The sequence below is a fragment of the Phyllobates terribilis genome, unplaced genomic scaffold, assembly GCF_046119375.1.
Source record: "Phyllobates terribilis strain yellow unplaced genomic scaffold, ASM4611937v1 Scaffold_1__5_contigs__length_1240528914, whole genome shotgun sequence".
In the NCBI taxonomy this organism is placed as follows: Eukaryota; Metazoa; Chordata; class Amphibia; order Anura; family Dendrobatidae; genus Phyllobates; species Phyllobates terribilis.
This window is the reverse complement of record NW_027362761.1, coordinates 200273038-200345126: the sequence shown is the minus strand read 5'-3', so window position 1 is coordinate 200345126 and position 72089 is coordinate 200273038.

Below are 72089 nucleotides of genomic sequence, written 5' to 3'. Positions count from 1 at the left end.
TTATTCTCATTTGATGTTATGAAACAATCTTCCTGGGTTTTTTGTAAGTTAATTTCATATGCTCCATTTATAAGTTTGTCTGGGTATCTTTTTTCTGTAAATCTTTTTAAAATGTCAGACTCTGTAATATATTGATTAGTATCAGTACAATTTTTTCTAATCCTAAAAAACTGACTTAAGGGGATATTTCTTTTCCACTTTGTATAGTGCGCACTGCGAAAGTCCAGATAACCATTTGTGTCAATTTTTTTAAAATGAGCTTTTGTAATAATAGTAGTATTATGATAGCTTATTTCTAAATCCAAAAGCACTATAGCTTTATTACTGATATTAGAGGAAAAGGATATACCCCAATCACTGTGGTTTAAATCTTCTATCAGTTTTTGCGCATCTATTTCACTCCCTTTCCAAAATATAACAAAATCATCTATGTACCGCCGGTATAACATGATCTTATCTCAATATTAAGCAGACGGTAATGGCGATAGGGACTCGAATCTCCCCATAAATAAATTAGCAAAACTTGGCGTGACTCGAATCCCCATCGCGGTGCCGAGTTGCTGCATATACAATTTATCTTGAAAAGAAAACAAATTGTGCCTGAGAATAAAATATAGACCTTCAATTAGAAAGCTTTTTTGTTCAACCTGCATGTCTGGAACAAGACTCAAATAGTAATCCACTGCTCCGACACCCAATTCGTGATCAATATTCGAATAGAGCCCATTCACATCAAGTGTTATAAAAAAATAATTTTCATGCCATGATAGAGATTTGCATTCCTTGATGAGTTGACTTGAGTCACGCAAGTATGACGGTAGAGTTTTCACAATATCCTGTAAAAACAGGTCTATATAGTGCGAGAGGTAGCTTGTTAATGACCCAATCCCTGCTATTATCGGGCGGCCCGGGGGTGTCACTGGGTCCTTATGGACCTTCGGCAAATGATAGAAAAATGCTATAGTAGGAGAATTATTCGTTAAAAAACATTTTTTCTTTGTTGTTCAAAATATTTTCCTCGAAGGTCTTATTAATTAATTGGTGAAATTCCTTATTAAAATCGTGGCTTGGATCTATAAATACCTCTTTATAATATTTATTATCAGAAAGTATATTCATCGCTTCTTTGAGATAATCATCTCTATTCTGGATGACTATCCCTCCCCCTTTGTCTGCCTGTTTAATAACCAAATCCTGATTGTTTCTTAATTTCTCTAAAGCATTCTTTTCCATTCCGGTGATATTATCCTTAATTTTTTGTTCATTTTTCTGTTCTGATGAACTTTTCTTAATTTTCTTTTTCTTTTTATTCTTTATACTTGTATTTTTACTATGATCAGTTTCTAGTTGTTTAAACTCCTCAGAGACTAATGAAAAAAAAGTTTCCAAATTATGTCCCCTATGGTGTATGGGGTAAAAAGATGATCTCGGTAGGACTACAATTATGTAAATAATTGTCTTCAAAACTTTCCTTTTCTGTATATTCAATGCTATTAACCATATTTCTTTCTTTAATAGCAAAATGCTTTGCTAATGTGAGTTTCCGAGTAAACTGATTTAAATCTAAAAATAAATCAAATCAGTTCCCATTTTTCGTTGGGCAAAAATTAAGCCCTTTGGATAGAATTTCCATTTCAGCTGATGTTAATATATATGAAGATAAATGAAATATTTTTATAGTACTTTCAGTTCTTTTAACGGACTCCAGACATTGCTTCTGATCCGTCTCTATACCCCTGTTCACATTAGACTGCATAGTTAATGTGTTTACCTGATACATTTTATTTTCATTAATTAACTCTATTATTTCGCTACATTCTTTTTTAATCTACCACTCTCTCTGCTGCCCCTGGGCCTCCTTTTCTTTTTTTGTTTGCTTGTCCCGATATCTGGGGAAAATGATTGTGTTTTGCAGAGTGGAGGAGAGAGATTGAGCTGTCTGCGAGCAGCTTGTTACAGGTGGGAGAATTATATCTGATTTTGTTGGGCGCATCGGTCCAATCTCTAAAAAAGAGATGTGTGAACAGGTTATAATGGAGATGGTGTGGGTGCCTGTAGTACTGTGGACAAAACTGTTGATTGATCTGACAGATCATGGACTGTCAAGTCATTGATATTAAATTCTGGAGAGGATAGATCTAATTTATCATTTAAAATACTGGTTTTCTTACATGGGATAAAGGTAAATGCGGTGTTATTTTACTGCTATGGGCTCCATATCTGGAATTTCAAAAGGTCTGGATTGGATTGCATCCGGTGTAGAGGAGTCAATAGGATATTTAGTCATAAAAATTAAATTTCCTACATTCTTAATATTTGGGGTTTGCAATCTTTTAGAAAACCTGACAACAGGTGTTTGCACGTTATTTAGGTCTTTTGGGTTATTTACTAAATTATTGGATCTTTCTATATCTGCAGATTTTTTCGATTTTAGATCCACTCCGAGTTCTCCAGTATTTTTTTCTTTTGGAGATGTTTTACTATCTTTCGTTTCCAGCGCATCTCTACAAAAATTTTTAATTTTAGTTTCCACTAAATCGTTTTCAAAGGTCTGCAACTTCCTTGTTACATCCCTATTAATTGTATCAAAAAAATTTTTTGTGTGTTGACCATGGTTTTTTGTGCTCTTAATTTTATTTTTTATTACCTGAAGAAGGCTATTGTGAAAAATTAGCCGAAACGCGTTGTGCTTTATTGATTGCCTAGAATAAAAAATTATTTTCATATATATGATGAAAACATCTGAAAGATTTTTTTGGGAAGCACCGCATTGATTTTTCAGTTGGATACCTGTGATCCTTGATGTTGCCTTAGGAGAACTGTTCAAATCTCTCCTAATTATCCACCGTGTGCTGCATACCCCTGAAATATAAAATTCTATTACTGGATCCCCACAAATTTTCATATGACATAAGATTTCAATTGAAGCCTCAATATACTGGATACCAGGTGAGCAAAACATTTGGTGAATTGATTCTGTTATCTTTAACAGCTACTATTAGATCGGCGCCGCTGGTCTCCTTTTTCTCCCTACAGAGAAACCCTTCCTAGTAACATATTGTGTTGATATACCATAAACATCTCACTTCCGATAAAGGCATACCCCTTTAAGGAGAGCATAAATATGAGTCTGAAAATAAGTATGGCATATGGACAAAACTAAAGTAATCTCTACATTTTCGGATAGATGCATAAAAAGTATACATTACCTACTTTTTGATCTTCGTTCTGTTCAATAATTTAAGGCATCATTGTTATATTTAGCAAAAGGGCAAGGCAGAACTAAACATATACCCCTATAAAATAGCCCTAAATGACTCTGAGTCACTTATGCTCATAATTAAATTACCATTCTGTTTGTATAAAGCGAAATCAGATTGGTGATTGCTCTTTGGCCTAGACAACCAGGGCATAAAAGTATGTTATGAGGAAACACTTGCAAAAATACTGTAAATTCTTGAATGTAGGTTAGCATTTTTAATATATCACCGCAAGAAAGATTACTATATGCAAGTGATGACTGAAAAGAAGCATAAACTGAATGCTAAATTCTAGCCATAAAAGTTACTGTTTCATATAGAACTTGTTAGCACAGGGCCCAGATTTATTCACTGAAATACTTGAGAGAACAGTGTAATAAAACCCGTCTCCAACTCCAAACATATAATTCATAATTTATGAGTTAGTAATACTTAATATTACCGAAAAAACATATCACACCTTTACAAGTTTCAATTTCCTACTTCAAGTCTCCATAACCATAAAATGACTGGTCAGGCTTGGATATTAAGCTAATGATTTCTTGTAATGCGGTTCAGATCTGACTCTTACACCAGACACAGAGTCTAGTAAGTTGTCACCACTCCAGCTGAACCAGCAAATATGATAATTATATAGCTTATATCTTTCATCACTTGAAAGGTCAGGACCGTTTATTCTAGGTGGGAACTTTACACCCTCCTTCCTATGGATTTACAGAAGTGAAGGTCTGTGGCCTTGCTGCTCAGATTTCAAGATAGAAAAAAAAACTAATGTCAGGGCGAGAGCTTACATTACACCTTAAGTATAAGTAGAAAAAGAACATATTTTTACTGTTCCACCTGTTAGATTTAATGGCTGAGGTATGGGTTACCGTGTGCATTACTCATAACTCATTTAGCAATGTAGCAAAGAAATAATAAATTTAAAAGTTGCAAAAAAAAACAAAATGCATGCATTGGTTTAATATTATAATGGAATTGCTGCCTCATTAATTCAAAAAGATAGTCTCTAGGAAAGTTGGAACTATTTTCTATCTTGCCCTCATTTGCATAATAAATAAAATAAAATTAAATTTTTTATTAAATATTAAGTTAAGCTTTACTTGTCTAATATGATTTAAACAGGAGCTAGGTACCCTATATAAATATTTAGGCAGCTTAATTGCCATTTTGGGGGTGACAGACTCTCTTTAAAATTATATCATGGTCCAAAAATTATCTCTTTCCGTCATTTGTAATGAGGCAGACCATTTTGTGTAGAACACTGACTCAAACTAATGGTTTTGCTGTTAGAGGTAGCATGATCCTGTTGTGGCTGAGATGATTGATGTTCCACATATTCCGTAACACCCACCACTTTCTCCCCACAAAAAGGTATTGGACTAAAAATCCAGAGTCAGTAACAGGGCACTGTATTCGTGTGGCCTGAACTGATGTCAACTTTGACTAATGAAGCAGGTAGGCAAAAAAAATTGTTAGCGACACACACACTTTGTGAGATAGACAGTTGCAGTTTAATGTCTGGATTTTAGGGATTTTTATTCTATTTAAAAAAGATAATTATTTCCCCTTCACAAAAACAATTGCATAAGAAATGCAAAAACTCAGAAGAGCATACAAAGGGCACCTGAGCATTTGAACTGGACCAGAGAACAATGGAAAAGAGCAGGCTGGTTTGTGAAATTTTTCTCCTTATTATTTTTTTTATTTACAGATATATGCAGAAATTATAATTAATATAGTGTCAAACCCTCCATTTAACCTTTCCACCGAAAAGGATTATGGAAAGAAATAGAAAAGAAGGCTGTGTCTCTTTGTCACGTTATATAGCCCATGAAAAAGGTAGTGTTTATTGTCCAACTTATCCAGTTTCTCCTGAAACTTATATATATATATTTCTGTATAAAGGAGGAAGTGTTTATGTAGGCAGGAAGACATATGGTGCCTAATTATATTATTTTTTTATTTTAGTGGAGACATAGACAAGGCGTGGTTGAATAGCTACAACAGTCACCAGACCTAACCTTGATGGACTTTTTGTTTTGGAGAATTATCAAAGATTAGGTATGTTCAAGAAATCCATGCACGGTTGATACCATGATTCATCTAATTAAACTGAATACTTATTTTGCAGATGTGTGTTTTTGATTATCGTCATGTTGGAAAAGTGCACGTCTACCAAGGACACGGAGTGATGGTCTCATCTTCTTTTTCAATATAGAGCAGTACATTTGTGCATTCATGATATCATCAATGAAATGTAGCTCCTTGACACCAGGAGCACTCATGCAGAAAATAAATTTAGAAAAATATCTGGTCCTTAGATTGAAACATGGTGGCAGTATCTATCCTTATGTGGGGCTGTGCTACATGAATGCTCCTGGTGTCTGGGAGCTGTATAAAATTAAAACTTTTCAAGTATTTAATCTCCAAACGTAATAAAGAATCTTCTCCTTATTGATAGAGTGAACAAGTTATCTCCATACACAACACAATGCACTATGCAAAGACCAAAATACCAATAATACCACATACAAGTGACAAATATTACTGAACCATTAACAGATCAAATATAACCAGCACATAGTGAGCAAATAATAGCATATTGATCATTAACAAAAACCACAGTAATAATGATTCGGTCGACAGGGGTAAAGGTACTCGGATACCGGGATGGATGGGTTACTTCTGTGGGGATCACGGTTGGTCGGTTCCTGGTTCCGTGCCCTGGACCGTCAGTAAAGGGATGGGGGTGAGGATGATGGGAGTTTTGTGTCCTGACGCCTCCTGTGGTAACTGGTAAAATCGGTTACAAGCGCTGTGTATGGTTGCTGAGGTGATCGGCATACGGCTTGTACGAACGCTATAGGCAGTAATGTCAAAGTAGGCACACACACACATTAAGTCTTTGTTTCAGTACATTTCTTTTACTGATGTCCGGTAACAGGTACAGTTCAGGAGGGTAACCAGGTTTTTGGTGCAGGTAGAGATATTCACCCTGGAGATTTGTGAGGCCTCCTCTAACAATGTGTGCGTTGTTTGGGGTCAGTCCTGCCTTAAGCTGAACCTGCCACCTTCACTTTCTTTGGGGTCCTCCTCCACACCTGACAATGAGGACCTTTCCTTGGGGCTACCAATTCTCTTTCTGGGCCCCTGGTCCTATACTTTGTCAAGTTTTGCAACTCTTTCCCCTTCTTCTTCATGGGGAGTAGATCCTCCTGATCTGTCCGGGTTTTCTATGCTATTCCTGAATTAATAGCAATCTCGGACTCCGGTGTCCGGGTGAGCTAAAGGGATCATAGTTTTATCTCTTTCTTTCTCCTTTTAGCCTCCATCCCTCTCTCTAGGGCGCTTCACAACTCAGTCCAGTTTCCTAGTTCAGGGCTTAACTGGTCCTCAGCCAACAGCTCTCTGTCTCTCTCCTCCTTCATCCCTCACAAGACTAACTGCCGCTATTACCGTCTCCCTGGAAACTGACTCCTCCCCTCAGACCTGGGGTGGAAGGTGTTGTGTGTGCCCAAGTGTACATCTCTCCCTGCACCTATGGATCCTGTGGTAATCCCCCGCAGGGGTGACACATTAACAATGTTATTATCACCAGTAACAGTTATACACAAGAGCTCTGTAGAAAGTAAGAAAAAAAAAGTGGAAAATCCAGCAACTGCAAAATTCATTAAAACATCACGTTTATTTGTAAATTAAAACATGAAAAAGTAAAATTTAAAAAACATGATAGCACAACGGTAGACGCGTTTCTAGCTACACCAGCTCTTGGTCATAATTAAGAGCAAGTGTAGCTCGAAATGCGTTGACCGTTTTTTACATTTTACTTTTCATGTTTTAATCTACAAATAAATGTGATGTTTTAATGAATTTTGCGGTTGCTGGATTTTCTACTTTTTTTTCTCACAGTTCACTTGCTCAGGAAACCAGCCAGAAGCCTCCATGCACAGCACCCTTATTCCAAGCATTTCTCAACCCGGTGAGCTGATGTTTGCTTCATTGTGTTTTTCCACTCTGTAGAAAGTGCAGGTATATATTGTGCAAGTGTAAAGGTAATACAGAGATCAAAAGTGACAGTTATACACAGGAGCCCTGTAGAAAGTAAATATTGTATAGTGTAAATGTACAGGTAATACAGTATATAACAGTGACTTTATACAAAGGAGCTCTGTAAATATTATATTGTGTATAATGTAAGTGTAGAGATATTACAGTGATCAGCAATAACAATTATACACAGGAGCCCTAGAGATAGAATATAATGTAAGTATGCAGGTGATGCAGTGATCACCACTGACATTGTACACAGGGGCTCTGTAGATAGTGTATAGTTTAAGGCTACGGGTTAATCCAGTGACTCACTGGTGATGTCAGCATTTTAACCTGTTTGCCCTGAAGCCTGTTTTCACCTTCCTGACTAAGCCAAATTTTACAATTCTGACCAATGTCACTTTGTGGTAATAACTCTGGAATGCTTCAATGAATCCCACTGATTCTGAGGCTATTTTTTCGTGACACATTGTACTTTATGTTAGTGGTAAATTTAGGTGGAAATGTTTTGCGGTGATTTGTAAAAATATCGGAAAATTTTTATATAACCTTTCCCATATGTCTATTTTATATCAGCATCTTTGCTAAATATATATTTTTTGGTAACAAGTTAGAAGGCTTAAAATTTGATCAGGAATTTCTAATTTTTCCAACAAAATTTACAAAACCAATTTTTGTAGGGTCCACATCACGTTTGAAGTGACTTTGAGGGGCCTATATGACATGAAAATACCCAAAAGTGACACCAATTGAAAAACTGCACCCCTCAAAGTGCTCAAAACCACATTCAATTAAAGCACTGTGAAAGGAAATAAATGAACATTTTAATTTTTCCCACAATAATATTCATTTAGCCCAAAATTTGCATTTATAAAAGGGTAACAGGAGAAAATGAATGACAAATTTGTTTTGCATTTTCTCTTGAGTACGCCGTACCCCATATGTAGAGAAAAACTACTGTTTGGGTGCACATCAGGGCCTGGTATAGAAGTAGCGCCATTTGACTCTTGGATTGTAAAATTGTCTAGAATAGATAGCAGATACTATGTCTCGTTTACAGAGCCTGTTATGTGCCTGAACAGTGTAAACCCCCCACAAGTGACCACATTTTGGAAACTACACCACTCAAGGAAATTATCTAGAGGTTAATTGAGCACTTTAAACCCACAGGTGCTTCACAGAATTTTATAATGTTGAGCTGTGAAAGTTAAAAAAAAATACATTTTCCCAAAAATATTTTCCTTTAGCCCCAAATATTTCATTTTCACAAGGGTAACAAGAGAAAATAGACCATACACTTTGTTGTGCAATTTCTCCAGAGTACACTGATGCCCAATATGTCACGGAAAACTACTGTTTGGGCGCACAGCAGGACTTAGAATGGAAGAAGCGCCAATTGAATTCTGGAGCACAATTTTGTCTAAAACAGATTACGGATGCCATGCAACATTTGAAAAGTATTAAACACCTGAACAAGGAATGTATAAGCGGGGCCCAATTGCAAAACTAGACAACCAACAGAAGATTAGACCCCTAAAATATAACTTTTATTCGAATATGCTAAGAAGGACTCAGTAGTCACCATAACAACAAACACAAAAACAAGACAAAATGCCAGGGAACAGGGATAAGTCACACATCAGTCAGGAAGGATTACGGGCTCTATCGGTCCCTATTTTGTCCCTAAATTCTCTCCCTTCCTGACAGCGGAGTTTGGCACCCTAATTTTTGCTCCGTGGCGCCCCCGCTCAACGTCGGTGTCCCTAATATCCCTGGTAAATCTCTATCTTTATATTTAAAAAACCACAATCGTGAATAAAAGATAGAGAAAAGTGAACGTACAGATTAAGAAGCCGACAATTCATCATAGATATGCATTTAAGGAGACCCAAGTCTATATATTGCGACAATAATAATAGCCCTGGGAATTTTGTAGAAGGTAAAATTTGTCTCAAGATAGCTGGTTTATTACATTCATACACAAGCCAGCATATACTAAATAACCAAAGCTAATAAAGCAGGTTCTGTTATATATGAGACTAATCCCCAGAAGTAATGCCCACAGACCGGTATCACATGGGCATCCTGCTCTATGTCGTTCTAAATTGTCAGAGCCAGAATGTGATAGAGACTGTAACACATACAAGCAAAACAAATGACCAATTCTAAATGCATTATAACAATCTCAATATCATTTAGTAAGGAATAGCATTTATCATTGGTAATGCATTATGTCACATCTCATAGATATCAAAGAAATAACACAAATCATTAGTGATTCCTAATATCCTATGTCAGAAAATACAGGGATTTAGCACTTATCATAGATAGTCCCTTATATCATGTCCCAAATGCAAAGACAGTCTGATATCATATAAATAGACAGGGAGCAACACTTATCATTGATGATCCCTCATATCTCGTCCCAACGCGTTTCTCCCTGGTACTCTCCAGGGTTCATCAGGGGAACTGGAGAGGCAATCAATCCTTCTCTCCAGACGCTCAGTCAGTGCTGCATATCAGCTCCCTGTCTATTTATATGATATCAGACTGTCTTTGCATTTGGGACATGACATGTTATGGTGACTACTGAGTCCTTTTTAGCATATTCGAATAAAAGTTATATTTTAGGGGTCTAATCTTCTGTTGGTTGTCCAACATTTGAAAAGTCCCTTACATATCAAAACAGCATAAACCTCCACAAGTGACCCCATTTTGGAAACTACACCTCTTCAGAAATTCATGTAGAGGTGTAGTGAGCATTTTTACCCCTCAGGTGATTCACAGAATTGTATAACATTGGGCTGAGGCAATGGAAAATTACCATTTTTTCCACTAAAATGTTACTTTGGCCCCCAGTTTTCAATTTTCAAAAGGCAAAATAGGGGAAAATGGACCACAAAATATGTTTCGCAATTACTGTATATGTGGTCAAAAACTACTTTTGAGGATCATTTCATACCCTACCATCATTATATATAAATGTAAAGCAAAGTTGCATAATAAATATAGGGTACTTAGTGAACTATTTTTGATCAAAAAAAGTATACAAGCCGTCCCACCAGCGGCAAGGTGACCCTAAATTGGGACGGTACCTATACTGCCTATATTAAAAACCTTGCTGTATATCAAAGTTGAAGTAATGCATATAAAAGGGTAGACAATTGCTTGGTTTTTTGTCTTGTTTGCATTCTGTGCAATTTAAGGGTGTGGCATCCCCTTTGTTGAGCTGATTAGTATATATGTAGCTTACCACGGGCCTGGGTGGTCTGGAGTTGGGACCCGGTCCTATTTGTCTACCCTTTTATATGCATTACTTCAACTTTGATATACAGTAAGGTTTTTAATATAGGCAGTATAGGTACCGTCCCAATTTAGGGTCACCTTGCCGCTGGTGGGACGGCTTGTATACTTTTTTTGATCAAAAATAGTTCACTAAGTACCCTATATTTATTATGCAACTTTGCTTTACATTTATATATAATGATGGTAGGGTATGAGATATATTTTTGTCTTTTGTAGGTTTTGCTTCTTTTTGCTAGTGTGAACATGCTCCTATTTCTTGCATGTCTACCATCTTAGACCTCAGTTCACATTGCTTGGTTTTTTGAGGATCATTGCAAAGCTCAGAAGGGAAGGAGCGCCATATTATAGTGCACAATTTGCTGGAATGGTTTGTGGGTGAACAGCAGAATCACCCCAATAAGTCACTTTATTTTACAATCTACACCTATTAATGAATTCATATAGGGGTGCAGTGATCATACTGACACCATATGTATGTCACAGAATTTTAGACCATTGGATGGTACATTGTCACAAGGCTTGAAATGGCAGAAGCGCAATTTGACTCTTGAAGAACAAATTATAGTAGAATAGTTTGTGGACTCCATATATAGAGCCCCTAAGTGCCAGAAGAGCAGAGTCCCCCCTCAAGTGACCACATTTTTTAAATTACACCCATCTGGGAATTTATCTACAGGTGCAGTGACGATTTTGACTCCATGAATTTTTGCCAGAAACAAGCAGCTCTGAAAGTTGCTGAGTGAAAATTGCAAATCTGCCACTGTAGTGCCCGTACATTGCAATGCCCATTTATTGTAGTATTTATACATTGCAGTACCCATACATTGTGTCCTGCTCTTGCTTCTGGAGATAAGGACCCAGTAAATTAAACGGGCTCTCATCACTACAGAAATGCCAAATGTGGATGTTAACTGTGGTTTAGGCATGCTGAGGGGCTCAGAAGGGAGGGGACATTTTTATTTGGGAGATCAGAATTCGCTGGATTTCTTTTGGGGGGCAAGGAGTTATAGCGCTTTTCCAGAGCCTTTGTGCTACCAGTAACTTGTAAGCCTCTTATATTTCTGTTAACAGAGGATGAACCTGAGTGGGGACTGTCTTTTTTTTTAGATTGAATTGAAACTGGTATTGGGACCATTTAACATAACATTTTGCCTCACATTTAGCCTGTGCTTTACACTGATCATTTACATTGGGGTTTCCATCTAAATCTCCAAATGATGTGATTCAGATGAAACCATTGAAGGATCCATTCATTATAATGAGGCAGCAGAGTTACTCTGGACTCCGTCTGGCCTTTTTTCAGCAGTATCCATCTTTTCAGAGGTGCACAAAACTGTGTTTGACCATGCTTTTATGCACGCTTAAAATGACAGACACGGACGGATCATAAGCCAGACAGAATTCACAATGTCTCCATCTGCCTCATTAAAGGAAATTTTCCTTAGAGGGTTCTGTCTGAATCACATATTTCAGAGATTCACCCGGAAACGCGGCATAAGTGCTCAGCGCAGAGCGCAGGGCAAATGTGAGCTGAACTTTACTGCGATCTATGGGAGGCAGAATGAACAAATCAACAGCAGGTGAAGAAATAGTTTTATTTCTTTTTTTTTTTACACCATTTCTTGTGCCGTATAAGTGATTTGATGACTTTATTCTTGAGTTGGTGAGATTACAAAGATACCATATTTATTTATTTTTTATGTTTGGGTGCTTTCACACACTGAAAGATACTTTTTTTTGCTAAACCAAGTTTTTGCATCACCATATTTTGAGAGCTATAATTTTTCTATATTTTTGCCAACATGTGAGGGCTTGTTTTTTGCGGAATGAGTTGACGATTTTATTGGCAACATCTGAGGTCTCATAACATATTTTGATCGCTTTCCATTCCAATTTTTGGGAGGCAGAATGAACATAAACCAGCAATTCAGGAATTGTTTTTGGGGTATTTTTGTTATACCGTGCACTGTGTGGTAAAAGTGATAAGACGAATTTATTCTTCGGGTCAGTATGTTTACAGCGATACCACATTTATATTATTTTTCTATGTTTTTGGCACTTTTATACACTATTTTATAGTAAAAAGGATTGTTTTTGCATCGCTCTATTCTGTGAGCTATAGCTTATTTTATTTTTCTTTTAATGGAGCTGTATGGCAGCTAGTTTTTTACGGGACAAGATGATGTTTTCAACGATACCATTTTTACTTACATTCGACTTGATGAAAAAGCAAAGTTTTTTGCCACGTTTTATTTTATTTTTTTATGGTGTTCACTGAGGGAGTTAACTAGTGGGACAGTTTTTGAAGTCAGGTCATTCCAGACACGGCCATAACAAATATATGTACTTTATTTGTTTATTTTTGTTTTTACATAAATATAGGTATTTATTGGAATAATATTTTTTTAATTTTTTGTTCTTTATTTTGTGATTTTTTTTTTTTTTTTACATATTTTGAAAAACTCTTTTTTAACTATTTTACCTTACCCCAGAATGGGACATTAACTTTCCCTGCCTGATCGCTGGTGTAATAACTTGCAATGTTTTTGCATTGCAGAGCATTGGATCCTCCATTGCATGCAGGGTGGAGCAGCAGCTTACTGGCCACTACAGCTGGGTGACCCCGTGGCCCCGAGTCTCCATGGAAACTTTCGACACAACGTGATCGCAATCATATTGTGCTGATCGGAGCAGAGAGGGAGCTCCCTTCCTCTGCTATGCCGATTGATGTCACTGTCAATATTGATGTCAGTATCAGAGGAATTAAATTCCAGCGACCTGTGCTAGCACTGATTGTGGGCATTGCTGCCGTTGTGTCATCTCTCATATAATGCTAACACCTTTTTGATCACCTTGGCACTCGGAGTGAGCAAGCATGATTATCATGCTGAACATGTAAGTCGGTTTGCGGAAACGCACTTCCTGCAGCGCCGTACATGTTAGGCGGATGTTGTGAAGGGGTTAAGTAATTCATGCTCACTTTTCTTTCACATCCTGTGCAGATTGCTGTGACTTCTTCAAGCCATGACTTGTCTCTGCAGAATGAAACACATAGACATCTATAGCTAATTGCTTCTATAGCACCCTCCCCACTTTTTCCATCACTTCTACACTGCGCCAAATGAAGAAGAAAAGTGTCATAATGCTGCCCAGGTGACCTGCATAGTAACATTACCTCCCTTTTCTTCCTCCCACATTAGTAATATCTCCAAAAATAGAATATTGATGTCTCAAAGTGATGTCTCCCTTTGTGACTCTCTCATAATAGTAATGCCTAATGGCAACCATGTACAGTAGTAATAGTGGACAAATGTTATATGTTTCTAAAGTTAGAACGTCAAAATCAATATATAATAATTTATGAAGCCACAACACAAGTGAGATATTGTTGACTTATGGGGTTACACTGGGGGCATTGTAAATGTATGAGGCCCCAATACAGTATTAGGTTCACCTCTTGAGACAAACACCTTGGTGACCTCAGAAAGACCTTTCTGGATCAGGTCTACCATCTATGAAAAATTTAAAACCAGATAGCAAGAGCCCCAAGAATATCAAGGAATCATCTCCTACATTACAAAACTAAAGAAGAAAGCAACTGGGTATCTCTAGTAGTCACCTACAACACAAATCAGGAGGTGGTAAGGGTAGCTGCACGGAAACTACAACCTTTATTATAAAAAGATGCCAGATTAAAATCTATATTTCCAGACCCCCCACTTCTGTGTTTCAGGCAGCCCCCAAATCTTAGAAGCATCATTGTCAGAAGCTCTCTGTCCTCTCCAATAACAGGAACATTTCCCTGCAACCAGAAAAAGTGTAAAACCTGTCCCTTTATAATGACAACGGACAACATAAAGATTCTCAGCTTACACCAGGACTACACGATTCCAAATACTTTTAACTGCATCACTTCTAATGTAGCATACTTAATTAAATGTACCAAATGTCTATCTAGGGGTCTGTATGTAGGTCAGGCAGGGCAAAAACTTAGAACAAGGATGAATCCTCATTGCTACATAATAAAAGAAAAAAGAAAATATTTACCTGTGGCCAGACATTTTTGTAACCCTAATCACAGCATCATTGACATGAAATTGACGGAACTGAAAGGTAACTTCAAATCCCAGAGACATAGAATAGTCTGGGAGTACAAACTTATGATACCTTTGACACACTCAGAGCAGGATTGAATCTGTCACATGGATTTATGTTTTTCTACATCAATAAAGGAATGTGCTCCTAGCATTATTTGGGGGCCTCACAACCCTGGACCAGACCTCAGAGCACAATAAAACTTTCACACATCTTATCTATGAACTGCTTCAGTATTTACTGTCACAACTGCTTCTGCCCCTCCCATACTGATCATTGTGCTTCACATCACTTGTCTTATGTACTGCACTATTCCTGTGTACTTTTGTGTATAAATATGTGACCCTTCAGATTTTGTGTTATACCATTATCAAAATAGGTCATCCTTATATACCATAATAGGTATAGCTGTGCATATAAACATGCATGAATCAATTAGTTTGGCTATACATCTAAATATATGATTAGAGCCAAACAGCCACAGTAGCTATGAAAATACTAAATTCTTTATTTTTAGAAAGTTTACAATTTAAACAACAATGGAAAGATATAAACAGAAAGTGAAGAAAATAAAAAAGCACCTCACACTGTAAGGGACACCTAGGCAAGATATATGACTACCATGTTATTAAGTTATCAGTTTTCTTAGGTAACAACCAGAAGGGAAGTAATATATATAAAGGTAGTCTATTATTATATCTCAGTTAGCATGTGCCAACAGTTTACAATTGCAAGTAAGGCACAGACACAAGTTAAAGTGGGTAAACTGCATACTGTATATTTCCTATTAAATAAAGTGTAATGTGCATTAGGCTAGTGCCAAAGGATATAGCGAGAGCTCGAGATTGGGAGTGCCAGAGATGCGCCTGACCCAGGGTTAAGGTAGCAGCACCAGGAAACTCTGCAGCTGCTAAAGGAGGTAAAGGAAATTTTGCTATCAGCAACTAGCTGCTATGCTGCCCTACATAAGGTCCTGGTATACTTGTGCTGGGTATATTGCACTGGCTAAGGGTCCATGTCAGGATGTGGGGGCCCTGGGCAATTGCCCAGTTTTCATCTCCATTTTCAATGCTGACCCTGACATCAGGGAAAACAGACACAGCTGTAGCCGGAGTGAAGGGTTGCCAGCCTACTCTGCAGAATATTGGGACTGGTGGGCAGTCGTGTTCCTTACTCAGTTAGCACAGTGTTGTCAGCATAGCTAGACCATATAATACAGCCTGTACACTTTGACTTGAATGTGAAGGGTTGGGGCCTAGTCACGGTCAGTGAGGGGTAGTCGCGGTGGAGCAGGTATGCAAAATCTTGTTATCTAGGGTGCCAAGATACAGCTTAGCATCTATACTAGGGTAATATAGGCTCTGATCATTATGATATCACCTGGGATCATGTCTGATTTATCCTATTTTGTTTAACCATAGCATTGCTGTTGTGTCTGTGAATTTATATCCCATCCAGTATACTGATTCTTGGGTGTTGATGGTATAAGTATATCAAAATAATCAGCACTGTTGGTCAAGGGGATTAGTACATTGAACAGTTTCCATTATTGTTTCAAAACAGATTATCGGTTTGGGGTATCATTGTTTGGATTATATCTATACTTGTATCCCCAAATACCATACTGATGCTTGGTTATGAACTCACTGTATACATGGGAATTTTTGGTGCTGTTCTTAAGAGTATTCAATACATTTACATATTTTCAAGGGTTCTATTTCACTTTTTGCCTACTCACGATTCTGAGGCCCAGTGGGGGAATCAATGGCACCCAAGTAACTCAGTCCAAGCCTGCTAGGGTATGTGCCCATGATCAGGAATAGCAGCATTTTGGACGCAGGTCACCTGCGCTGCATCCAAAATGCTGCATTCCACATTACAAGCATAGTGGATGAGATTTATAGAAATCCAATGCCCCTTTGCTTCTGACGCTGCATAAACTCACCCACGGTGCGAGTTTATGAACTGCAGCATATCAATTATCTGCAGCTGCATAGTGAAACCCATTCATTAAATGCTTTAAATCCGCATGGTTCAATGAACACATGCAGATTTAACTGCGTGATTAAAACGTGGCGTTTTGGAAGCAGCTAAAATACGCTGCTTCCAAAACACTGCTATTTTCTGATCATGGACACATAGCCTTAGTGGAGATGAAGCAAAGGATAATATGAAATATATGGCACATCACTCATCTCAGTCACAGCAGGATGATGTTACCTCTGACAGCAACACCGTTAGTCAGTGTTATGCAAAGAACAGTGTGGCTGATCACAATGATTAAGAGTAATGATTTTTGGACAGATTTTTTATTTTAAAGACATAAAAGTCTGTAAGCACATTGTTTTATTAAATGGGCTTCTGGTTACCTCCAGGGTTTTGCCTGTTTTTATACGCCCACTGTGATATTACTAATGCTAAAATTTATTCACTCTGACAAATTAAAATTTCAAAAGATTTGATCATCTCTACTTATAATCGGTTATATAATATGACACACTATACTTATATAGACATACACTATATAATAGACTTATGTTAAAGCATAATCAGTGCATTCACAATTTGATCAGTTGAGCGCCGTTTGCTCGTCACAGCATAATTCAGCTGTGGTTGTAGCTGATTCTAAAATCGCTAGAGAACTATGCGTGAACAATTCACTGAGTCCTCATGTTGTGCCCGTGAAGCTAAACTCAGCTGTGCAGCGCACACACGTCATAAAGCATTGCACAATAGTGATTTAGGGGCTGATTATGTTTAAATTTAAGTCTATTCTATATATATGTATAAGTGTAATATATAATGCCGTAGCCTGATATATAAGTCAATATATATATTTATATATATGTATATATATATATATATATATAGTACAGACCAAAAGTTTGGACACACCTTCTCATTTAAAGATTTTTCTGTATTTTCATGACTATGAAAAATGTACATTCACACTGAAGGCATCAAAACTATGAATTAACACAAGTGGAATTATATATTTAATAAAAAAAAGTGTGAAACAACTGAAAATATGTCTTATATTCTAGGTTCTTCAAAGTAGCCACCTTTTGCTTTGATGACTGCTTTGCACACTCTTGGCATTCTCTTGATGAGCTTCAAGAGGTAGTCACGGAAATGGTTTTCACTTCACAGGTGTGCCCTGTCAGGTTTAATAAGAAGGATTTATTGCCTTATAAATTGTGTTGGGACCATCAGTTGTGTTGTGCAGAAGTCAGGTGGATACACAGCTGATAGTGTTACTGAATAGACTGTTAGAATTTGTATTATGGCAAGAAAAAAGCAGCTAAGTAAAGAAAAATGAGTGTCCATCATTACTTTAAGAAATGAAGGTAAGTCAGTCCGAAAAATTGGGAAAACTTTGAAAGAGTCCCCAAGTGCAGTTGCAAAAACCGTCAAGCGCTACAAAGAAACTGGCTCACATGAGGACCGCCCCAGGAAAGGAAGACCAAGAGTCACCTCTGCTTCTGAGTATAAGTTTATCCAAATCACCAGCCTCAGAAATCGCAGGTTAACAGCAGCTCAGATTAGAGACCAGGTCAATGCCACACAGAGTTCTAGCAGCAGACACATCTCTACAACAACTGTTAAGAGGAGACTGTGCAGCAGGCCTTCATGGTAAAATAGCTGCTAGGAAACCACTGCTAAGGACAGGCAACAAGCAGAAGAGACTTGTTTGGGCTAAAGAACACAAGGAATGGACATTAGACCAGTGGAAATCTGTGCTTTGGTCTGATGGGTCCAAATTTGAGATCTTTGGTTCCAACCACCGTTGTCTTTGTGCGACGCAGAAAAGGTGAACGGATGGACTCTACATGCCTGGTTCCCACCGCGAAGCATGGAGGAGTAGGTATGATGGTGTGGGGGTGCTGTGCTGGTGACACTGTTGGGGATTTAATCAAAATTGAAGGCATACTGAACCAGCATGGCTACCACAGCATCTTGCAGCGGCATGCTATTCCATCCGGTTTGCGTTTAGTTGGACCATCATTTATTTTTCAACAGGACAATGACCCCAAGCACACCTCAAGGCTGTGTAAGGGCTATTTGACCAAGAAGGAGACTGATGGGGTGCTACGCCAGATGACCTGGCCTCCACAGTCACCAGACCTGAACCCAATCGAGATGGTTTGGGGTGAGCTGGACCGCAGAGTGAAGGCAAAAGGGCCAACAAGTGCTAAGCATCTCTGGGAACTCCTTCAAGATTGTTGGAAGACCATTTCCGGTGACTACCTCTTGAAGCTCATCAAGAGAATGCCAAGTGTGTGCAAAGCAGTCATCAAAGCAAAAGGTGGCTACTTTGAAGAACCTAGAATATAAGACATATTTTCAGTTGTTTCACACTTTTTTAAGTATATAATTCTACATGTGTTAATTCATAGTTTTGATGCCTTCAGTGTGAATGTACAATTTTCATAGTCATGAAAACACAGAAAAATCTTTAAATGAGAAGGTGTGTCCAAACTTTTGGTCTGTACTGTATATATATAGTATATACCTGTGTCTGTTTTATCTCTTTTAGAAGGAGCACTCGGCTGAATGAGGGAGCGTGTCCAAAAGATACAGATCAGCTTTTCTGACAGTGGCAGTTTATGGAGATGAGAAAAAGTGAAGTGCACATGATCGACCCAGGCCAAGACCTGGTAAATAATGATGATTTGCAAATTACTTATAAATGCCCATTTTTATAAAAATGGATATAGATTATTATGAGACCACTTTTTAACATTGGGAAAAACACATAAATGTTCATGAAACCACCATCATGAGGAAACTCAACAACAATGGTGTGCATAGGAAGATTGCAATGAGAAAGCCACTGCTCTCCAAAAAGAATTGCCTATCTGCAGGTTGCCAAAGATCATCAGGATAAGCCAGAAAAGCTTTTTGGCTTAAATGAGAAGCTTTATGCTTCTAGCGAGGAAAACACTTCACTACAGCATAAAACCCTGATTCCATCTGTGAAACATCATTATGGTAGTATAATTGTTTAGGGCTTTTTTTCTGCATCTGAGCCTGGACAGCTTGTCAACATTGATGGAACAATGAATTATGAATAATATCAGCAAATTCTAAAGGAAAATGTCGGGACATCTGTCCATGAGCTGAATAGCTAGAAACCGTTTGGTGGGTCATACAGCAAGACATAAATGCAAAGCACACAAGTCATTCTACAAAAGAATGATTGAATAAAACTAAAGTTACAGATTTGGAATAGCCAAGTCAAAATTCTTAACCTAATTTGTATAGAAATGTTTTGGAAGAACCTGAAGCGAGCTATCTTGGAGGTGGTATTTAGGGAATAGGAAGAAGCGACAGGCTGGTGAGAAACGTCTTTGTCCATGTAGCCATAGACTTTTTAATAGAAGTTTTTAATTTGATGTAAAAAAAAAAAAAGGATTTATTTTATGGACTGGTGAATGCCGCCATAATTTCTGCCTTGAAAAAAATGATAAAGTTTAATATTTTTGACTCATTCGTTGCATTTGGTTCTTTTTATCTTCTTTAATGACTTGTGAAAAAATCTGATGTCGTTTTAGGTAAAATTCATGCAGAATTATGGCAAATTCTGAAAGGTTCACAAAGCACTGCTGTATAGATCTACAGTATGTATCATTTCTAGATGATAGCTAGATTTAGATATATCCGTTATGACATTTATTGTTTCCTATTAACATAAATGCATTGTGGTATTCCTGAACTAGGTGAGGACATGAACATTTTTAATATCTATTACATGAAAATTGATGCTACAGTATATTTCAGGCATTACGTCTCAAGCATCTTTATTTATGCTACCATGGCTATTTCTGAAAGTAGCTGTCAGCTCTATATAAATAGCTGCTGAATATTATAGACACGTTGGTGACAGCTTAAGGATTGGTTTTATCTTGGAATTTATCACCCTGATGCAAAGCTTTTCCTGAAATTAAAAAAAGCAATGCCTCCTAGTGAAGTTGAAAGAATAAAATAAACCCTATAGAGCATTACAATTGGAAATACTGTAATTTTAGGACATGTTTTCTTCCTGTTCAAAGTTCTTCATTTAACATGTTAATGCATTTTTCTTCAGTAATACTTTTATTTTTTAAAGCATTTAATGGTATAAATATCTACGGTACTTATATAGGAGCTAAAACTAAATTAGAATTGAATCTAAGCTGTGGATTCATATGGCCTGGCATATGGCGCTAATGAAATAATGTTCAATATTATACATAATTTTAAATAATCCACTATAGTTCCTTGATCATATATATACATTTTTAAAAGTTCATTTAGGGGCCTGATATGAAGAGAACAGCTTAGGATAACACTGTTGCATCTTTAAAGGTCTATGAAGGCTGGAGGGATGGTGATCTAAGAAGTCCAATTTTTTTCAAGTGGCTCAAATTGTTGTAGGACTTGGCACCATGACCTTGATCCATCAAGGCGATTATGCCAGGAATCTGGAGCTTTGAAAAGTCACTAAATTTTTTGCGCAATTTAGAGTTGCTCAAAACTTTTTGCGACTTTTGGCATTTTTACACAAGTTTCGGTCATATGTGCCAAAATGACAAGCTGTGATGTACACAATGCCACAAATTTTATCCTAGTCCTTAACTGGAGTAAGATTTCTAGTGATGGGCATGGAAGCACACATCACTTTTAAGATGTGCGTGATTCGATGAGAGGTGTGTGCCTCTTAATAAATTAAATGCCTCTGATTCTAACACGCCACCGGTCTTGTTAAATCAGGGCCACTGTTATTTGTATTATGGCTACTGTGGGCAACTGTTAATGCTTCCCAATTGTTTTCTTTCCTCCAATGCAGGGTGGGGATTAGTATTACATGGGGTTAGGCAATGGGTGAGAAAAATGAATTTCTGTTAATTAAATGGGGCATAAAGTTGTTGGGAAACTGTTTTAACTTTTAAAAAGTATAATGAAAATATACTTTTGCCTAATGGTCACCATTGTTTCAACAAACTTTCCATAAATCAATAGTAGAGATAAATTAATTTATTCTAATGGAATTTAATTCTTTTTAAATTTTGTACATTAAAGAGTATAATTCACGCTGGTCTGTTGACCGAAAGGAAGAAAAGGGAGTATAAAATAGTTAAAATATTTAGGTTTTTATTAGATAATAAAAGAGGGGGTAGTTCAATAAAAGAGTATAATAAAATAAAGACCCCGGGATCCTGGGGTATGTCTCAGATGTAGACGTAGATGAGAGTGGTGTTCCTGTTAAGAGAGGGGGTAAAATTAGTGATATTATTTTGATAAATTATTTAGGGTGGTTTAAAAAAGTATTATTTACTGAAGGTAGGTAGGGTTTCTGAAGAGGTTCTAACGGGTCCCGGGCAGGACCTCACTAGATGGAGTAGCTTAGTGCTATGTCAAGGTATAACAGACAGGTATAGAAAATTATAAATGAAGACTAATGCAATCTAAATGGGTGGTAAATATGGAGTGCAAAACTTTCCTGTGGATGCTAATCAGAATATGATTATGATAGTGGGAGATCTTGATGCTTGATCCTACGAAGGACCGTGTATGTCTTAGAATAGATATGGAGTGGAGATAATAAGGTAGATGCAGGATTTTGTTGAGTACTCTATCAGTATATTGGTGTAAAGCTATAGTGGGGAGAACTGGTACCTGTGTGTATATATGGCTGGTGCTGACCACCTATTTTATTGCCAAGTGGTCTGTAAATATCCAGAGAGGCCGGTGAAGGCCTGTATCTCAGTCAAAAGTTTCATCCCAGGTTTTTAGAGATTAATCCCAACCTACTAGTTGCTTGGAATGAAGAAGAGCCTGAATGCAGTAGAGGGGTGTCGGTCTGGTCTGGCTGAGGGTAGACCCTAGCTTAGGGTACCATTATCATTGGTAAAAATGATCAGTATCTTGTGCTTTAAAATGCCCTTTTTTACTGAGTCGGCATATGTTCAGGACCGTTTTCACTGACCCTTGTTCCACAAGGATCTGGCAATGCAGAGGTAGGCTCTGAGTGGAGCACGAGATGGAGCTCGGGATGGATGACACTGGATGTGTCATCTGCAGATGGTGCCTCTGGTATGTGGAGACTACTCATTGTATCCAGGGTTGGATGTAGGTAGGGACTTACTTGTAGCGAAAGCGAGTGCGTAGTCCCGGCCGGTGACGTCCACTGCTCGCGGCCTTCTGGAAGTGTGGTGCAGCACTGGATGAGGTCCGGAAAGGACCTGTGTGATGTAGCAAAATGTGATCAGCTTTTGATGAGCACGTGTCTCGGTGGTACAGAGGCTGAATAGGACCAATTTCCAATGTGTTTTTTGGAAACCATGGTTTCCTTCCTCAGGGATGGTCCTACAGTGGTATGGGTTGCCTTATATACTGTATAGCCAATGGGTCATATAATTATTCATTAAAAGCAAATCATTTTATTTCGCTGTTCAGTCCTTTGGGTTTAAGGGTGTTCAGTCTAAAGATTCACCGACATTCGGCACGGGACATTAATTTTATAAAGTCCCCCAGGCACCAGTGTTTTTGTGCAGTTTGGATGCCTGTCACTTGGATCCCTTGAATGGATCCATTGTGTTTGTCCAGAAAATGCTTTGAAAGTGGGTGAAAACTGAACTTATGCTTTATATTACGAAATGTGCTCATTAATTCTCACATTCATAGGGCATTTAGTGCACCCAATGTACATTTTATTGCAGGGGCACTTGAGCCCATAAATGACTCCTGTGGTTGTACATGTAATAAAGTCTGGGATTGGGTATGTGTCTTCCCCATGACTAATGTTTTTTGTTTTTGTGAGCGTAGAGTTCTGCACATTTTGCATTTATTGCAGGGGAAAAAAACTTTCATTTTCTGGCTGAATGGAGTCAAGGAATTGTTTTGTGATAAATGATTCCTTAGTGTGGGGGCTATTAAATTGCCCAAACTGCGGGCTTTCTTGAAGATAAATTTGGGTTTTATTTGGATCTAGTCACTAATCACTTTGTCATCTTTAAGGTTGCGCCAGTGTTTCTCCAATATTTTTCTAAAAAGCTGGGTGTTTGAACAGTATGGAGTGATAATGGGTATATTTAGGGTATGGGTATTTAATTCGGACTCAGCAGTTGAGTGTTTGGTTAGAAGCTGTTCACGTGGTATAGACGCCACCTTGGTCATGGTGTTGGTCAGGAATTGTGGATCATAGCCTTTTTCCAACAATGTTTTGTTAAGGAGTCTGATTCCTGTTTAAAATCTTGGTTCTTAGAACAGCTACAATGCAACCTTAGATATTGGCTGTGTGGTACATTCAAGAGCCAACTAGGGAGGTGGCAGCTCTCTGTGGAATTGCAGCTGTTAGTGTCTGTACATTTATAATAAGTGCGGGTGTGGATTTGGCCATTTTCAATATATATATTCAAATCAAGAAAATTAATGGAAGAGGTACTGGTAGTAGAAGTGAATTTTAGATACAATGTATTTTATCTATGTCCTGGAGAAAATCCTGAATAAAAAGTTGATCTCCTAACCAGAAGAACAATATGTCATCAATGAACCTGCGCTATAGGACCAGGTTCGCGCGCAGCACTCCCTCCCGGGTAGATGGTGGTCTCTTCCTACTTACTTACATAAAGATTGGCGTAACTGGGCACAAACCTGGTCCCCATGGCAGTGCCCCACTGCTGGGAGTATTAGTTCTCCTCATATCTAAAGTAGTTGTGTGTTATAATGAAGAGTATACATTCTTGAATGAAGCTGATCTGTTCAGAGGGCATTTTTTGTTGTTGAAGGAAATGGGCAGAGGCTTCACAACCTTTGTCATGTTAGATCATGGTATATAGAGACGTTATGTCCATAGTCCCCAGGACATAATGGTTCTGCCAGTGGACTTTATTTAATATTTGGATAGCGTGTTTACTATCTTTAAGATGGGAGGGTAACCTTGGTACTAAATCCTGTAGATGGTGGTCAACAAATCTGGATAAATTAGCAGTGAGACACTAGATTCCTGAAATGATTGGTCTCCCCGGAGGATTTTTTTGATCTTTATGGATCTTTGGTAAGTAATAAAAGACAGCAATGCGCGGATATTGAATATTGATGTAGTCATATTCATATTTATTCAGGAACCCAACATGTAGTCCTTTCTTGGTTAAAGTTTTTAATTCTTCTAGGAAGGTTGAGTAGGATTGGAAGGTGAGTTGGTAAGTGAGGGAGTCACTGAGTAACCTCAGTGATTCTTTGTGATATTGTGCCTAATCCAGGATTACTATACCTCCTCCTTTCTCCACTGGGCGGATTACAATGTTTTTATTGATTTGCAGATATTTAATAGCAGTGCGCTCAGGCTTAGTGAGATTGTACTTAAATTTTGAGCATTTTTTCTCACTAATCTGATGGATATCGTCAATGACATTTTTCTGAAAGCTGTTAAAGGCATCCGAATATTCCTGGATGGGATGAAAGTTGGATTTATATTTGAGGGTGGCATGGGTGTATTCTAAGAAAGGTGCTTCTGTTTGGTGTACTGGGACAGTGTGGTCTTTTTTCATGAAGTGTTTTTTTTAAGAGCTAGTTGCCTCATGAATCTTTTGATGCTGATGAATGCTTGAAATGTATCTAGTTTGGTAGATAGTGCATATTTAAAGCCTTTGTTTAGTAGAGTAATTTCATTATGTTTTAGTGTATGTTGACTTAGGTTAAAGATAGATCGGTTATCTGTTATTTCTTTTGAGTTGTTCTTTTTCTTTTGGGCGAGTTTCCCTCCCCTGTTGCCCCTCTGGTGTTTTTTCTTGGTATCAATTGAAAAAAAAAGTAGAATTGCTGTTGTGTTTCTGTGCCAGTGGGCGCAAAAGTCTGGGTTCAGGGGGTGGTGTCCCTGTTTGTATATTGAGGTGGAGTTTGTGGAGGTGGGGTTTGTAAGACATACATTCTTTTTAAATTTTGCAAAACTTGTCCAGCTCTGCCCTTATTCACATAGACATCATATGACACATGATAAGGTTTTAATAATAGTCAGGTTAGGAACGTCTTGTGTGGCTACATCTTGTCATGGTTGGATAACTTTTTTATGCTTTTTTGATCAAAATAGCGATAACTAAGTTTCCTATGTTATTAATGAGTGCTATTACTATTTCCTTATTTACTTGCTGTAGGGTATATGCTCATTTTTGTTCTTTTTTGGTTTTGCCCTAATCTCTTGTAATGTGTACAAGCAGGGGCATGGCCCCCTTTCTGAGTAATTTCATCTGTATAGGTTCCCATGTATGGGTGTCTCAGTTGGTGTCCTGTCCTGCTCTGCCTTTATTCACATTGATGTTGTATGACACATGGAAACGTTTTAATATTAGACCATCCTGATGGGTACACCTTGTCATGGTCGGATGTCTTTTTTTCTTTTTTGATCAAAATAGCCTTAACCAAGTGCCCTATGTTATTTACACGTACTATTACTATTTACTTATTTACTTGCTGTAGAGTATATGCTCTGTATTTTGTTCTGTATATTTTTTCCTTGGGTTTTGTCTTTAAAACTTGTAATCTCCAGAATATGGATTTTTGCAATTTGCTCTGCACAAATTTATTTATTTAATAATAATTTAATATTAATTATCTCCTCACTGCACACCTGCCCCCACTATTAGTAACATAGTAACATAGTTTGTAAAGCCGAATAAAGACTTGCGTCCATCAAGTTCGACCTGTTAGTTCTGTAATTGCTAAAGTTGATCCAGAGGAGGGCAAAAACCCCAAATGATTTGGCCAATCTTCACCTGAGGAAAAATTCCCTCCCGACTCTGAAACCAGCAGTCAGAATAAATCCCTGTATCAACCTACTATTTTATTTTATTTTTAAGTATATGCTGAAATCTGCCTGGTATCTAGAAATGCATCCAGTCCCCGCTTGAACTGGTGTAGTGAATCCGACATTACCGTCTCCTCACTCAGTGAATTCCATATTCTCACTGCTCTTACCGTAAAGAACCCCTTCCTATGCTGGTGCTGAAACCTTTTCTCTTCCAGTCTTAGTGAGTGCCCTCTTGTTACCGTAATATCCCTCCTTTTGAACAAATCTCGGGCAAGATCTCTATACTGTCCCCTAACATATTTGTACACATTTATTATGTCCCCCCTCAACCTTCTCTTTTCCAAGCTGAATAGTCCTAGTTTTGCCAACCTCTCTGGGTATTGCAGTCCCTCCATTCCCTTTATTAATTTTGTTGCCCTCCTTTGTACCTTTTCAAGCTCATTTATATCCTTTCTATATATTGGGGCCCATAACTGAGCACAGTATTCCAAGTGTGGTCTGACCAGTGCTTTGTACAGTGGAAGAACAATATTCTCATCCTTTGCAGCTATACCTCTTCTGATACATCCCATTACCCTGTTTGCCCTTACAGCAGCGGCCTGACTTTGGGCACTCCAATTTAGTTTGCTATCAATCAAGATGCCCAAGTCCTTCTCCATCTCTGAATTCCCCAATGATTTCCCATTCAATGAGTACTGGTGACTTCCATTTTTCCTTCCCATATGTATGACCTTACATTTCTCCTCGTTAAACCTCATTTGCCATTTAATGCTCCACCTACCCAGCTTATCCAAATCCCTCTGTAGGTCTGCACTGTCCTCTTTTGTATTAATTGTTTTACATAACTTTGTGTCATCTGCAAATATTGATATTTTACTATTTATCCCATTGACTATGTCGTTAATAAAGATATTAAATAACATTGGGCCTAGTACAGACCCCTGTGGTACCCCACTAGTGACGCTTACCCAATCTGAGTATATTCCATTTATAACCACCCTCTGCCTTCTATCCTTTAGCCAGTTAGCTACCCACTTGCAGACATTTTCCCCCAGCCCCATCATTCTCATTTTGTATACCAACCTATTATGTGGCACGCTATCGAACGCTTTTGAGAAGTCGAGATACACGACATCCACTGGTTCCCCCTGATCTACTCGAGAGCTAACCTCCTCGTAGAAGTCAATCAGGTTTGTTTGGCAGGAGCGATTCCTCATGAATCCATCTGGTTCGGGATTAAAAGATTATTAGCATCAAGATGCTCCGTAATTGCCTCTTTAATGAAGCTTTCAAAAATTTTGCCCACAACGGACGTCAGACTCACCGGCCGATAGTTTCCGGCGTCACTTTTCGCTCCCTTTTTGAATATTGGCACTACATTCGCCTGTCGCCAATCAAGTGGCACAGACCCAGTCTCAACAGAGTCCTTAAATATAAGATATAACGGTCTGTCTATCACATTACTTAGTTCCCTTAGTACCCGTGGGTGTATGCCATCAGGTCCTGGTGATTTGTTTATTTTAATGTTACTGAGGCATTTCTGTACCCCAGCTTGGGTTAGATTTGTCATACTTAGTGGAGGATTAAGTTTGTCACTTCTCATTTCTCCTGTTAGTTCGATTTCCTTTGTGAAAGTTGTCGAAAAAAAATTATTTAATAGATTAGCTTTATCCTCATCTTTATCTATGATTTTGCCTTCCTCACTTTTTATCGGTCCAATATTATCCGATTTAATCCTTTTACTATTTATATATGTAAAGAACAGTTTGGGATTTGATCTACTTTCCCTAGCAATACGTCTCTCTGTTTCCTCCTTCGCTATTTTTATTTGTTTTTTACAGGTTCTCGTTTTTTCCTTGTAATACATTAGTGCTTCCTTACTGTTTTCCTGTTTTAATCTCTTGAATGCCTCTTTTTTGCTATTTAACGCCCCTTTTACGTTCTTGTTCAACCATATTGGTTTCCTCTTATTTCTGGCCCTTTTATTCCCATACGGTATATATCTCTCGCACTGAGTATTCAGAATTCTTTTGAAGGTTTCCCATTTACTATTCGTATTCCTTTGATTAAGAACTTTGTCCCAGTCAATAAGTTGAAGGCTTTCTTTCAGCTGATCAAACTTCGCCCTCCTAAAGTTTAATGTTTTTGTTGTTCCCTTATTGATAACCCTACTGACGGGCATTTTGAAGTCGATAATATTATGGTCGCTATTACCTAGGTGCCCCCCTATCTGTACCTCAGTTATTCTATCAGGCCTATTAGTCAATATTAAGTCCAACACGGCCTTCCCTCTCGTTGGTTCCTGCACTAGTTGGGAGAGATAATTATCCTTAATATTTGTCAAGAACCTTTTACCTTTCTGAGATCTACAGGTTTCTGTTTCCCAGTCAATATCCGGGTAGTTGAAATCCCCCATTACAATCACTTCATTATGTTTTGCTACTTTGTCTATTTGTCCTAATAGCAGATTCTCATTCTCCTCTGTTATATTTGGTGGCTTATAGCAGACCCCCAGTAATATTTTATTATTATTTTTAGTTCCCTCTATCTCTACCCACATGGACTCGACCCCCTCTTCTCCCTCTCCTATATCTTCCCTTAGTCTGGGTTTTAGACATGACTTTACATATAAGCAGACTCCTCCGCCTTTCCCCTGTTTCCGGTCCCTTCTAAATAAACTATAATCTAATAAATTTACCGCCCAGTCGTAGCTATCGTCTAGCCAAGTCTCTGTTATACCTACGATGTCATACCTCTCCTCCGATATAAGCGCCTGCAGCTCATCCGCCTTATTGGTCAGGCTTCTTGCGTTGGTCAGCATGCAAGATAAAACTTTGGGGTTATTTAGCATCCTATTCTTCTCTAACGATCTAACTGTACTATCCCCACCCCCCTCTCCACCCTCATTATATTCACTTCTCCCCTTCCCACTTGCTTGCCTCACATCCCACCTATTTCCTTGGTTCCCCCCCCCGTCTCTAGTTTAAAAACTCCTCCAACCTATTAGCCATCTTCTTCCCCAGCACCGCTGCACCCTCCTCATTGAGGTGCAGCCCGTCCCTACGGTAGAGCCTGTAGCCGACCGCGAAGTCGGCCCAGTTCTCCATGAACCCAAACCCTTCTGCCTTGCACCAACTCTTTAGCCACTTATTCACCTCCCTAACTTCCCGTTGGTGCTTCTGTGTGGCTCGCGGGATTGGTAGTATTTCTGAGAAAACTACCTTGGAGGTCCTTGCCCTAAGCTTCCTACCTAGGTCCCTGAAATCATTTTTAAGGACCCTCCATCTACCACTCACTTTGTCATTGGTGCCAATGTGGACCATGACCGCTGGGTCTTCGCCAGCCCCACCCAGTAACCTGTGAACCCGATCCGCGATGTGCCGGACTCGAGCGCCAGGGAGGCAGCACACCGTTCGGCGATCCCGGTCTTTGTGACAGATTGCCCTGTCTGTCCCCCTAATAATAGAGTCACCCACTACCAGAACCTGTCTTGCCTGCCCTACACTTCCCCCCTCCCCCTCATTACTGGAGCATACACTCCCCCGGCGGTCAGAGGATCTGTCGTGCTCCAATAATGCCGGTTCTGAACCAACCTTCCTATAGTTCTTCCCTCTATCCCTCCTAACTGTTATCCAGCTCCCTGCCTGTTCAGCCTGCACTTCCCCTCTATGCTCCACACCCAGTATTGACCCATTGAGTGTCTGCTCGGTGAGCAGCAAACTCCATTCCATGTTGTCGATGCTCCTCAGTACCGCTATCTGAGCACTTAGATCCAGAATTTGGGCTTCCAAGTGCACGATATGCTCACATCTCTCGCAGCAGTATGGATCCTCGAGCGGTTGCTCACGGAATGCATACATTGCGCAAGATGTACACTGCACGGCTCCGGCCAACATGGACGTCATTCTAAATATGGGGATACAGTCAGTATATATATATACAAGTACAAAACACAATTATTTATATATAGGTGTATGGACGGGGATCAATTAGGGATGTGCAAGTGTATCAATTAGATATCGGCGGGGGATCAGTTAAGTATCAAGTATGGACGGGGGAATCAGATAAGTAGGTCAGGTGGATTAATTAAGTAAAAAGTAAAGAAAGAATGAAACACAGTCAGCAATTCAGTCCTAAGTCCTCCCTTCCAAACACCCTGAATCCAAAGTCACTGAAAAACAAGTCACACACTTACTTTCGTTCGCACTTACGCTCCGGACACACGCAGCTCGTTCACACTCGCAAACTAAGAGATTTAAAGAGTTTTTTTTTTTTTTTTCTTCCTTTTCCAGCAATGTACCCTTCACCTCAATGCACTTCCAAAGGACTTGATGTCCAACCAGCTGCCCCTTATAAACCCTTAATTATGACCCCTTCCCCTTAATTAACCCCTTGTGAGTAAATCTACACCTCAGGATTTTATTGCAATGTAGTTAACCCTTAAATACACAGGTAGTAAACTAAGAAACTAAAACTGTAGTGAGAAAATAGGTTTTAAAAAGCCCAATAAATCTAAACAGGTAGAAAAGCACTCAGCAGGTCACAATGCAGCACTCACCGCAATTCACACAGGTATTTTCTGCAGGATTCCCAAATACCTCTTCACTGAAAAACAAGTCACACACTTACTTTCGTTCGCACTTACGCTCCGGACACACGCAGCTCGTTCACACTCGCAAACTAAGAGATTTAAAGAGTTTTTTTTTTTTTTTTTTCTTCCTTTTCCAGCAATGTACCCTTCACCTCAATGCACTTCCATCCCGCCATTCAGTTCTCTGTGTATCTTTTCTTCCCTTCCCCCATTGGGCATATCCTCTTCGGCAGCTTCACTCCAAGCTGTGACTTCTGGCATCATGCTATTGCATTGTAAATTGTAATGTCACAATTTTACAATGTGCGTACCCCAGTGATGGCATGGTGCACAGTGAAATCAATGGCCTAGTCAAGCTGGAAGCCACGAACAGAACAAGTGCAAATGACCGGATGGTAAGTTACAGGGAAATCAATGGCCTAGTCAAGCTGGAAGCCACAAACAGAAGAAGTGCGAAGGACCGGACGGTGAGTTACAGGGAAGGCAGAACAGTTTAGGGGTGAGATGAGAATTATTATTTATTTTTTATTTTTACATGCTATGTGTATTATGCATTTTGCTCTGGAGAAAACCCAAATCATAATATGAAACATTTAATTTGCAACAAATAACTTTGTTGCAAATGGAATTTTCCTGTAAAATGTATGTGATTTAGGAGCTTATGAGCTTTGGGTTACCTCTCTACATACATTAATGTGTTATATCACAGATTCAGAAATTGTACTATATAGAGTGATCAATAAACAGAGAACTATTCATTTGCATTTCAAATTAGTAAATGGGTGAAAGAAAGAGCCTGATCCAGACGATACATGTCTCACATTCCCTGTCTTTCATTGAAGTACTTAAAGAGGTGACTGATGATTGAAGTCATGGGGTTGGGTAACAATACGGGCATGTTAAACATGTGTGTAGTGGCTGTATATTGATAATCTGTTTTTGTAATCTGATAGCGAGCGGTGTCAGTCTGAATAGGCTACAGGTGACATTAACAAATGTTGTGACGATTATAAATTAATAAAACAGGGCCTTCCTAGATTATGCAGAATGCTCCCTCTAATTTGTAGCTAATCGTTAATGTCACATGATGACCGTTTATTTTATTTCAACTCCAAATTAAATTGTATTTGATGTATATAATTTAATATATGGACCAATAATAACAAAAGATATTTATTGGATTTTAAATCTCCACATGTAACTTTTACACATAAATCATTTTGGCACTTTTCGCCTCTTGCAGTCTTTGTGTTGGTAATATAAATGTATTAATCAAAAACTGATGCTTGGGATTAGATAATAACGTAAAAGAACCCCTTAAATTAGATTTGCATGATTTTAACTATTCGTTAATCTGCTTCTGGGCAACCAAACAGATTTGTGTCAGCTGTTATTGCATTATGCCTTAATTGTCTTCCTTGAGTACAGCATTAGATGAAAGAGTATTGAATTGCACTCAGCATGGATTAGCTAAGCAGTGTCTGTACTGCCAAAGACCAAATGGCTTTTCTTCGTTCTATATTTGTATGCTCTAGCTTTTTCTTCCTCTTCAGATAATTTCAATTACACTTCCATCTGCGAGGAAAGAAATACCCTCTCAATGGAAATACTAAGCACTGTTATTGATGACTTCTTTTTCTCAAAGACTAGTGTCTGTAAAAGCAGAATATTAGTCTTAGAAAAATAATGATCAAAAATATTGTAACAAACAAGGACTAAACACTGATTGCAACATGGGATATAGCTAAATAATAGTTCCAGGGTAAAGGGTTGATCCAGGTTGACTGCACCCTCTTACAAGCAACTAGAATATTTATGTTGAAATGTTTCTTTATTGTCATTTTTAAGAATAACATTGTCATGTTGAGGCCATACTGGCATAGTTATGCTAGACATGCTATCTAGAAATTAACAAATCGGTTTGTGGCAAATTAAATTCAACTTGTATGTTAAAAAAATTCAGACTTGCGAAAACTTCGAAATCTAGACTTCCATAAGCTGACATTTTTTTGCAGTTTATTTCATTCACTTTGCCTCTGTACCCTAGAAGTTTGTCTCTGTGTGATGACCCGGACCTGGGAGACCAAACAACCTATAAGAGGACGAAAGCAAGCCATCCTTAATTGTGTGTGTAGGTGAGACAGATCATAAAAGAAGCCAGAGCTGTGCTGGCAAGGAGTGTAAGAAGTGTGCTCTGCTGGAGAAGAGAACCTGCCAGCCAGTAAAAGAAACTGTCAAGTAGATGATATGTGAGACCCCCTCTAATAGCGTGAGAGGTGGGGAAATGCCACATCTGAGTTCCTAGAAGAAGTGAGAGGTCAGATAGTAAGAGGAATGACAAGTGCAAGAAGTGTTTGTACCAAGACTGAGAGAATCAAATATTAGCTCATGCAATATTTGCCTTAAAATATCAAACTTCAGGTGGGGTTACCTAATTTGGCTGAATTCTAAAGAGAAAGTTGGGCAAATTTTATATTTGGCATGTATTTCAGTTTCTGTTTTTAAGTCAGCCCCAGATGCATAGAATTTATTAAGAGGTAAATTTTGACATGTTTTACTACAATGCATTGCAGCTGATGACTGATATATGAAACCTCTCCTTAGGTTTATGCATGTTTATTAATCATCACAGAATTTTGGAACCTAAATATGATGATAAAAAATGAAAAATTACTATAACCTTTTTAGAACATGGGCCCCAATTCATCATTACCTTAGCACTTGTTTTTGCATAGTTTTCGGGATTTTGTGTCCATTTTTTGTTTGCGCCTAATTCATGATTCTATTTGCTCATTTAATTAAGTCAATTTTATATATGCTCATCTTTTTTTTGTTTCGTGGGCGGAGTTTAGTGATTATCGATGTTTTAGTATGATTCATCATTTGCTACTTTCACAAAATTTAACACAGCTGGACTCCAGTCATCCACAGCTATTTGGAAAGAGCGCTCACTCCACATAGCGGTGGATACCGCACTGTCCTTCTAGCGCTGACCCACACAGTGTTGAAGCAGCAATCCGACTGATGGTCGATCTATAGATTGAAACGTCTTGTACATTTTGGAATGCTATCACAAAATAAAAATCCTCTTATTTGAATCACAAGCGAGTGCCAAGTTTATATTTTATGATTAAAGGGATAGGATCCTACTTGAGCACCAACCTATCGGAAGTGCTGTGGTGTCTTATCCATCTATGTGACTGCAGGCTGCAGTGGGTCACATGACCACATGTATGCATATGTATGGTCATGTTCCAACTATACTCCTGTATTTTTCACAATAGAAAATAATTGACAGAAGCGGAATAAGACTTGTCAGTATGTGATCTCAAGTATTCAAATTACATATAAATATTCACTTGATCTCTCACCCACCTGAGGAATACAGAGGAATTGTGACAGTGTACACACCATTCAGCAGTTGGCAGTCACATAGAATGAATTCTGACTTTTAATTTCATTTTGGATACCCCTTTAAGATATTCATCAAGAATGGCATTGTTCACTCTAATCTTAATGATGAGCCATGTTGAAGTCAAATGCTCTTGATTCATTAAGAGGCTTCTTACGCAATCAGGAGCATCTGACAAATAGCTTGAGCCTCACCATAAATCTTACACTTGTGGATGTATTTTAATGCACACTGGAAACACACTGCTTCTTTGTGTAGAATCATTGGAAAGTCTAAAGAAATCAGCCAAGATATCAGGAAGAAGGAAGAGAATTGTGGACTTGCACAAGTCTAGCTCATCCTTGGGTGCAATTTCAAGATACCTGAAGGTGCCTCGTTCATCTATACAAACAATTATAAGCAAGTACAAACAAGAAGGGAATGTCCAGCCATCATACGGCTCAGGAAGGAGACAGGTTCTGTGTCCCAGAGATGAATGTGCTTTGGTCCGAAATGTGCATATCAACCCAAGGACAAAAGCAAAAGACCTTGTGAAGATGATGATGGAAGCTGGTAAGATTGTGCCAATATCCACAGTGAATCAAATACTGTATCAACATGGGCTGAATGGCCACTCTGCCAGGTAGAAGCCATTACTCCAAAAGAAACATAAAAAAAGCCAGATTAAAGTTTGCAAATGCACACAGGAAAAAAGACCTTAATTTTTGGAGACATGTCCTATGGTCTGAGGAAACTAAAATTGAACTTTTTAGGCATAATGAAGATTGTTACGTTTGGAGGAAAATGGGAGAAACTTGGAAGCCTAAGAACACCATCCCAACTGTGAAACACGGGGGTGGCAGCATCATGTTGTCGGGTTGTTTTGCTGCAGGACGGACTGGTGCACTTCACAAAATAGATGGCATTATGAGAAAAGAAGATTTTGTCGCAATACTGAAGCAACATCTCAAGACATCAGCCAAGAAGTTAAAGCTTTGAAATGGCTCTTTCAAATGGACAATGACCTAAAGCATACTGCCAAAATGGTAACAAAGTGGTTTAAGGATAATAAAGTCAATGTTTTGAAGTGGCCATCACAAAGCCCTGATCTCAATCCTATTGAAAATTTTTGGGCAAAGCTGAAAAGCAGGTGCTATTAAGGCGACCTACAAACCTGGATCAGTTACACCAGTTTTGTCAGGAGGAATGGGCCCAAATTCCGACCAACTATTGTGAGAAGCTTGTGGAAGGATATCCCAAATGTTTGACTCATGTAATTCAGTTTAAGAGCAATGGTACTAAATACTAATGAAATGTATGTAAACTTTTGTATTCCTGCATTTGGCAAATATTAAAAATTATGGAAATCAGAATTGACCTAAAAAGGGAAAGGTTTATTCTGATTTCATGTCAGATGTTGAGAAAAACATGCATATGTGTCTTTATATATAGTGTATGGAAACTTCTGGTTTCAACTGTATATACATTTTTATTATGGTTGGGCCCTTGTAGGAGGACTGCATATGATGCGCCAATGGAATATCTGACCCTGGCTAACACCTAACTATTCTGGACAGTTGTGAAAATTTTTGCTGCAAAATGGCTGCTACTCAAAAATTGATGCACTCCCTAATTTTATGATGTTTGGCTCCAAAATTGTCATGATTACGTAGAATATACATATCTGTTTCCAAATGGGCACTATTAGTGGACATAAATTGTTACTCCAAAATGTCCATAATTACTTAAAACATTTCATAAAATTCCAAAATTACCACAATTAAGTATATGTCACTCTATTCCAAAATAGTTGCAATTTCTAAGCATGTATTGCGTAGGTCACAACCACCCCGGAGATAGTAGAATAGTCCTAGAGTTGGGTCTCTGTCCTGCTGTACGAGATGGTCTGCTGAATGTCCTGCACTGTGTGATTCCATGCGCACTCTAACCTCTCCTCTTCTCATTAAAGGGATTGTCCACTACAAGGACAACCCCTTCTCGATTTGAATGTTTGCCCCCGTGAAAACTTATACTCACCTCCCGTGCCGGCGACGTTCCGAGGGTCCATGTGCTGTTGTTATCACATATGAGCCCCTTTACCAATCACTGTTGGAGTCACTGTCTCCTCCTTCAGACATATACATAATCAAGAGGATGTGAGAGCTGCGGCTGGCCGCTCACTTCCACATGATTTCTAATGAGTATCTTCTTATCATTGTCATTTTTTTCCCTTCGAATAAAGAATATTGTAAGTGAAGGAAAAGTTTATATTATATTAATTTGGATTTTTTTTGCGCATTGGAATTTTACAATTTTTTAGTCCCTAAAAAATTAAAAGCCTGAACTTATAATTTCATAATTGATTACATTATATAATGCGGTATTTGTTAGATCTTTGTCGGTAAGCGCAAATGGGCTTTCTAAGGAGACCCTCACCCTTTGTAGAACCATGAAGATCTACTGTAGCAGCACTATTTAGTTATCTATGATTGCAGCTTGATGTCATCTTTATATAACAGATAAAAACCCTTCTGATTTCTGCACTATAATAGTAGTGCATGATGTGAGATGTGCTCACTCACCACAGATCTATTTTTTTATTACTTTCCCAAGATTTTGCCATCCTTCTTTATTATAATATTATATTGTCATAATAGCTTTTTTATATACTAAGTGACCCCCCTAAACTCATGTAAACAATTTTAGTCTAACGTCATTATAGTTTTTATGTTTTGTATCTATACAATTAAATAGTGTATATTAAGGGTAAATCTCACCAGTAAATTGCTGGCTGTGCATTTCCAAGATGATTGGTCATCATGGGCTTAATCCTTATTCTCCATTCTTTTCTAGCACACCTGCCTGAGATCTTTTTCTGAAATGTTATCCTTAAGGAGGACACGCAGCTGTGCACTGAGCTGATTAGGTAGTAATTTGTCCACAACTCAATCAAATTGCTGATTCACAATAAATAAGAGAAACTTTGTTCTGTAAATGATAATGATATTCGCCTAATTATATTCTTATTTTTTGTACAGGTTGTAATCTAATAACCATCTGCTTTGAGGATAATAAAGCAATATAAAATAAATATTATTAAAAATATTGATATAATAAACTGTGTACAGCGTCACATTATGGAGTATTTCTCTCTAAAAGGAATCAGGATTTCTCCGCCTCCCAAAACTATTTGCATGCATAGATAGCTCTTTTAAAGACAAGTCCTGCAATACTTTTACATGACCAGTCTGTTCCTCCATTACTGAGACATCAGCATTTGAATTGATATGCCAATGAGGCTGAAAAGCTATTGTAGATCTGAAACCTCTGTCACTCCAGCTCTATTCCCAACACAGCGCTGCCTCCTCCTGCTTAACTGACAGCCTTTATGCTATGTGTCTTCAGGCAAAGGAGTCATCAGACTAGCAGCAGGAGGCGGCACTGGAATACAGCTGGGATGACAGGCTTCAGAGCTGCAAATAATTCTTCAGCCTCATTTGCATATTAATTCAAATACTGATTTCTCAATTGCGGAACAGACAAGCCATTAAAAAGTATTGCTGGACTTGTGTTTGAAAGAGCTATCAAGGAACTTTCTGCCACATGAAGATGTAATGTTCGATTCACTACTAAAATTCAAGGAGGGCCTGGATGCCTTTCTTGAAAATTATAACATTGCAGGTTATGGGCACTAGATTCTGTGATGGGACATTGATCCAGGGAACTAGTCTGATTGCTGTATGTGAAGTTGGGAAGGAAAATGGAGCTGTTAGTGTCTGCCCCATAGGTCTTTTTTGCCATTATCTGGCAATATGTTAGGCTATAGGTTGAACTCAATGGACATAAGTCTACCATCAATCTTAAAAACTATGAAGCTACATGCACATATATATATATAGATTTGGGTGTGAAATCCTGCTGACAAATTGCCTTCAATGTGCATTGTAGCTCTCTAAAGTGATATTGAATGGAGCATCTTTGTATATAAAATATAGCCCAATTAAATTTGCATGATTGCTTTATAATGACTTATATGAAAGGTCACTTATTGAAAGGTTTAGGGCTTTAAGGGCTTTCTAGCTGAAAAACTCCAGACTTCAGGCAGTCATTGCCTGCAAAGAATTCTCTGCAAAGTATTAAAAATCAACATTTTATTTAAGTTAATTTGTCCAATTACTTTTACTTGGTTGCAATTCCTAAACGTTTCACAGGATGTTTTTGTTTAACCCCTTTAATTAAACCTGAAAGTCTGCGATTCAATTGCATCTCAATTGTTTTGTTTTAAATAAAAAAATAGTGTCATATAAAGCCCAAATCCTGAAGATTCAGTCACTGACCAAGTATTTCTGGACCTAACTGTATACTATTTACTTTTTATCAAAGATAATGGGACATGAGTTGACCTCTGTTGACTCATCTGTTTATGCTACATTATTTCACATGGTTCGGAAATAAAATTTTGAGCATTCGTATCTCAATTGTGTAATTTGTTTTTTGCCTGCTCTATCATGAATCACATTTTGCCTTTTCATTTATTAAAAGACAGAGAATATTGACCATCACTTAAGCTATGGAGATCTATACCTTATATACGGTTGTTTTTCTAGGATGTTTTACGACCTCTTGGTTACATTGTAGAATTTTACCTTTGTTTTAATAATTACTAAGATATTTCTGGTTGTAATGTTTCATAGAGTTCTAGTCCTTTACAAATAGCCTTTAAACACTTTTCAAAGTAAGCTTAAAACTCTTTTTGACCACTTTTACAATTTTTTTTTTATCATAGCATATTAATCTTGTAGATATTTTAAATATTTCTCCCAGAAAATTATTGCAATTACACATTTTCAAAGATGACACACATGGTTATTTATTCACATGTTTATTTCCTTTGTGTGTACTGGAAGAACACAAAAAACCAATGGCACTGAAGCTAATCTCCCTGGACGTGAAAGGTTGCAACGCAGGATAGTCCGGATGGTGGATAAGCAGCCCCAATCAAGTTCCAAAGAAATTCGAGCTGTCCTGAGGGCTCAGGGTGCATAAATATCAGTACAAAATATCTGCCAACATTTGAATGAGATGAAACGCTATGGGAGCAGACCCATGTGGACTCCACTGCTGACACAGAGAAATAAATAAGTTAGACTGCAGTTTTCCAAAATGTGCATGAGTAAGCCAAAATCCTTCTGGGAGAGTGTGACGATATAGAGTAAAATCTTAATAAGCCAGACATTTAGATTTGTTAAGCCAAGAGAATACACTATTGTGATTAAATTACACTATTGTGTTTAAATTGTCTTGTACATGTTTGTGTATTTCTAAATGTCATACCAGTATGATACCAGGGTCTTCACATTTTGGTGGCAGCAGTGGGATACTACTCAGTCCAGCAGAGCTGTGGGAGCTGCAGGAGACTGGTGTTAGCACACACCATCCAAAGGCTCCACAACCAGGGAGGCATATAGACAGACTCAGCAGACTATAGATGAGTCATACACAGTGGGTTTCGGATGCTACCATGTCCAACCCAACCAGCCCAGCCTTGGGAGGAGGACTGGAGAGGATATTCAGCAGCAACAAGATAAGGCAACTACAGGAGGTGTGCCAGCTTCAACGGATTGAATACCAGGCTACCGACACTCATCGGATTTAATTCCGGAACCACAGGATGCAAAGGACGGCATGTGTGGACACAATTGATGCCAGTCTGTTTTCTTCAATTACATGTGGAGTTTATTTGCAAGGAAGATATGGAATATGCTCTGAGGAAACAGGATTATGCAAAGATTTTTTTTTCTCATGAAGATGAGACCTCTTACATTTGTGTCTGTGCTTAAAGACATGCTGATGGACTGTCTCCAATACGTGGAGAAGGGTGATTGGGATCTTGTCATGTCTGGTTTATTAAGATTGGGGAGCAATGTGACAATATAGAGTAAAATCTTAATAAGCCAGACATTTAGATTGTTAAGTCAAGAGAATACACTATTGTGTTTAAATTACACTATTGTGTTTAAATTGTCTTGTTCATGTTTGGGTATTTCTAAAGGTCAGACCAGTATTTGTCTAACTCTGATTGTGTCTCCTCTTGGAAACAATGTTGTTTGCTAATATGCTAATTGTACTAAAAGCCAACTACTTACAACAGCCCCTGTGATAGCAACTATGTAAATAGATTATCTCAATAATAGGTGAGCCCTGCACCTTTACCTCTGACATGTGATATGCACACTAAGCTTTGGGGGAGGAGGATGAGAGCAGTTCTGGCATTCAGGGGGCTGAGCCCAGAGAAGCAAAGTGAGTCTTAGGACAGAAATTCAGAAGGACTTTGGAAGGAGAATGGGAGACATCCTTCAGCAAAGTATGCAATCCGCATGGCATCTAAAGTGACACAGATTTGAATTCGACATGATTCTAGTCTAAGGGTACCGGCCCTGACTGGAAAGATTCGTATCTGCTCCATTAACCATCAGAGAGACATGGATACATTTTGGGGAGTCCAGGAGAGGATGAAGAAGTCACCTGGCCCTATGGATATGTTGTTTTGGGGTTGCAAGGAGGAATCCACCGGTCGCCTAGAACCCATGGAGACATTTGAAGTTGCCAGGAGGGACCTACCGGTCACCTCGCCCCATGGAAACTCTCAGAGAGGCCAGGTTTGGACCCTCGGGTCTTCTGGTCTTCTACCTCAATGGACTGCTAGCTTCCTAAGCTTGCCGCTACCTCCTCTCTGTGGGGGCCCGCCAGAAGCAGGGGGGCCACTGATTGAGGTAGTCGGCCCTGGACGTCTCCAAAGTTGTAGCTGTTCTTTCCCAGGCGGGCCAGCGGAAGGGTGAGACTGTGTAATCTTGTACCATCTTGGGTATTTGCTGGGAATGTTCTGTGTGTTTATTGTCCACTTTGTGGTTCAATAAAGTATTGCCACGCTTTTTTACGCTCACCCTGTCTTGTCTGAGTAGCGTTACGCCCACGGAAGACCCCGGGTATTCACAGAGAGCATCTTATGGACAGATGAGGCCAAGATAGAACTTTTGATAAAGCATATCATTCTACTGTTTACTTAAAAGAGAATGAAAAAAGAACATAGTATCTACAATCAAATATGGTGGAGGTTCAAAGATGTATTGGGGTTGTTTTGCTGCCTCTGGCACTGAGTGCCTTGACTGTGTGCAATGCATCATGAAATCTGAAGATTACCAAAGGATTTTGGCTCGCAATGTAGTACCTAGTGCCAGAAAGCTGGGTTTGCATCCTAGGTCATGGGTTTCCAGCAGGCCAATGACCCCAAACATGCTTCAAGAAGCCCCAGAGATGGATAGAAACAAAGCACTGGAAAGTTCTGAAATGGTCAGCAATGAGACCAGATCTAAATCCCATTGAACAATTGTGGAGAGATCTAAAAATTGCTGTTTCAAGAAGGCACCCTTCAAATATGAGAGAATTGGAGCAGTTTGCAAAGAAAAGTGGTCCAAAATTCCACATGAGAGATGTAGGAAGCTTGTTGATGGTTATAGGAAGCGAATAATTGTAGTTATTTATTCTAAAGGGTGTGCAACCAAAAATTAAGTTGAGAGTTCCAAGAATTTTGTCTGGCTAATTTTTGGGGTTTTTTTTGCGTTCTTCCAGTATACACAAAGGTAATAAACATGTATAACAAAGCATGTGTAATTGCAATAGTTTTCTGGGATAAATACTTCATTTTCTGGAACAATTTCAAGGGTGCCAACACTTTCGGCCATAACTGTATAGTTATGTAATGGTTCCCTTTGTCTAATATATTTCTTAATGATCAGATTCAGAATTAATGCCATATAAAAATTCAGCAAAAAATATTGGACATTCCTAAGTAATATTAAGACATGCTTAAAGTTACCGAGTACAAAAACGTTGCTTTGAGTGAAAAAATAGTTTGTCATTACGGTTTCATAGTGTTTAATATTCATATTTGTGCAGTAATCATAGGACTGTGTCTAGTAATCAGTCATAGACGACATAGGTCATTTATATGAAGCATAGCTTAAATTACTATTTAAGATATTTAAAATTCTAAAAGACTAATGGTACTGTTAGCCATAGCAACTGTCATATTACAATATTTTCTTAGGTAGTTTGGAAAAATAAACTGGTAACTGGATTGGTTTCCTTGGGAAACTCCTCAAATCTACTCACTCAACTCTTTGGAATTCTTCAGGATCAACAGCTTAAGCTGCTGGCTCTTAAATATCCAATTTGCATGTCTACGATTTGAGTGTTCGACTTGGCAAACTATTGTGGGCTATGATCTTATATAGTTTGATTTTTGCTAGTGAACATCTTGAAATTATTGAGAGGCTGGTTTAGAAAAGTTATTTCTACAACTATTCACGAGAGATCATATATTCCCTAATATATCCTCTCTTGTGCTTTTACTATGACTTTATACATTTTAACGCTAAGCAATTCTTTATTATAGCTTTTACAGTTGCACAGTTGTACAGTGTCCATTTTAGGACATGATCAGATATCAAAATCAAACATGAGAATGATGTCAGTTTGAGGCTAAATACCCTGTCTGACAAGTGATTCTGACGAGTGATTCTGACGAGTGATCCTGACGAGCGATCCTGACGAGCGATCCTGACGAGCGATCCTGACGAGCGATCCTGACGAGCGATCCTGACGAGCGATTCTGACGAGCGATTCTGACGAGTGATTTTGACGACTGACTTTGACAAGGGACTTTTGCAACTGTAATAATAATAAATAAAATAAGTAACTGTTCGCTGATGGGACTTGAAACTAAAATTCTGTGTTCCAAAGGCAGTGCACTAGCCACTGAACTATAAACACAGTTGTAAAAACATCTGAGTTTTATTTGGTTATATGATTTTCAGTGCAAACTTGTCTAAAACTCATTGGAACTTATGCACAGGCTGCAAGCAAGCCAAATTCAAATGATGTTTGATTTTGTTGTGTGGGTCTGATGTGTGACTTTCTTCAAATATCAGAATCACAATGACTTTTAGTCATCCTGAGTTTTTTCATGGTTGATCTCATAAGAGAAGAAAAGCTATCAGCTAATATCACTTGACTGGATAGCTTAATGGTAAGGCAACAACATCTGAAACTGCAGTGTTAGAGTTCCCAATCCTGATAGGAATAAGAAGTTTTTTTGTTTTTTTTTTAATTATGCCTATTTAGTACACAAACTACAGGGGTGTTTTACTTTTAATATCTGACACTCTGATTGTCATCCTGATGTGTTAAGAGTTTCAGACACGCTGTCTATTTGCATGGTAAATTACATAGCTTAAGTAAATTGGGGGTTTGCAGCCAGTACTTGGGTGGATGGAAATAAAAATTTACAATAAAGACATTTTATCATTAGACCCCTTTAAGAAATTATGCAAATATAAAGTCACTTGGAAATAGATATGTAACAAATTAGTGCCTCCCAATTTACTTTGGCTATGTAATTTACCATGCAAATAGACAGCGTGTCTGAAACTCTTAACACATCAGGATGACAATCAGAGTGTCAGATATTAAAAGTAAAACACCCTTGTAGTTTGTGTGCTAAATAAGCATAATTAAAAAAAAAAATTCTTATTCCTATCAGGATTTGAACTCTAACACAGTAGTTTCAGAGGCTGATGCCTTACCATTAAGCTATCCAGTCAATTGATACTAACTGATAGCTTTTCTTATCTTATGAGATCAACAATGAAAATACTCAGGGTGAATAAAAGTCATTGTGATTCTGATTCTGATGTTTGAAGAAAGTCACACATCAGACTCACACATCAAAATCAAACATCATTTGAATTTGGCTTGCTTGCAGTCTGTGCATTAATCCCAATGAGTTTTAGACAAGTTTGCACTGAAAATCATATAACCAAATTGAACTGCTGGGTTTTTGCAACTGAGTTTATAGCTTAGTAGTTAGTGTCCTTGTGCCACAGAATTTTGGGTTCAAGTCCCATCAGCAAACAGTTTCTTTTTTTTATTATTATAGTTGTAAAAGTCACTTGTCAAAATCACTTGTCAGTCACTTGTCAGAATCATTTGTCAAAATCACTCATCAAAATCAGTTCACAGACAGGGTATTTAGCCTCAAACTGACTTCATTCTGATGTTTGATTGTGATATCTGATCATGTCATAAAATGGACACTGTACAGTTGAAAGCTATGCTCAAATACTCAGTGTTGTTTCAAATTTTCCATCTTTGCCAGGCATTTTTTCTGTCATTTTTACTTTACCCCTGGTCATGACAAAATTGCTGTGAAGTGTACTACTTAGATGATGTTCAAAATAAATATTTTATAAAATGTTAACTAAATAAGCTATGTAAATTATTGTGTAAATAAATATTTAATTAAAAATCTTATATTTTTTTATCAAAATCTTAAATTCTGAATCACCTTTTTAAGCATAATCTCACTTTTTGTCATACTTACAGGAGTCCAAGATGCTTAGAACTTAGTCCAGGAAGTTTAGGGAAATTTTTTTTCTGTTTTTCACCATTGATGTTCTTGTCAAAACTAATTAGCTGCTCTACAAAAGGGAACAAAATCACATTATTTTAACCCTGTGAGTGAAACCTTCCAGTGTCCACCTAACTTTTTGTGTTTCTATGATTTTGATCTCCAAAATCAGGACTGTACAAGTGTTAAGGAATTACAACTAATCATTATAACATTTATTAAAGAGAAAAAGATGAGTACTTAGAGGAAACTTAATTCATAAAGCTTATTAACTATAGTTCAAGGGAAATAAAAATTATTCAGTTTCTATGTCACAATATAGTATTTTGTATTTATTGAAGAAGTCAATAATGTCTGAGTCAAAAAAGTTATTCTTAGAGTTCAGAAAGTCGAATGTAAAAATAATGAAAGCATTGAACTGCTAGAACTGTCTTGTAATGATGGTATACAGTATACATTTCCTAGCTGTCTATCAGTGTATAATATCATAATGCAGTTAGCCAACATAATTGAATGACTCAGCTTTGGAAATGTTAAAAGGGTAAGTTGGTGAGTCAGAAAGAATAAAGAAGGCATAGTACTTTGCTTCCTTTATGAGTTCATATATGCTGTAACCCAACAGACTACAGAAACAACAAAAAAAAATTGTGAATACTTATTTAAACAATTTAATGCTAGAACCTACACAGATAGGAGTCTTTTACATAAACATTTTTAGAATTTTAAAACACTTGTAAAAAGTGCCATGTGTTTTGTGATTATTTTCTTTTTGTATAAATTCTACAAATGTTTTTGGTGACATTTTTGAATTTTAAAAACACTACATAAATTCCAAAAGCTAAACTTTGTGTATTTACACCTTATAATATTTCATCATAGACTTTTGTAATGCCAGCATCATTGCATGGTTCCTCTTCCTCCCCCCGGCAGGGACACTGACATGCTCACCATCACGGCAGCTTGATGGAATCTCCTACTTCGGCTCCTGCCGCGGCTCCCAGGTTCCAAAGCTCACGCACGTTGCACATGTCTCCTGGCCATCCGCTTAGGGCGCGTGTGCTCCCTGCTTCTAAAAGAGGCAATGCACACTGCAGAAATGCCCCCAGCCTATATGGGAAGCATTAGGTATTTGTCACCCTCCCCTGTAGGGAGGTGCCTGAGCAACTTCACTGCCTAGTGTGTCTCTAGCTACTAGTCTGTGTGCAGGTCCCTGTTCCTGAACCCACTCTACTGTCTTGTAGCAGTACCTGTCCAGTGATCCTGAGCCCATCATGTCTGAACCAGTCATTCTGACCGAACCTAAAACCATTCTGTCTGAACCAGCACTAGTATCCATACTGCCAGTGATCCTGTCCTGCCTAAGACACTCTGAGTCCATACCTGCTTCCCTGACCCCTGGGGTCAGCTGCTGCAGTACCCGGGACTACCCTGGAGTAGTACCTGGTGGCTACCTGCAGCACAAGCCTAACTACACCATCAAAGGCTCTAGAGAAGAACCAGGTAGTCACTGTCGTACTTCTGTATTCAAACCCTTGATTCTGTGTTCTGTGGTTGGCGTCTATTTCCGCTGAACCACAACAGATACACCTTTTCTTTGGGTGGTTTTAGTTCTGTTATCTTTGTTTCTGTTGGTTTTGGGTAACAGGTGTTTTTCATTTGTTCTATCACCTTTCGTGTGCAGCTTAAAATACCTTCCCCTACTTGTGCTTCCAGCTGGTGATAGACTTTATTGGATTTATTCACTTTGCTGTAATTTGTGTTGGTTGCAGTTGTTCTGTGTGTAATTCCTTTACCCTCTTAGGGAACTGCTACTCTAGCAATCCTAGGAGCTGCTAAGGACATTAAGGGTCAGCCACCGTCGAGTAGAGTATCATTGTGTTATGTTAGGGTGCCAACCTCTACGATCAGGCAGGGACAAACCAGGGTCAGAGAAGGGCTTTTCCTAGTCTGAAAAGGGACCTGTCAGATTCAGGTATTTGTCTCCCTGGTTTTTACATTACCCATGTGAATGTCCTTTGGCAGTCATAACAGTCACTTAGTTACATCCCTCCAGGGTAAGCCTGATCTGTGGTGCAGTGGGCCACACCCACCAGCATGACAGTTTGCTCAGGCTATGGGCCCTGCTGACCTCAATACCCCTCTGCTCTCTCAGTTGTTTTGGGAGATGACCCATCAACTAAATCAGGAGGATCAAATCCTGTCCTATTTGCAGTCGGTGAATGCCCGATTAGGCGGTCTGATTCCGGCTGCTTTATCCACACCAAACCTAGTTGCAGAAACCCCGTGTCCTACTACTCAGTCTGCAACTCAAGCACCTGGAGCTGGTCCTCATCTGCCTGCTCCTCCATGTTTCGACGAAGATCCCAAGCACTGCCGTAGATTTATTAATCAGTGCACATTGCACTATGAACTGTTTGCCCATCAGTTTCCCTCTGACGTGGCATTTTTGATGTCAAACTTTTGGGGCAAGGCCTTCACATGGCTCAACCCCTCATGGGATAGAAAGAATCCTGTGACCTTGAATCCACAGGTCTTCCTGAGGGAGTTCCACAAGGTCTTTGTGTCACCTCAGCTGCATTCTCCCTCCTCAGACTGCATCTGACTGTAGGCCAATATGCTGTCCGGTTCTACAACCTTTCTTCCGAACTTGGCTTGAACAATGAGGCGCTGGTATCCACCTTTTGAGAGGGTTTGTCCAGATGTATTAAGGCTAAACTCACAGGTCGAGAAATCCCCGCTACTCTTGATGATCTAATTTCCCTGGCTGTCAAGATCCATCTCAGGTTCCAGGAATGTTCCAGAGAGGCAATGAGTAAAAAGACACCGAGGCTCTTGGTGCCGTCCTTTCAAAGACTGCTCTTTCCCCAGCCTTCTGATGCAGCTGATTCTCCTGAACCTATGCAGGTAAACTGCGTTAAGCTGGCTGATCAACGGCAGGAACACCGTAATGTCAAGGGGTTATGCTTCTACTGTGGTAGCAAAGAACATCTTATCTGCTCTTGTCTCGAGAAGTCGGAAACTTCCAATCTTAGGAGAGGCTACCCTGGACGAGAGTAATTCCTCTCTTCTGTTGACTTTGACCCCATCCGTGTCCTGTGGGGTCAGCTGCTGCAGTACCAGGGACTGCCCTATAGTGGTACCTGCAGCACAAGCCTAACCTCACCATCAGAGGCTCTAGTGAAGAAGAAGTCGCCTAGTTACGTCCCTCCAGTGTAAGCTCAGCATTTGGCGCAGTGGGTCCACACCCACTAGCACGACACCTTTAAAGTAACTAGTGATGAGTGAGCACTAAAATGCTCGGGTACTCATTGCTCGGGACGAGCAAATTGGAATGCTCGAGTCCTCGGACCGAGTAACGAGCTCAATGTAAGTCTATGGGAAACTCGAGCTCCCCTCGGCGGTCTGCAGACGGACTAAAATTTCCCAAATCGACGGGAACAGTGCTCAAATGACATGGGAACAGCACGGGGAAGACCCGTGGAAGCATTTCTGACTCCCAGGTCACTGCTGTCAACAATGTTGTCAGAGGTATTATGCCACTTTTACGGACTCACAATAAAACATGCAAAAACGAATCCAAAATGGATTTTCCTGGGAAATACGTTAAAGAACATCCTTTCCAGGGTAATGACTTGTATATAAGGCAAAGTAAATAACCAAAAACAAAAATGCTCCTCCACACCTTGGACTATGTACACACTTAGCGTTTTTTGATGCGTTTTTGCACTTTTGCATTGCCTTCAACCAAGACAAATGCATTCACTGGGAAATGTCATTTTAACATTTTACAACCTTATCTGGCCATGTGGTGTGTGGCACATCATCAGACATATGCATACAGTGCTGAAAACAAATGGATAATTAGCGTGCACTCTGTCTGTAAGGTAGAGGTGCTGATGACATGGGCATGTAGTGCCCAGTAGGTACAAGAAATTAGTTCATCGCACACTCATAGATTCAATTGCAGTGTTCATTTATTTACAGGCAAAACATCAAACCAAATTTTTGTAAAGGCGACAGTAGACGTTTTGGCCTTAACCAGGCCTTATTCATTAGGTTGCTACTAGATCATAGGTGGAGGAGGGAGGAGTTGTGGGTAAATACCTTAGTTGTTTTCCTTGTGTGTGCCAACCTGTGAGGGACTGGGCTGTGATACAAACGGGCGCTCCTGTGTCTCTGGTATGTGTATATGCAGTCCTGGGTGTGGCTGCTTCTATGGGAGGGAAAGGACGACGTGTCTGCATCCAGGTGCCACAGAGCCACAGATCAGGCAGCTGTGTTACAGCTTTCAAAAACTCAGCAGTGGTGGGCGGCTTGTCACCTAAGCATTAAGCATGTTATCTTCAGCACAGCCTGTTGCCGCTTGACCAAGGCAGTGCGGCAGTACTTTCAGCTTGTGACTGATGTGGTCTTTCGAAGATGGAGGCCGAACTGGAGGAGGAGGTGCAGGAGCTGAACAATGTGATTACATTGAGGTTACATTGGCGACTCTGGTTTTTATACAAATGAAAGATCCTACTGTGTTTTTTTTATGTTGTTTTTAAAGACAAATGCATTCACCGGGAAATGTCATTTTAACATTTTAAAACCTTATCTGGCCATGTGGTGTGTGACACATCATCAGACACATCCTGTTTCATTTATGATGGAGGGACTCTGAAAGTCACAAAGCCTATTTTTATAGGGCCATCAGGAGGCCCTTACTATTCTTAAAGAGCCAGCAGTCGGCCCTCGCTATTGTTAGAAAGCCATCAGCCGGCTATCCTTTGTTGTTCCCATTATTAAAGAATGGGTCTGCCATAGTGTTTGCCTATGCAGTGAAGCAACGGCTGTCAAAAATTTGGAGGCACTCCAATGCCCCTTGCAAGAGACGTAGAGGTCAGAGAGCCTCCTAAAAACAATGCTCCCATTATTAGGAAGTGGGTCTCCCATAGCGTTTGCCTATGCAGTGAAGCAACAGCTGTCAAAAATTTGGAGGAATTCCAATATTCCTTGCAAGAGGTGTAGAGGTCAGAGCCTCCTGAAAACAATATTCCCATTATTAGGAAGTGGGTCTCCCATACTGTTTGCCTATGCAGTGAAGCAACGGCTGCCAAAAATTTGGAGGAACTCCAATGCTCCTTGCAAGAGACGTAGATATGTTGATATGGTTCATATGGTGGTGATATGGTGGTGGAGGATGAGGATGTGGAGAATGAGGAGGACAAGAGCAAATAGACAAAATCAGGAAGCGTATACCCATGTCTGGGTGTGAAGACAGAGGTGCATGGGAATAAAGTTAGACCTCCCCCTAAAAAAATCATGAACTCACTATTGAAGAAGGATTGTCAGATAGGGCACGGTGTATGAATAGCTCCATGCCGGGTCCTGGCTTGAATGTGCAGGATAAAAGGATTTTCATCCAGCAGGTACTATAAACAGAACAAAAGTATATAAAACTTCACATTTATTTGGATTAAGTTTAAAAACTGGGAAAAAATAAAATCATAATAGAAAGCGATTTTACGTGTTTTGCTTAATGATGAAGAGCATTTTGCTCGAAATTCTTAGACTAGATGTCTGGTCGCTTACCGCCATGATTTTATTTTTTCCATTTTTTAATGTTAATCCAAATATATGTGAAGTTTTATATTTTTTTGTTCTGTTTATAGCAGCTGCTGGATGAAAACCCTTTTCTCAGGAAAATGACAGCCATCGTTTGGGTGAATTCACGTGGAGCAAGTTATAAAAAATCCATATCCCGGAGAAAGCGGATTTTTGTACAATTCAAGTACAATTTAATTCCATTTGAATAAAATCACCCAACTCTACTTCTGGCCAATATGGTATATATAACAACAAGACATGCCATAAATGTATAAATGTTTGAAGGGTGTGGGTCCCACCACTTGTCCATACATATATTTTGAAAATGGTCTCAGGAAAAGATAAGTGGCTGTGAGTGCCAATCTCCCGACTCATTTCTGTGGGAGATCAAAAAATTGTCAAGCATACATTTTCAGAGAAGATAATCTGAAAATGTATTTAATTTAATTTAAGCTAGTCACGTTGGATGGTAAATCTGTCACATCTTTAGATATTTCTGTATAACTTTACATCACATTTTAGTTGGCTCACTTGTTCACCAAGTGTTGCATCTACATTTTTATGCACAGTTGTAAATCTTAAAGGGAACCTGTCAGCAGGATTTATCACTATAAAGTAAAGGTATGGCCATAATGGTGCTATTACATTGATTACATTGACACCTTTGTTGAAGGAATCCGATCAGTGGTTGTTTTTTAATCATAGTTTGAAGTTTTCTTCTGATCTGGGCATGCTCTGATTCCGACGCCATTTTATTGAAGACCCAAAGACCAGACATGGAATCTCACAATGATGAGTGCAGTGCGAAATTTCAAAATGGAGGCAGGTCACTAAACAATCAATGACCTGTAGAAACACAGGAGGCTGCAGGAGGGATCGGAGCAGAAGAAGACCCAACAACCTTAGGCCTGCCCAGATGCACAGAAGTCATCATCAGCAGAAAACTTCAAACCATGATTAAAAAAGAATCAATGATCGGATTCCACAAGCCTCTTTGTGTGCAATCTTAATTCTAAGCAGTCACCCCCTCCACGAAATGGTAGCTTGTGAGTTGTTGTCTCATCAGTATTTTGCACCTGTATTGCCGCCATCCCTGTTATATGGGTCTGCTGCATCCTGGTAGTGCATTAGGTCTGAAGATCTGACATTTCCCTAATTTTGGGACTATCCCGCTGGATCTGAATGGTTGAGATATATCCCAATAGTTAGAGAGGATCACACACACTTGTAGTATAAAATTAATGTACAGGTGCACACTATGGAAGGGTAAATGCACAAGCATATACATGTACTGTGCATCAGCAATTGTGATTATAATAATAATAATTTTTATGTTTAAAGTCCCAACATATTCCGCAGCACTTTACAATTTTAGAGTGAACTTGTACAGACAATAAAGACATTACCGAATAACAAACAACTCGGATACCAAAAGGAGTGAGGGCCCTGTTCGCAAGCTTACAATCTATGAGGAAATAGGGAAGACACGAAAGCTAAATGATAAAATGTGCTTATATTGTATGGTACAGCCATGATATACTAAATAGGGTATGCACATAACGCTGCTGGAACCAGTCACCAGCCAGTATGAGTACATTGCACATACAGAAGGCTATTAAGTGCATGGAGAGTGTAAGAACTACAAGGATAATGATTTTGAAGAAAAATTTGATTGGGCAAAACGGGGATAGTTAAATAAGTGAGGTGGGGTGATAGGCCAGTCTAATGAAATGCACTTTTAGGCCATGCTTAAAACTGTGGGTATTGGAAATTAATCTAATTGTAGTGCATTGCAAAGAATTGGCACAGCACGCGAGAAGTCTTAGAGATGGGAATGGGAGGTTTGAAGCATTGAAGATTTTAGTCATTAGCAGAACGGAGGGCATTAGTAGGGTGGTAGACTGAGACGAGGGATGAGATGTAGAGTGCTGCTGAACCGTGGAGCACTTTGTGGGTGAGAGTGATAAGTTTGTATTGAACTCTGTATCAAATGGGCAACCAGTGCAGTGACTGGCACAGGCTAGAGGCATGAATGTAGCAGCTGGAAAGGAATATGATCCTGGCTGCTGCATTCAGGACAGATTGGAGAGGGGACAGTTTAGTAACAGGGAGACCAATTACTAGAGACTTGCAATAGTCCAGACAAGAATGAATAAGAGCTACAGTAAGAGTTTTTGCCGAGTCGAAGGTAAGAAAAGGTCAAATTCTAGAGACGTTTTTGAGGTGTAGGTGACATGAGCGAGTGATTGGATGTGGTGAGTGAATGAAATATCTGAGTCAAATATGACACCAAGGGACATGTTGCTGGGGAATAATGGTGGAACCACACGGACATGGCAATATCTGGCATTGGTAGGTTAGTGGAGGGAGGAAACACAAGGTGTTTAGTTTTTGACAGATTCAGTTTTAGATTCAGGGAGGAAATAATGCTAGAGACAGTGGAAAGAAAATTACTGGTATTTTGTAGAAATGCAGGGGTGATATCAAGAGACGATGTGTATAATTGGGTGTCATCAGCATAGAAATGGTACTGAAATCCGAATATACTTATTGTTTGTACAATAGGGGCAGTGCGATTAAGAAACATGTGGTCTGCATTATTGCTTATCATGTAAAAAAGTAAGTTACTTGGTTAAATTTTTTTTTCAAGAAATGAAAAATCCATCCAACCATGGCAGGATGTACCTTAATCTTGAATGGTCCTTAACATTTCAATGTGCCCAAACAGACCTCATGTGAACTGGGGAAGAGACGGACTGTGAAAGTTTGATGTGTAAAACTGGCCTACAAGTTTATTCACAAGTGGCAGATTAATTGCAGAAATGCTTGCAAAGGATAAATCTATTTTGTCCATTTCAATGGTAATGTTTTTGCAGCAAGCATATGGATTTACGCAAACCCCATTCAAATTAATGATGCGGACACAGAAATATTAGCAATTGTGATACAACTTTCCAGGCTTTAAAATTAAACTATGATGCTTTGTGATAAACTTTACCCAGAATGTACATTAATAATAATTAGAGGGAAATATGCAGATTGTAAACACAATTATTTTATTTTTCAGCATTCTCGTATGCTAAACAAGTATTTCAATGATCTAAGATGAAAAGTCATTGTAGCTATGCAGAAATCTTCATGATCACATAAGGAAGAATTATAAAAAGTCATAAATATGCTACGCTGTCAAGAAAAACATTTAGAAAAATGTAGATTTTCAAAGAATCTCATCATGCTGTGGCAGACAGTTGTTAATCTCACTGGAAGAAGATAAACTTCAATATTTAGGCAATAAAAGTGATGTTCATCTATCACAGTGTATAAATGACTCTGATGTGCAGCACTGGATGTCCAGACTTTAAATTATCAACACTGCCACAGGAGCTAAGAAACCATTTAAATAAATAGGTAACATATCTTAGTCAAGAAGAAAAATGCCATTTCTGTAGATTGCTCTATATCAAGATCCTGCTGCTTTACTCTGTGGGTAAAACAAAGCCTAATGAAACAGGTAATAAACATTTCTATAAGAAATTGAGATATAAATATTAGCATTCTGCTCTATGTGTCATACAAATGAAGGAAAAATAACCCTGCCATAAAAAAACATGGGGAGGATGTAATTATAAGGGGATTTTTTCACTCTTCCTTGTGGCAGCCTGTACATTTTGTGCAAAAAATGTATCAATTTGTTGCATGATATTTGGCAAATTTGGTACATCTTAATATATTACACTTCTATCTAGAAATGTTACTACAATTCTTAAATAAACCTCTGACTGGAGTGAGCTAGCTACTTTTCAAAAAAGTTGCAATTTATAAATTTGGTTAAAACCTTATGAGCATTAGTTCGCTAACCAATCCCCACTTTTGAAGATCACAAGGAATTGGCTAAGGGAACAAGGAAAGCACAATAGTAATAGTGATAAGGTAGTGATAAGAGGTGGTTTCGCTCATCTGGTGGGGCTGTGTGGGGCACAACACTTAAATGGTATCAAACAGGGTTCCTGCTGCTGCAGCTCCACTGGTTGGCATATCCAAAGTGGTAATGTGGGTCGTTTTGAGACAGTAGGTGACCTGCGCTGCCGTTGCGTATCTGGTCAAGGAGTCAGAATCAGGCAAAATTATTGCTAGTGCATTTTATTCTCTACACGTTTCAAAGTATTCCAACTTCTTCTTCAGGAGAACCACAGATATGGTTTAAAGAAGGGGTAGTCTATCAAAACTTTTGATGGTATATCCTTAACTTATAAATATATAATATATCTGAATCCCACCAATGGGCCCTGCATCTGCCTTGAGAAAGGAGCCCTGATGCTTGCTGCTGTCAGTGGAAAGGTAGTGAGAATTCCCATTACCATTCATTTTCTATGGGAATTCTGACCATTTCTCCACTAAAAGCAGAGCTCAACAGGGCCTTGTTCTCGACATACATTTTGGTTTCATTGGTGGGATCCATATCTACTATACACCTATGGAATATTCTTCAAATATGCCATAAATGTGCAAAATAGGAATACCCATTTAGTTATATAGTAGTGATGAGTGGATCGATCTGAACAGGATTGACTTTGAATTGAATTTTCTAAAATTTGCATGTCCTTGCTGCAATGCAATTAGTGAGGATCATTAAAAAAATGCCCAAATTCATTTTCACACACAGCTGAGTAGATAGAAGGCCAGTGATGACAGGTGAAAGCAGATGGACATCCCCATAATTCCCTGCTACTATCACATAACTTGGTCTAGTGCAACCAATCAGAGAGGACTATCACAGGGACCATGAAAGATGTGGGCTGACCAATCAGAAACATTTTTAGCATTTGCATTGAATGGATGGAGGTCAGAGCACACAGCTCATTCTATATAAGGATAGAAGAAGATCTAATTTGATTGTGGCGTACTGCTTCAAAGCTAAAACACACATTGAAAATGGGATTTCTAGTCTCAGTTTGTGAATAGTAATCCAAGTGATATAGGGAATTGTTGTACCTGCATAGTCACTCAGCATGACAGTGATTTCATTGATCTGTGATATACTGCAAGAAAAGGAAGGCAGTTTAATAACCCTCTATCTTAATTTTGTTTCTGAAGCAAAATCATGAAACCAAGGCTCTTGTGAGGAGGTCAAAACTAGTGATGAGGGAGTATGTTCGGTTAACCCTTTCGCCGAGTATACTCGGCCCAGCACCGAGTATTTATAGAATGCTCGGGCTTTAAGTTTTCGTCGCTCTGTGAACATGATTTGCAACTGTTTGACAGATTTAATACATGTGAGGAATGCTAGAAAAACAGGCATTCCTCACATGTATTAAATCTGTCAAACAGTCACAAATCATGTTCATGGAGCGACGAAAACTTAAATCACGAGCATTCTATAAATACTCGGTGCTCGGCCGAGTATACTCGGCGAAAGGGTTAACCGAACATACTCGCTCATCACTAGTCAAAACATATTTTTTTAAGACAAAAAAATGTCTGCATTCCAGAATTCCACAAATGTTTGCATACCACAACTTCCGACCTCACAAAGTGTGGGTGTCATAAAAACGGTACATTTTTACACACTTTGTTGTTGTAATAGTCCATTATTAGATCCATAACATCTTAGATGTAAGATGTGTGTCAGTTTACGAGAGTGATATGATTGTGTAAATCTGTATCCACACCAGTATAACACTATACTCGTTGAAAGACTGTATATATATTTTCATGTAAGGTTTTAACTCTGTGAATGATTTAAAATGCATTGTATTACATGATCATATAAGGAGAATAAGCAATTAATGTATTGATGATAGGGAGTTCAGTGCATGCTGTTAGAAGGTAGTAATGGTGAAATAGTTCTTTTGGGATCAAACTGTGTAAGGCTGTGTGCCCACGTAGCGTTTTTCAAGCGTATATGCTGCGGAATTTCTGCAGCGTAAACGCTTGAAAAACGCATGTAGATCCGCACCCCATGGTCCCCAATGGCATTCCGCAATGTCAATGCCCATGCTGCGGATTTTTCCGCAGCGTATATGCTGCAGTCAAAAATCCGCAGCATGTTCATTAATTTTGCGGAAGCGCAGCGGAATCAATGTGCGGATGGTACCCAAGTCTGGAGGAGAGGAGACTCTCATCCAGACCTGGGTACCAAAGAACCTGTAAAAAAAAGAATAAAATAAAGTTTATACTTATCTTCTGATGTTTTCCCTCCGTCGCGCTGTTGTCTGAAGGACCTGCCACGTCATTGAGTCATGTGACCCACCACATGACTCAATGACGTCACTGCAGGTCCTGCACACAACAGCGTGAGCCGCTCAAGGCTCCGGACGGGGCAGAGAATGCATCAGAAGGTGAGTATAAAGTTTATTTTTTTATTTTTTACCATTCTGAACAAGTTGTCAAGCACTTTTCCAAGTGATGCTTGGAGAAGTGCTTGATAACCCGCATGCGGAAATGCATGCAAAGACTCCTCACAAACGCTTCTACCTGGCGGGAAAACCGCATGTAATATCCGCATGCGATTTTCCCGCCAGGGAGAAGCGTAAAAAATATGCTTCAGGTCCGCAACGTGGGCACATAGCCTAAGAGTTGGTTTTCTCGCCCGTGGCTCCGCCGTGTCCTGAAGAACACTCCCGCTACACGACTTACACATACATGCCTGCCAAATACAGTGGCCTGTTGTTGGTGTTTGCTTTTCTTGCCCCATTCTATTTTGTAAAGGCTCGAGACCTTGTTTTTTTTAACTCTTTTAAAAAAAGGTTACGCTTTAGTTTTTGAATACCTGTTTCAATTGATTTATGAATACTATTAGGAAATGAACCTAATTCCTTCTGAAAGCTTTCAGTCAAGAAGGAGCGCCCAGAGAAGCTTCAGGCACCTTCGCAGCAATGTGAGTGGTGGCTCTAAACATGCTCCATCACTTGATTGATAACCAATGTGCCTCTCACAATGCAGGAACCAATGACTAAAGCTATTCCAGCATGCCTATATCACTGAAAGCCGTTTTCTCCCGGTAACCGAGCTTTCACTAAGGCAGCCGGAGAACAATACAATGCTATTAAACATCGAATTAATCCTATATATGGAGGTTAATGGTATTTGGGGACATGGCAGTTACCCTTTAACAAAGTAATATATAAAAATACAATGCATGACTCTTACTAGCCCATTTTAAAAAGAATATGTGCCACAAATATACTGCAGTTGTTGCCATGAGTTCTTTTCCATGCTTGTACAAACCAACCAATGTAGCATTCTGGGTTACAATTTTTGTTGGGGGTAAAATATAGAAATGAGTGGATAATATCATGGAAATTGTAGTTCGCAACGAATTTCCTGAAATTTGCTGTTTCACATGAATTCGAACATTTTGAGATTCGATTCACAATAAAGAAAACTTGCTCTGCAACATTTAACAAACTGCTCAAGCATCAGAGATCAGGCATACATCAGTTTTCATTGCCTTGTGTGATTCTCCATAATGCTCTGCAGCTACTATGTCTTATGGATTATCACACATTGTGCAGTGGTGGTCAATACATGGGCCATCACAGATCAGATCAGCGATCCCCAGGGGAGCACAGTTTATACAGCAGAGTAGTTTTCCATCTTTAGAGTAACTGAGTAAGTCTCTCTCTTCTGTAGAATGTAAGCTCTTATGGTCAGCAGGGTCTTCTCTCTTTCTCATGTAGAATGTAATCTCTTATAAGGGCTTAGTATAAGCCCTTATGATCAGCAAGGTACTCTCTCTCTCCTCTCCCTCATGTGTATTTTAAAAGCAATTACAAGCTTTCCAGTAATGAAATCTGGTTGAATTGTTTTATCTAATTTTTTGGGAAAAATTCAGTTAAGTATAATAATTTCAAAAGATCCCCTCATCTCTATTAAAATTATATTTTTAAAAAAATTGTAAAACATAATACATGTGTTTTACTTTTTGCATACCTGTGCTAATGTCCCAATTTGGAAACATTACACCCTTCCCACAATTATATTGTGAGCTGTTGCAGCATTTTTAGGTTATTTGTTTTAATATACTCATTTTTGGGCAGGGGGAATTAATCTACTTTAACAAAAATGTGTAAAGAAATGATTAAAGTACAAGTAGTTGTGCAGGTCTTTTTAGGCACACCTATTTAAATTGTTAAATTAGAGACATATTCACTCCATACCAATATTATGGGCAGGCTGGTGATGCATTAGCCTTGTTGGCAGTCATGAGATCCCTACCTAGTATTTCTAGTTTATTCAATATCTTTTTCAGGGTTGGATAGTGTGGTAAAAATGTATGGAAATGAATTAAATATCATATTTTTTTCCAAAATGCGTTGTGGGGTTCCAACTCACTTGGGTGCGTCGGGAGGCAAACAGGAAACATTTTCATTTAAATGTCCATGTTGGTTTATTGCTTCATAAACCGATCAAAAGCAAAAGGAAAACAAACAGCCTTTAGTGCAGGCAAAGCAAAGTAAATAGTCCTTTAGGCAAAGTCTCTAGGTAGCCCATGCTGTGGGCACACAGGCTGGATAGCATCCAGTACATGGGCTCTGTCTGGAGACAGCAACACACAGGAGGCCTTCTCCCTGTGGTCCCTGTGCCATCCATGTGTACGTATGTGACATCCGTGTGACATCCATGTGTCCATGTGCTTTCAGTGTGCTATCAGTGTGACACGTATGGAATCAAATGCAGCATAGAAATGAAAGAGTTTTATGTATTTAAGATGCTCAAAGATAGAGATAGATAGTGATGAGGAACATGATGGGTAGATAGAAATATGTCAGTGTGATTTATAATCAGTGCTTTGCTTGCATGTTTTTCAGTACATGTATTTATTGTTTAAATAAATAAAATGGTGTGGGGTTCCCCTTAATTTTCATAACCAGCTGAGGGAAAGCAGACAGCTGGGGGCTGGTGTTAATATTCTGGGAAGGGGCCAAAAGCCATTAAGGTTCACAGACTATTAATATCAGCTCACAGCTGTTTGCTTAGCCTTTACTGATTAGTAAAAGGGGGCAAAGAAAACAAAATGATGTGCAGTCCCCCCTAATTTTTTGCTAACCAGCAAAGGCTAAACAGAAAGTTGTGGGCTGATATTAATAGCCTAAACTATTGGCCCCCTCCCAGACTTAGAACATCAGCCCTCAGCCACCTCAGAAATGGTGCATCCATTAGATTCGCCAAATCTGGTGCTTAGTCTCTGCTCTTCCCACTTGCCCTGGTGTGGTGGCATAGGAAAATGAAGAGGGACCCTACTGCACTTTTAAAAAAATGTATTTATTTAATACAAGCTACACAGCGGGTGCTGACTGCAGGGAGACCAGGTGACAATGATGAGACTTGTAGTTAGCGCTGCTCCCAGGCAGTGGATGCAGACTTTAAGTCTTATCAGTGTCACCTGGTCTCGCTGATTGCAGAGAGACCAGGCAACAGTGATGAGTTTAATTCAGCATCCAGTACCTGGGAACAGCGATAACTGTACAGCTTTTCCTAGTCACCGGAGTATTCCGCCAGAGCTTTTCATTCCGGTACGTGTCACACTTATGACATACGAATACCATCCATGTGTCATCAGTGTGCACTTGTGTGGCACACATTTCGTCAGTGGTGCATGAAAAAAAGGGACATGTCTGCAAGTTTTTCACACGGACACATGGTCTGTGTGTAAAACCTGACATGAGCGCACCACCATTGAATACAATGGGTATGCGTGTGTCCGTATTTGCGGTCCTTAAAAAACGGACAGCATACAGACATAAAACAGACATGTGAGGAAGGCCTAAGTCAGTGTTCTGCTCAGTCTCCCCCCCCTCCACCACCATATCACTTAAAGTGGTTTTCCCATGGAAAAATAGTTCATTTTAATCAACAGATCTTGGAATAATAATAATTTCCACAATTGGATGTATTTAAATAAAATGTTCCTGTGCTGAGATAATCATATAAATGTGCCCCTGCTGTGTACTGTGTAATGGCTGTGTCTGACCATGCAGGGACATGGCCTGATCATACCACAGCTCCTTGGCAGGGGGGACGCAAAAGAGTATACAGACATTACAGCATGGGATCAAAGCTGATCTGAGCTATTTTTGTGAGGTAAATCAATTCCCTGCCTGTTTTTAAGCAATGTTTTACTTCAAAGAAAGAATCAGTTGTGATCCTGTGTAGTGTTGAGCCACCCCCGTAGTGTTCGAGTTCGGTTCGGTTCGTCGAACACCCGTGTGTTCGCCGAACTGTTCGTCGAACACCTTCGAACACCGTTAAAACCAATGGCAGGCAAACAAAAACACATAGAAACACATAGAAAACACCTTCAAAGGTGTCCAAAAGCTGACAAACTGCTCAGAAGACATAACTAACACATGGAAAAGTGACAAGTACATATAGTCATGCGAAAATAAAAGAGGTTGAGGAGTAAAAGGAGGGGGAGACACAGATATAGGCATGTCATGCCCTTCTAAAATCCAAAAAGTGAGAAGCCGACACGGCCAGTCCGCTCCTGCCCGTGCCACCTCCGTGTCGCCGGGTTTGTGCCAGAGCCGCGGTGAACCCTGATGGCCAGCCCCCCTCTCCCAATACTGGTGCCTGTCCGCTGGTGGGTCGAGCGAGCCCCCCTGTGGTGGAGGCAGCTCTAAGCTTTTTAATTTAAATTGTCTCTCTAATTTGAATGAATACACTTTAAATCCATTTACAAGGATCTATTGGAGGGCAAGTCTCATGCCAGCAGCCGCGTAATTCCAGCTCCAGTAGCGTCCACTAAAGCTGCTGCAGTTATAAAGCTATTATAAGGATCGAGCTCGGCTGTCCACCGCAAGGCATCCTACTGCCAGTCCCAGCCCCTATGCCTTGGGGTGCCTCCTGATGCTCTTCACTGAGTATCCCATGGTCCCGAAGCATTTCCTTTGAAAAAATTAAGTGTCTAAACTACAGGTGGTGTAGCTTGCTTAACAGCCGGGATAATCCGCTGACTAGCAGACACTGCTACTAGGCACAAAGTATTTCCTGGGCTAGATGCAGTTAAAAATTTGTAATTAGATACTCTCGTTGGATGCTGAGAAAGCATTCCATAGAGTCTCCTAGCACGCCATATATGATTCTCTTAAAAAGCTTGGGGTAGGGGTCTAGGGGACCCTTTTATAGCCAAAATCACGGCCCTGTATCACAATACGTCAACTAGGCTGAAGATAAATGGAACTGTAGCACCCTGAGGGCTCGGTTGCTACAGAGGTATTGCACCTCACCCAGAGGTGTGATATCTCACTCTCAGGTAAGGATGGAGTGTGGATCAGGACCCGACACCTGCATGCATTACACCACATTGCCATGGGGCAGGGCGACCAATATGCCTCTGAGATGGGCACGACAGTCCCTGTACCTGGCTGGAGTGGGGGGAGGGAACACTGAGGAAGGGGAACCCTGTAGTGCAGGAGCAGGGAGGAAGCAGTTCCTGGGTGCATTGAGAAGGGAGTATAAAAGGTGGGCACCATCTTAGTTCAGTGCAGAGAAGTCTGAGCAGAAGTGGCAGGGAGCAGGGGCTCTGCATGAGCTCTGCTCCGGAGGCGGGCCTAGTAACAGAGGCCCAGGCCTGGAAGAGGGAGAAGGAAGGAAGAGGAGCGGAGAAGGCTCCAGGAACGAGGAATGAAGGGATCCCAGGGGTGCGGACGGGCGAGTCGCCACCGCACGCCCGAATCCACCTGCGTGGAGGGGTCAGGCCAAAGGGGGAGACCGGTCCCTGAAACTAGTGGAGGCAGGAAACGACCCTCAGCTAGAAACCGGAGGCTGTGACATTTTATGTGGCGCAGCCCCTCGCTACACCCGCTAGGAAGGCACCACATAGGGTCAGGGAAACTGGCGCCAAGTTTACCAAGAGGAGGCCCGAGGCAGCCGGACAGAAGGGTTGGTAAGAAAGGCCAGACAAAGGACACACAAAGGGGGTCCTGTGAAGCGCTCCAAAGTTATCTGGGAGTTGTCTGAGCCCCTCACCTGGTGAGCACAGTACGACGTGGGCAGCCGTTACCTGCAGACGTGGTCTGGATAATAAGAACTGTGAGTAAAGGCCCTGGACTGCATCACTGACTCCGTGTCGTTACTGCTGCTGCCCTGCACCATCACCCCCATCCTCCGCATACACTGCCCTGAGGCTATACTCCTCCCGTGGGGAGTTATGCTACGCTCTGCTGCACCCACAACACCAGCCTCAGCGGTCTGCCCTGCAGCGGCGGTTCACTCTGACCGCAATCCACGGGTGGCGTAGTCGGACATTTAAACATCAAATCCACATAAATAGTTCCGCCACTGGTTTGACCACCCTGAGTCACGGAACCGGGTCGCCGCCACGAAGACTACAACCACCAGCATCCACCAAAAAGGGTCCGGCTCCGGGTGTCCCAATGCCCAGGGGGTGCATCAGAACATTTTCATCACCTTTCACAATCACCAATGGGACAAGGCAGGGATGTCCTCTGTCCCCTCTCTTATACATCCTAGTGACGGAGCACCTGCTCTCATCAATTCGCCATAACCCCAATATTAGGTGGATTGAGGTGGGAGGCACCGAGTACAAGTGCTCTGTATTTGCTGATGATGTCATAGTATATATCACTCAATCACATATATCCATCCATGCTGTTATGGCTGAAATAGATCACTTTGTTACATGGTCAAATTTTAAAATCAATGCAGCGAAGTCTGAGGCCCTCGATGTCTCCCTCCCCAAATCCATATAGGATTCCATCCAGTCCAACTTTCCCTTTGCCTGGCCCTCACAGGGTATCAAATACTTAGGAATTCCTATTCATAGAGACCTCTCCCATCTATGTTATCTTAATTTTGGGCCCTTTATTGAACAACTCCATACAGACCACGGTTGGCAAGTTAGAACTGTAAGATTCACTACGTGAACCACTGGTGTTTTGTGGTAAAGCACATGTACACTGCGTTCCAAATTATTATGCAAAAAGTGTTTAGGAGTGATAAGGGAAGAATTTGTTTGTTTGTCAGTTAAACTCATTGATGGTGATGTGTGTCAGGGCTCTTTATATCACTGTAAGCAATTGCAGACACCTGTGCTAATTAGTTTGGCAGGTGTGTCCAATGAAAGGCAAGACTACTTAAGAAGGCTGTCTCACATTATTAAGCAGCCTACATTTTCTGCCAAAATGGGAAAGAAAAAGGATGTGTCGGCTGCTGAGAAGCAACAAATTGTGGAGTGTTTAGGTCAAGGCATGACTACAATCAACATTGTGCGATGATCAGGATGAAGTGTCTTGGCAATCAAGAAGTATGTAGCTGATTCACAGTACACATGTGTGCGTGCTGATAAGGGCAAATTGAGGACTCTTTCCTACAGGCAATTACGTCAGGTTGAAAGAGCAGCGGCAAAAAAGCCTTGTCATAGCAGCAGACAAGTTTTTGAAGCTGCTTGTGCCTCCAACGTCCCCCGAACAACAAGATGCAGGGTCCTTCAGAGGTTTGCAGCTGTGCATACGCCATCCTGTCGACCTCCTCTATCCACTTCACACAAGCAGAAACGGCTCCAGTGGGCCAAACATTACATGAAGACTGATTTCAAAACTGTTTTGTTCACAGATGAGTGCCGTGCAGCGCTCGATGGTCCAGATGGATGGAGTGGAGGATGGCTGGTTGATGGACACCCCACGCAAACACGGCTACAGCGCCAACAAGGAGGAGGTGGAGTAATGTTTTGGGCTGGAATCATGGGGAGAGAGATTGTCGGCCCCTTTAGGATCCCTGAAGGCGCTAAAGATGAACTCCATAATGTATGTGGATTTTCTCAAACAGCACTTCCTGCCATGGTTCAAGAAGAAGAACCGTGTATTTCACAGCAAGATCATTTTTCTGCATGATAATGCACCATCTCATGCTGCACATAAAACATCTGCATCTCTGGCTGATATGGGCATAAAAGGGGACAAAGTTATGGTGTGACCCCCATGCTCCCCTGACCTGTACCCCATTCAGAACCTTTGGAGCATCATTAAAAGGAGTGTCTATGATGGCGGGAGGCAGTTCACATCTAAGCAACAGCTCTGGGAGGGTATTCTGTCCTCATGCAAAACAATTGAAGCAGAAACCATCCAAAACCTGACAAATTCAATGGACGAGAGAGTTCAGAAGCTCCTTTCGAACAAGGGGTCCTATGTGAAAATGTAACATCACCTAGAATAAAGTTTTGAGTTGAAAACTGTTTGATTTCAGTTTCTAACAACCTGCTAATGCTTATAATTTCAAAAATGACCATTTTTTTGGTCTTTATTAAAATGAAAAGGTTGATCGAAAAGTTTGGGGGATCTAAGAGTGTGGCAACCCAGTAGTCATGATTACTTCGAATTCTGACAATATGAGGGTCATGCTGCAGGTAGTGCAGCAAGAAGGCACTTATGTGTCTTGCGCATCTCGGAGCCCCAAAATTATTTTACGGGCTAGATGCAGCTAAAAATTATTATTAATTTTAAATCTGGTGAAGCTTTAGTATAGATGGCCTAATAGGATCAGTGCTGCACACTGCTACAAAGCCCAAATTATTTTCCAGCCAAGATACAGATAAACATGATTAGTAATTTGAAAGCTTAAAACGGTTGGTAGGGTGATTTTAACCAATCATCAAGCTTTTACTCTCCCCAGCATGACACAGGGGTAGAAAAGTCGTTTCGGATCCATGATTTGTTCATCTTTATGAACGTGAGTCTGTCTACATTAACAGTGGAGAGCCGCGTGCGCTTATCTGTCAGCACACCACCAGCAGCGCTGAACACACGTTCAGACAGAACGCTGGCTGCGGGGCATGACAAGATCTCCAAGGCGTAAGTGGCTAGCTCCGGCCATTTATCCAGATTGGAAGCCCAAAAAGAGCAAGGGTCCAGTGACACAGTCGTGGCTTCAATGTTTACTTGGAGATACTCCTGTACCATCGTCTCTAGGCGTTGACTATGTGTCAGACTTCTTGTCTCCTGTGGCCTTGCAAAGTATGGGCTAAAAAAGTGGTGAAATGATTCCGCAAAATTGATGTTACCAGCAGATACTGTGGTTCTGTTACGGTTTGAGTGCTGAACACTTGACGGTCCCACGGTTGGCAAGTTGGAACTGTGAGATTCACTACGTGCACCACTGGTATTTTGTGGAAAAGCACATGTAAGATTCTGCAACAGTCTCTGCTGATACTCCTGCATGCGTGCATCCCTTTCTATGGCAGGAATAATTTCTGCAAATTTACTTTTGTACCGGGGATCTAACAGTGTGGCAACCCAGTAGTCAGGATTATTTCTAATTCTCACAATTCGAGGGTCATGTTGCAGGTAGTGCAGCAAGAAGGCACTCATGTGTGTTGCGCATCCAGGAGCACCAAGTCCCTGTTGTGTTGGTGGCGAGGTAACAATCATGCTTCCTTCCTCTGTCCTCTCCCCCCAACCTCGCACAACAGAAATGTGATCAAGGTCTCCCTCATCTGATGAGTCTTCCATCAGTTCGTCCTCCACTTCTTCCTGGGCTCCTGCACCTTCCTCACTAGTTTGGCTGCTACCATGCGCCCTGGTAAAACCATCTCCCCCACCCTCACATGCCTGCCGCCTTGGTGCTGCCGACCGTCTGGACCTTGCAGATGTTAGCCCTTCCGCATACAACTCCTCCTCCTCTACTTCCTCCACCTCCTCTTGTGCCACCACCTGACTCCGAATTCTGTTTAACATGTGCTCCAGCATGTAAATCACCGGAATAGTCATGCTGATAATGGCATCGTCAGCACTAAACATCTTCGTCGCCATTTCAAAACTGTGCAGAAGGGTGCATAGGTCCCTGATCTGAGACCACTCCTCCAGCGTGATTTGCCCCACCTCTGAATCTCGTTGGCCCAGGCTATACGTCAGAACGTATTGCACCAGGGCTTGTCGGTGCTGCCACAGTCGCTGCAACATGTGCAGAGTTGAATTCCACCGGGTAGGCACATCGCATTTTAGCCGGTGAAGTGGCAGGCCCAACGACTTCTGTAGAGATGTAAGTCGCTGAGCTGCGGGATGCGAACGGCGGAAGTGAGCACACAGCGACCGTGCCCTCTGCAGAAGGCCATCTAGTCTGGGATAGTGGGCTAAAAATTGCTGGACAACCAGGTTCAACACGTGAGCCATACAAGGCACGTGTGTGACATTGCCCCGGCGAAGGGCCGCACCCCGGTTTGCAGCATTGTCGCACATGGCCTTCCCTGGTTTCAGGTCCAGTGGAGACAACCATTCATGAAATTGGTTCTCCAGAGCTGACCACAACTCCTCAGCTGTGTGACTCACATTTCCCAGACATTTCAATGTAAAAACCGCCTGATGACGTTGAGCCCTACTGCCAGCATAGTAAGGAGGTGTGCAGGATCCCTTCTGCGCAGTTAGAAAGCTTGTGGCATGACCAGACAGGCTTTGGGTGCAGGTGGAAGACCGAGAGGAGGTTGAGGAGGCAGAAGCAGTGGAGGAACTTTGACATAAAGAGGATTGACGCACAACTCGTGGGGACGGCAAGACTTGGACAGCAGCCCCTTGTCCTGCTGTCAACATAGTTACCCAGTGCCCAGTCAGCGACATGTAACGCCCCTGTGCATGCCTACTCGTCCAAGTGTCTGTGGTGAAATGCACCCTGTCACACACAGAGTTTCTCAAAGAAGCGGTGATGTTGTGTGCGACATGCTGGTGGAGCGCAGGCACACCTTTCTTTGAGAAGTAGTGCCGACTGGGCATCTGGTACTGGGGCACTGCGATGGACATAAGGTTTCAAAAATCCTCTGTGTCCACCAGGCGGAAAGGCAGCATTTCTGTAGCCAAGAGCTTGCAGATGGTGAAATTCAACCTCTTAGCTTTCTCATGGCTAGGAGGAAATGGTCTTTTTCTTGTCCACATCTGAGGGACCGAGGGCTGGCTATTGTGCTTAGACGGGGTTGATAAGGGTGTCCCCGGCAAACTGCCGGTCTGTGAGGAAGATGCAGGCGGACATGTTAGGTTGCCTTGATCCAAAGGTGGTGCTATCGATGTCGGACAGCGCTCAACACCAGCTGGTGTTACCACCTCCAAAGAAAATGATGACCTGCCAATCACGCTGGCTGTTGCGGGTAAAGAGGTGGCAGGTCTGCGCCCCAAAACAGGTGTGATTGCTGTCCCCCCAGTCACAGAGGATGAAGAGGCCGCGGATACACAAGATATGGCAGACGGTGGTTGGCCCGGCCGGCTAGGCCGCATTGTAGCACACTGAGCTTCCCACTGCAACTTATGCTTCATGTCCATGTGCCGGTTTATGCATGAAGTACTCAAACTATGTATTTTTTGGCCTCTACATAGCTTTTGCTGACAAATGTTACAGATAACACGAGTTGGGTCATCTTTATCGATCTGAAAAAATGCCCAGGCTATGCAAGGCTTAGCACCCATGCAGCCACCACGACTTGTGGTGAGAGGCAGAGTTGTGTTTGAGGATGCAGTTGTTGACGTGCTTCCAGTACTACGTCTCTGTCCAGGAAGGCGCAACCTGACCTCGTCGTCACTAGCATCTTCCTGCACCTCCTCTGCTGACCTCATCTCTTGGCTGACTGTGGGTTGACAGTAAGTGGGATCTTCAACCTCATCATCATCACCCTGTGCGTTATCACACCCGTCGTCCTCAGAGCCAACCTGTTCCTGCCCTGACAAAAAACTAAAGTTGTCGCTCCAATCAGGTATTTGAGTCTTATCATCGTCTTCCTCATTGTCTCCACCAACAGGAGTTACAGTTTGGGAATGAGGGTCTACATTATGGTCAGAACCTTCTGCGTCTGGTCCTGGATCCGACTCATAAAGATTCTGGGCATCAGTGCAGATCATTTCCTCGTCTGGATTCACAGAAGCGCTGGAGTCGACCTCTGATTCCCAGGCTATAGTATGAGTAAACAGCTCTGCAGACTCAACCATCTGTTCTACCTCATACTCAGACGGGCAGCTGGAGATTTGGGAGCTGTGAGGAAGCAAGTGCGATTGGGGTGACACCTTTGAGGACTGGAGTATTTGTGATGTTGAAGTTGATGTGGAGGAGAACCCACTTAAAGGAGCACTTGATATCCGTTGAAGCACCTGCTGTTTTTGTGCCTCATCTGGAATTTGTAGCGATTGGCGTGGCCGTAAGAAAGGGATCTTATCACATTGTCCGCTAAAAGAAGTAGACATTTTAGTTTGGCTGGAAGATGGTCTTTCTTCTGCAGATGTTACTGTTGCTTTAACACCTACCCCACGGACACAACCTTTTTTCCCCTTCCCAACACGCCTATTCCCCTTTCCACCAGCAGCAGGCCTTTTTCCACTCATTTTGGTGGTTAACTAATTCACAACTCTGGAGTTGTTTGCACAAAAAAACAATGGATGGGAACCGAGCAGAGCTGAGTGGCCAAACTGTGGTATTAGGCCAAAACTATTGGCTGGGTTAGATGCAGAAAAAAATTATATTCAATTTGCAACCTGATGGAGGTCTGTATAGATGGATTAATAGAACAAGTCCCACACACAGCTAGAAGCCCAATATTTTTTCAGAGGTAGATGCAGAAAAAAATATATTCAGTTTGCAACCTGATGGAGGTCTGTATAGATGGATTAATAGAACAAGTCCCACACACAGCTAGAAGCCCAATATTTTTTCAGAGGTAGATGCAGAAAAAAATATATTCAGTTTGCAACCTGATGGAGGTCTGTATAGATGGATTAATAGAACAAGTCCCACACACAGGTAGAAGCCCAATATTTTTTCAGAGGTAGATGCAGAAAAAAATATATTCCGTTTGCAACCTGATGGAGGTCTGTATAGATGGATTAATAGAACAAGTCCCACACACAGCTAGAAGCCCAATATTTTTTCAGAGGTAGATGCAGAAAAAAATATATTCAGTTTGCAACCTGATGGAGGTCTGTATAGATGGATTAATAGAACAAGTCCCACACACAGCTAGAAGCCCAATATTTTTTCAGAGGTAGATGCAGAAAAAAATATATTCAGTTTGCAACCTGATGGAGGTCTGTATAGATGGATTAATAGAACAAGTCCCACACACAGCTAGAAGCCCAATATTTTTTCAGAGCTAGATGCAGAAAAAAATTATATTCAATTTGCAACCTGATGGAGGTCAGTATAGATGGACTAATAGAATGATGCTATGCCCAAAAGATTTTACTTCACTAGGTGCAGTAAAAAAATTGGTATTCTATACACAGGTGGTATATCTTGCAACACAGATAGGCTACTCCACTGACTAACACACTCTGCAATAGGCCAAAAAGGATTAGCTTTGCTAGATTCAGCCAAATGCTGTGAAAAAAACTTGCACAGCACTGGCACAGACCTGCCTGGCAAAAACTGATAGGAACTGATGTAACCTAGTCCTGAAAAGGACTCCAATTACAATTAGTCTTTACTCCCACAATCTATCTATTTAAGAGCACAGACCTGCCTGATAAAAGTCGTAGGAAATGCTGTAACCTAGTCCTTAAAAGGACTGCAATCACAACTATTCCCTACTCCCAAGCTATCTGTAGATTTGTGCGAAAATTGGCTTGAAATTAACAAGGTATAGCGCACACAGCAACAGCGGTGCCGTCTAACACGCAGCTGCAGCAGTGAGAAAATGGTGGCGACGGGGAAAATGGCTTGGTCTTATAGGGCAAGGACATGTGACATACACTGCCAATGACACAAGCCCTTGCTTGTGTGAAAAAAAGCACTTCGCTCCGTGTGTGCGCTGCTGATAAGCTGACAGATTGCACCTCCCCACTGCAAATGCGGGAAAGAGAAAAAAAATGGAGATCTTCATTGTTCCTGCAGAGATCCATCCCCTGCCCCTCCCCCCACCCCGCTGTACACTCAAACTGCGTATTAACATTAATTTTCATCATTACTGAGAAAAAATCCAGTTATGATTTTGGTGCACGAACAGTTATCGAACATAACCTCGAACAGCCGAATTTTTCTCAAATTGTTCGTGTTCGCCGAACGGCTCGAACACCGCCCAAAACAGCTCGAATTTGAGATTGGCGAACAGTTCGAGTAGAACAACGCTCATCTCTAATCCTGTGCTGTCATGTATGTATACTCTCTTTTGCTTCTTCCCCCCTGCCTTGGAGCTGTAATATGATCAAACCATGTACGGTCAGACACAGCCATTACACAGTACACAGTAGGGGCACATTTATAAGATTATCTCAGCAAAGGAATATTTTACTTAAACAAATAAAATAGTGGAAGTTATTATTATTCCAAGATCTATTGATTAAAATGAACTTTTATTCGTGGGAAAACCCCTTTGATGTACATAGCAGAATTTCCATTCAATTAATGACACCTATTTCTGTTATGCCCTTGTTACAGATTCGGGTGGTAGAACCTCTGTGCTGTGATGCAAGGAGGGGCCAGAGGGGCGTAACTAAGTGACTACCCGGACCGACCCTGGCCACATGGCGGCTTAGTGAACTCGTGAACCAAAGAGGGACTTGGAAGGTGAACCAGGTGCCACTCTGGGACCGACCATGTGTGAGAGCAGGCGACTCCCACGGGACTGATGGCCGAAGCCGACAGGCACAGCAGATGAGCACGGCTGGTAGACAGGCACGAGATGTGGGTAGACAAGCAGGCGGGCATGGCAGATAGACAGGCAGGCAGGCACGGCTGATGGGCAGGCGGGCACAGCTGATAGACAGGCAGGTGGGCACAGGAACCTGAGGGATCAAGAGAGTGTTAGCGCACAAACAACAACCTTGCGCAGGCACCTCCATATTGGAGGAGGTGCCTTGTATAAGCGCAGTCCTCCAGCCATTGGCCGGGGACTCTTTAGGATGGCGCGCGTGGCCCCTTTAAGCGGAAGGGAGCGCATGCGCGCGTTCTAAGTACAGTGCCCGGGGAACTGCGCGTGGTGCACGCACCCCGGGCAGATGCAGCAGGTGAGCCGGAGGATGCCGGACCGAGACCGCGGCGGTGAGGGGATCGGCGTCTCTTCCCGGCAGGAGGCAGAGACGCCGAAGCTACAGTACCCACCCCTTTACAATCCTTCTTCTTTAAGCCCCCAATAAATTTTTCTAGAAGATGAGGAGCATGAATATTCTCCCTGGGCTCCCAGGACCTCTCCTCAGGACCAAACCCCTTCCAATCCACAAGAAAGTCTTTCCTCTGACCCTCTTGATGGCCAAAATGTTCTCTACCTCAAAGATGTCCTCAGCGGAGACTGGAGCTGGAGTGGTACCTGGATTATCAGAGAAAGGATCAAGGACAACAGGCTTGAGGAGAGACACATGAAAGGCATTGGGAATCCGTAGGAAGGCAGTGAGTTTCAGCTTGTAATCTTATAAATGTGCCCCTACTGTGTACTGTGTAATGGCTGTGTCTGACCGTACATGGTTTGATCATATTACAGCTCCACTGGATTTATTTGGTTCAGAATCTCGAAAGAACCAAAGAACCGCGGGCCCAACTTGTATGATGGTATCTTGAGATGGACATATTTGGAGGAAAGCCAGACCTTGTCTCCCGGACGAAATATAGGCGGATCCAGACGTCTCTTATCAGCA